The sequence below is a fragment of the Bos taurus genome, chromosome 2 (assembly GCF_002263795.3).
Source record: "Bos taurus isolate L1 Dominette 01449 registration number 42190680 breed Hereford chromosome 2, ARS-UCD2.0, whole genome shotgun sequence".
In the NCBI taxonomy this organism is placed as follows: domain Eukaryota; kingdom Metazoa; phylum Chordata; class Mammalia; order Artiodactyla; family Bovidae; genus Bos; species Bos taurus.
In genome coordinates this window covers 86,958,335-87,030,423 of record NC_037329.1, presented here as the reverse complement: position 1 = coordinate 87,030,423, position 72,089 = coordinate 86,958,335, and positions in this window count along the sequence as shown.

The following is a 72,089-nucleotide window of genomic DNA, read 5'->3' as shown; positions in this document are numbered from 1 at the left end:
CAACTGACCTGGAAAGCAGTTTGGCAGTAGTTACTAAAACTAAACAAATATATACTCTAAGACCCAACAATTCCATTTCGGGACACATACCCCCAAAATGAGGGCTTATGCTCACCAAAAGACTTGTGCAAGACTTCTTATAGCAGCTTTTTTCAAAAGTTAAAAACTATAAAGAAATGTCCATCAACAAGAAAATTCATAAACAAATTATGATAGGCATAAATGAAATAAAGCACACTAATGAAAGAGAACCAAAAACTACACATAATGAATCTCAAAAATATTACATTTGATAAAAGAAACCAGACACATAATTACATACTTTATAATTCTATTAATATATAGTTCAATAGTAATTATCTTTGCAGGGAGTATTAACTAGGTGAGGACACACAAAACCATCTGAGCACTATAATTTTTCTATATGTTGATCCAGGTGATGAATCAGTTAAGTTCCATTCAGTCGCTCAGTTGTGTCCGACTCTTTGCGACCCCATGGACTGCAGCATGCCAGGCCTCCCTGTCTATCAACAACTCCCAGAGTTTACTCAAATTCATCATGTCCATTGAGTTGGTGGTGCCATCCAACCATCTCATCCTCTGTCTTCCCCTTCTCCTCCCACCTTCAATCTTTCCCAGCATCAGGGTCTTTTCAAATGAGTCAGCTTTTTTGCATCAAGTGGACAAAGTATTGGGGTTTCAACTTCAATATCAGTCCCTCCAATGAACACCCAGGACTGATTTCCTTTAGGATGGACTGGTTGGATCTCCTTGTAGTCCAAGGGACTCTCAAGAGTCTTCTCCAACACCACAGTTCAAAACCATCAATTCTTCGGTGCTCAGCTTTCTTTATAGTCCAACTCTTACATCCATACATGACTACTGGAAAAATCATAGCTTTGGCTAGACAGACCTTTGTTGGCAAAGTAACGTCTCTGCTTTTTAATATGTTCTCTAGGTTGGTCATAACTTGTCTTCTAAGGAACAAGTGTCTTTTAATTTTACGACTTCAGTCACCATCTGCAGTGATTTTGGAGCCCAAAAATATAAAGTCTGTCACTGTTTCCACTGTTTCCCCATCTATTTCCCATGAAATGATGGGACCAGATGCCATGATCTTAGTTTTCAGTCAGATGTTGAATATATATATACAAAAACATCAATTTCTAAATTTAAGTTTATACACTGATATTATGGTGATGGACAGGGAGGCCTGGTGTGCTGCGGTTCATGGGGTCGCAAAGAGTTGGACATGACTTGAGTACCTGAACTATTAACTGAATGTTAGTAGCCCCCCAAAATTCATGTTGAAATTTAATCCCCAATATGATGGTATTTAGAGATGAGACCTTTGGAAGGTGAATGGGTCATGGATTAAGTTTAGCCCACTTGAATGGGATTGTTGCTCTTAGAAACGAGATCCCAGTCATGTAATGCTCTTATAAAAGAGAGTTCTCATATCCTTTCCACCAGATAAGGACACAGCAAGATCGTTATATATGAACCAAAAGGTGAATTCTTACCAGACACTAAAGCTTCCAGTGCCTTTGGTCTTAGACTTCTCAGACTGCAGAACTGGGAGAAGTAAACTTTTATTTTTCATATGCTACCCAGTTTATAGTACTGTTGACCCTTGAACAGCACAGTTTCCACTGCACGGGAGGGGTCCACTTATACATGGATTTCTTTCACTAAATACATACCACAGTACTACACAATTCACATTGTGTGAATCCACAGATGCAAAATCTGATACAGAGAGCAGGCTGTAAAGTTATACTGAGATTTTCAACTGTGTGGAGGGTCAGCACCCCAAACCCCCTGAATTGTTCAAGGGTCAACTGTATTCTGTTATAGCAGCCAAAACAAAGACACACTTGCTGTACACAATTTTATTTCAATTAAAAATAGTTTTTAAAGTACATTGTTAAGGTCCTCACTTGCCCCAAATAGAAACTACACCAGTTTTTGTATAGAGAAAATTTTATATAGAGAGTTACTAATTGTGTATAAGCTTGTTAACTAAGTAATTTAAAAAGTACAAAGAATTATCACAAAGTATCTCAAAAATAGCAAGTGCAAGAGGCAGCTAACAGCATACAGACTATGGGACAAAAACTAGAGGTTGAGATAATTACATAACAGAATTGTCAAGAAAGGGCCCAAGGTGGCTGAACCTCCAACTTCTGTGAGGGTTATTGATCAGCTGGGGCTGGTGTCTATGTATTGATACATCATGAAACTGGATCTGACATGCTAGAAAAACTGCAAACTGGATTTCGATGTTACTAAAGTGATAAACTCACAGAAAGCCCTCTAGAAGCTCACAAGGAACAGGAAGTTTCCTTCTTTCTTCCTCAGCACCCTCATTTTCCTCTAGCGCCCCCTATTGGCAGTGTTTTACAGGGAGTTTCTGGCAAGATAAAATCTGAGAGGGCTCCTGCATCATAAAACTGAATTTGGAATGCTGAGAGCTGAGAGACATCTTAATAATAAGCACCACCATATTCTGTTTGTTTGCTTAGACACAATTATTTGTTTAAGGATAAAATTTTCCACATTTGTACTCTTACGGAAAAAATATTAAAACACATAAAGACTGTAGGAGGGTCTATATACTGCTGCTGCTGCTAAGTCGCTTCAGTCGTGTCCGACTCTGTGCGACCCCATAAGACGGCAGCCCACCAGGCTCCCCTGTCCCTGGGATTCTCCAGGCAAGAACACTGGAGTGGGTTGCCATTTCCTTCTCCAATGCGTGAAAGTGAAGTCTTTCAGTCGTGTCCGACTCTTAGTGACCCCATGGACGGCAGCCTACCAGGCTCCTCCATCCATGGGATTTTCCAGGCAAGAGTACTGGAGTGGGTTGCCATTGCCTTCTCCAGATCTATATATTAGTGGCCATAAACACAAGTTTTGACTATCTCATATAAGTCAGCAAAGTCAACCTTTAATGAAGAATAAGATACAGCATATTTTTTAAGTAGAAAATTATTTCTCTCTCTCTCCCTCAGCTGTTCCTGTCTTCACACTATAGTACCTATAGGTACTCATAGGTACTCAATGGAAATATGTTTTATCTCTTAGTCTTCAGGATCTATCACAGAATCTGGCATATTGCAGGTCCCAGGAAACATCACCAATACATATTATATTGTTTGTCTTTGTATAAAACAATGGAATTTTACCTAAAATGTTATCACTGCTATTCTTTCTTACCATTTTAAACTATTCATGCATTAAGAAAATTATCACTTGTTTATTTTTAGTACTCAGTTAGGATAAGTGCTGCTACTATAAGGGGCTTCCCCTGGTGGCTCAGCTGGTAAAGAATCTGTCTGCAATGTGGGAGAATTGGGCTTGATCCCTGAGTTGCGAAGATCCCCTGGTGAAGAGAACAGCTACCCACTCCAATATTCTGGCCTGGAGAATTCCATGTACTGTATAGGCCATGGGGTTGCATAGAGTTGGACACAGCTGAGCAACTTTTACTTTCACTGTAAATTCAGGAGTAACAAATTATCAAGGTGTACAGTTCTTTAGAGACCATCTTGTTCAGCCAGGCCTTCATGTACTATATAATAAGCCAAATTTCAGGAAGACTCAATGACTTGCTTATCATCACATAATTCAAATTCATATTTGCCATCACCTATAACCCACTACTCCTCTTTTGTTTAATGATTTTGCAACTGATGTGTGGTATGTGTGTGCTCAGTCATATCCAGCTCTTTGAAAGGCCATGGACTGTAGCCCACCAGGCTCCTCTGTCCATGGAATTTTATAGGCAAGAATACTGGAGTGGGTTGCCATTTCCTTCTCCAAGGGATCTTCCCGACCTAGGGATTAAACTCCTGTCTGCTGCGTCTTTGAGTCTCCTGCATTGGAAGGCAGATTCTTTACCACTGAGCAACCTGGGAAGCCCCTTGCAACTGATACCAGCCTTTAAAAATACCCAGAAAAGAAACAATTAGTACCTGACGGGCTACAGTCCATCAGGTTGCAAACAGTCAGACAAGACTGAGTACTTTCACTTTCGCAGAAGTCCTATTTGAAGTTCTAGATGGCATCACCAACTCGATGGACGTGAGTTTGAGTGAACTCTGGGAGCTGGTGATGGACAGGGAGGCCTGGCGTGCTGAGATTCATGGGGTCGCAAAGAGTCGGACACGACTGAGCGACTGAACTGAACTGAACTGACCTCATATCCTGAAACTTGACACACAGTAATGATTTGGTGTCATTCTATTTTAGCCACTCTACCTCTTATACAATAAAAGCTAACATTATTGATTGCTTATTATATGTTAAACTATTCAAAGTATCTGACATGTATCTCCTCATATAACTTTCAAAACCATCTACCATCAGTAGGTATTCCAACTTTACAGATGAGGAAAAGGAAGCATAGAGAGATTAAGTAATTTGACCAAGGTCACACTACCATGAAAGAGTTGGACTCAGAACTCTAGCCCACAAAATCTGCTTCCAGAGCCTATATTTTACTGAAACAACAAACTGACTCTGAAAATTATCTCATTTTCTCCAATCTTTTTTTATCCCTTCTGAAAACAAAACAACTTTTAATTTCTAGCTCAACTTTTTAATTTGCATGCCTACTCTCTACTTGAAATTACTGAAAGTTTAAAATCTAAATTCCTTATACATCTTATAAGAATTGTAACTTTCATAATTATCTTACAGGAAAATTGGCCACTGTATTGATTTTGTCTATTGCCACATGATACTATTTGACAAATTGCCCTAAAAGTTAATGGCTTTAATGCAATAACTTTAATTATTTCTCACAAAACTATGGTTCTGGTGAGCAGTTTTGCCGATCAGGGTTGAGTTCAGTTGATCTAGGATGGGCTCGCCCATGTATCCAGGCAGTTGGTGAGTCAACCAGAATTGGCTGGTCTGGGAAGCTTCAGTTAGGACAGTTCATCTTTTCCACACTCTCCCATTTCCTCCAATCAACCACACTGGGCATGTTCTCTAGGTAGTGGCAAAAGTCTAAGTGCATAAGCGGAAATGTGCAAATACTTTTTAAGCTGCTTATGTCAGGTTTATTCTGTCTCACTAGTCAAAGAAAGTTACGTGGCCAAGTCTAAGATCAGTGTGGGAGGGTGATAGCAAAAGACATGGGTACAAGGATATATAAAAAGTTGGGGCCATCAATTCAATCCATCTAGCACATAAACTTTCCAGTTTTTCCTGGGCTTCTCAAATCTATCATAAGAAATCGTCTCTGTTGTAAGAAATCCTATAACATGCAGGATGTTTATATCTCGAACCATTCATCTTTTCCCTGGAGGAATCTTGTAACTCAAGTGGTGTATCCTTAAGGGAATTATCAAATGTCTCCTCAGTAATGAAGATGAATGCCTTATAAGGTTTGCTGTACTACATAACCATTTTAAATTTCTTCTGCATATAGTAATGTTTAACTCAGCTTTATTTCATGATAAAGTAAATGAGCTAAGATAAATGAACAGCAATGTCTGCAAATATTAATGTTAATTTGAATCATTGTGAATTAACACCTTATGCAGAACAGTCTGCACATGGCGAGTTCATTTGGTTGGTGAACAGAGCTAATACAGATAGAATCATGTATTTAATTCCCATTCATTCTGCCTCATGACCAGAGAGATGGTCCCTCATTCTAATGACTCATTATATTAATTACCAGTAATGGCAGACAAACAAATATCAATTTGTTGATTAGTAGATTATTTCATCTATGCAGAAAATATAGAGTGTACATTTCCTATGTCCTTAGTTCTAGATACAGGGCTTCCCTGGTGGCTCAGATGGTAAAGAATCAACCTGCAATGCAAGAGATCCAGTTTGGATCTCTGGGTCAGGAAGATCCCCTGGAGAAGGAAATGGCTACACACTCCAGTATTCTTGCCTAGAAAATACCATAGACAGAGGACCCTGGTGGGCTACAGTTCATGGAGTCACAAAAAGTATAGTTCTAGACATACAAAGAAGAATAAGTATTGATCCCTATCCAGTTCCTACTTTGAGGGAGAGATGGAAGTGCATGGTTGGTATTATAGAGCTCTTCCATGGTAAGATATGAGATGCTAGATCGGTGAGTTCAAATTGTGTCTCACATAGCAACAACTCAGGCAGAGCTACTTTAAAGAGTCCAAGCAATTGCCAAGAGTAGGTAAAAATCAAAAGTCTTTATTTTATGTTTAGCCTCTGATTTATAGGTAAAGGGGACCCATGAAAGGGGGCAAAATTAGGACAGAATTTCCCTTTGAGAAGTTCCCAGGGCAGAAGTCCTATAAATGACCAAGTGCTGTAGAAATTACATGAACAAAATGTTATGAGAACACTGAGGACACAGGACCCCAAAATTAAAAATAATAATTATTACTATCATTAAAAGTTCCATTCTAACTGATGGGTCCTAGGAGCTTAAGTCCTTAGGAGGTATTAGATATGTGTGTATATAAGGCTATAGGACACTGAGTTATGTCAGTAGGAATTTAGATTTGGAGAAACTCACTTAGCTCATGTCTTCAAAAGCAAAAAATGGTAGGAATATATCTGCTGAAAACAAACAGCAAAAGAATGTCAATAACAGAAAGGGCCTTATAATTTTAGGGAGATGACCTATTGACTTAACAGGATTTCAGAGGGATAAAGGATTCTTAGAATTGATGGATTTTGAAATAAAGAACTAAGGAACTATTGCAGAAACTTCAGATAAAAAAATAACAATTTAGTAACACAGGAAATGTGCAGTTTTATACTAGTCAACTTCATCATCGGAAAGTTGTTTTCCTTATAAGACAGCCCATGACATAGATCCAAGGACACAGGTAGCCCTTTGTGGCTTATCCCTCTATTTTTGCAGGCAAGCATGTTTCAGTAACAAAAGGACATTTGAAGTGATGGTGCAATGGGAATCTGCCCTGCCTCTATACATGTCTAATACTAAGAAATGGCAAATCTTTCTGAAAAAGCACTTTGAAAAAAATTGCTCTGGTTGAGAGCTCAAAAACCACATCAAATCTTAGTATAAAATCCTTTGGTCAAGTTATAATTTTTGAAATAGGGACTATAATGAAAACACTGACACTGCTTTAACCATAGAAACACTGATTATTCATAGTACTCATACTATTATCTATTTTTGTAACTATGTATGGCATTTTCATATAATGTTGAGATTAGTTATACATTTCATAAAAATGACACTGGATCATGGGTAACAATGATATAAGAACAAGCTAAGTATAAGTCAGTCTATCAGAGGAAAAGAAGCCTAGAGATCTGAAATACCTCAACATATTTAACCTTTTTGTATCAGAAAATGTGCGTGTGACAATGCAATCTCCAAGATGAAAGAGAAGGGGGCAAAGCTTTACTTTAAATGGATTCAATTACATTATATTTATATAATTTTCCTAGATATTTTAAAACATACATTTGAAACATAAATGTATGTTATTAAATGTATGCTATTAAATGTATGTTAATAGCATTAATTATACTGCATTTGTGTGCTAGGCTAATTATATGACTACCACTTATAAGCAAAACTATTTTCAATAAATTTCCACTTCACTTTTATTTTCTCTGTTTAGTATGCTGCTCTTTGTATCAAATGCACTTTTCAAATCAGAAAAGAAATTTTGTTCTACATTGATCTCTAGCTTCTTTCTATACTCATAATCTGATATGATCCCAAAGAACAAGCATGGGTTTTAAATGATTCAAAGGAGCCCAAATATATCTAGGGTTTATCAGCAAAAAATCTGCCTGTGGTGCAGAAGACCTGGGTTCAATCCCTGGGTTAGGAAGATCCCCTGGAGAAAGAAATGGCAAACCATTCCAGTATCCTTGCTGTCAAATCCCATGGACAGAGCAACCTGGTGGGTTGTAGGCCATGGGGTCGCAAAGAGCCTGGCATGGCTGAACAGCTAACACTTTCACTTTCGTTCTCCACTACAAGACCTGGTCACACTCTGTGCTCTCTGTCCCACAAACATGTCACCCTCAAGCCTTGGAAAATGTTGTTCCCACATTGGCACAGCTCTGGGATTCAGTAAATGGCACCTTCAGCCCTCCAGAGCCTTGACATGTTCTGTACCTTCTGCCTACACTGTGTCGCAGGGAAATCTGAGAAGAGGGTGCATGTGACAACCTGTATCACGTATACCATCCCTGCTTCAGTGTCATTCTGGGTACAGAGAACCTGCTGGCCTGTTGCTTCCTTGGGGTCTTACCTGGGCAGGTAGAAACATATACCATATTCCATTTTTACTCTGGTTCAGAAGTGCCCAAGCTTTTGAGACTAATGTCAAGAATGACCCCCTCTTCTGTGTCTTCACTTCTGATGCAATGAGGATAAAATGCCAGTTTAAGAGGGTGAGGGAGTAGAAAGAGATACCAAGGACAAAACATATCAGTCAGCACCTCAAAAATGTTTTCTTTAGCTATGCAGGTCATGAATAAAAGAATATAGTTATTCTCCTTTATAGAATCACAATGCAAGCTATGAGGGAATTTTTGGTCAGTTAACATTCTGCTCAATATTTGTTTCGGAATGGTATGATCAACACTCCAGAATAAGTCCACACCCCTACTGCTAAGAAGTGGTGTCTCACCTAAAAATAAGTTGCCTCTGATATCAGTTAGTGAGAAGGACACTATCTTTCAGGCCAGAGGACAAGCCTGAAAGAAAGGTATTGAATCCTAAGGGCAAATTAGGGCAGGAATGGGGGATAGAGTGAGTGGGGTTCCCTGGTTGGCTTTATTCCATTCCCAAATTCTAATGTAAATTTCAAAGTGAGTCAGGATAAGAAAAGTATTTTTTGTGAGACAGTTTACACTCACAATTGACCAGTGGTCCCCAATCTTTTTGGCACCAGGGACTGGCTTCATGGAAGACAATTTTTCCATGGACTAGGGTGGGAGGATTGGTTTCAGCATGAGTCAAGTACGTTACATTCATTGTGCACTTTATTTCTATTATTATTCCATCAGCTCCACCACAGATCATCAGGCCTTTTACATTTCAGAGGTTGGGAATCCCTGCTGACTACTGATATGTACTTTCTTGTCCCTCTACATATTTAGTAAAACCAGCTGGAGTCATGGGGATACCTCAGCCTCAGAGGAAAGGATTTTGACTCTGGACATAATCTACTTAGAGCAGTACACCCCATGAGATCAGTATGGACATGAATCTAAGGAAGACTGATGCTGAAACTGAAACTCCAATACTTTGGCCACTTGATGCAAAGAACTGTCTCATTGGAAAAGACCCTGATGCTGGGAAAGTTTGAAGGCAGGAGGAGAAGGGGATGGTAGAGGATGAGATGGTTGGATGACATCATCAACTCAAGGTGAGTTTGAGTGTGAGTCAACTCTGGGAGTTCGTGAAGGACAGGGAAGCCTGGCATTCTGCAGTCCATGGGGTCACAAAGAGTTGAACATGACTGAGCAACTGAACTGACTGACTATGGAAGACATTCATAGAACTCAGGAGTCTCGGATGTGCCCTTTTCTTAATTAGAGATTCTCTTTCCAAAGGCATATCAAAGAGCAGTATTTTTCAAAGCCAAGATTCCTTTTTCCTAAATGTAAACACTTTACACACACACACACACACACACACACACCCTATATCTCACCAGCCCATATTCTTTAAGCCCATATTCTTTCAAGGGTGGCTTATCCCATACCCTAGTGAACACATCAGTCTATCACCACCACCCAAGATGACTTGTTGAACTTAACCTTCTGCAATTGGCATCTTTTTCATTTTCCACATATAAAATTATGTCTTACCATAGAATATGCCTTTTAAATACCACAAGCACCATTCCCTCTACGACTTGATTGAAAGTTGCTGCTATAGGGGTTTTGGGTTTTACCTTATTACGGGTAATTTTAATACCCAACATGTCTGTTGTGTGTCAGACATGCGGACGTACAGTTAAACAAGTTCGAGGAGCTCAGAGTCTAGTGATGGAGACAGAAATGTAAACAAGCCGTTAGAATGCAATTCCTTAACAGAAGCTCTGTGAGGATCGAGGGAGCAATTAACTTTGTCTAAGAAGCTAGGGAAAGCACCTAAAGAGAGGACATTCAAGCTGTTTGTGTATGTTTAATTGAGTGATTTTTCTAATTATAAAGCTTGTGCAGAAAATACAGGGAAGTGAAAAACCCACTCCAGTATTTATGCCTGGAGAATCCCATGGACAGAGGAGCCTGGAAGGCTACGGTCTATAGAGTCACAAATAGTCGGACACAACTAAAGTGATTTAGCATGCATGTACAAAAAATTCATACCAGAGATTTTCATTGAAATATTTGTTGTGTTTTAGCACATAATCTGTTTTTGAAAAATGAATTTAACATATATAATAATTTACTTTTCTCTCTCAAGACTATAGTTTTCAAAATTTTGCCATTAAATATTATTCTACAGGTTGATTGACAATGTAAGCAGCTTTCTATAATAATAATCAGTAAATACTTGGTACACTTATTGTGTGCCTCATAATTTTCTAAGTGCTTTACATGTACTAAATTATTTATTTCTAAAATAAATAAAATAAAAGAACCCTATGACATAAATTATTAATTAATCCTTATTTTAATACCTTTATTTTATAGCTCAGTAAAATAAGACCTGGAGCAACAATGTAACTTGGCCAAAGGCTAGTAATAATATGTGGTAATGTCTGGTAAGTGGTAAAGGCAGGACTCAGCCCAGGAGTCTGTTTCCAAACGCTATTGTTTCTACTATTATATTATATTACTTCTCTAGCCTACAGACACATACAGACTCATACAAGTACTGTATTGTTATGTCTGGCACTGTTTCTTACACTGAAAATGACATAGTGTGTGTCAAAACCCTCCCAAATGTTTACTTGATGTATCCCAGAAGTTCAACATCATGATAACAGTCCAGAAAGAGACTATCATACCATATTTTTAATAAATATATTCGATGTTTCAGTATTTTGTTTGCATTTTAAATGACTAATAGTAATGACCTTTTTTTTTAATATTGGTTGGAATTTGTATCCTTGTTTTACAAATTTTTTAGTCAATATTCATGTCCATTATTCTATTGCTTACCTTAAGTAAATGGTTCTTATATAAAAAACTTATTAACTTTTTGTAAATATGTTAGTTTGTCATTTGCTTTGAAGATGCTTATGTCATTTTTATGAAGCACATGAGTGCTTTCAGATTTATCTGAAATTTATCAATTATTTTAATTAGGGTTTCTTTCTCTGCTGTTATATAATGGAAACATGTACCACTCTAGGAATAGATGGCCAGCATTTATTTTTCTAATAATGAATGTGCTTAGTTGCTCAGTTGTGTCCAACTCTTTGCAACCCCATGAACTGTAGCCTCCAGGCTTCTCTGTCCATGGGGATCCTCCAGGCAAGAATATTAGAGTGGGTTGCCATGCCCTCCTCCAGGGGATCTTTTCAACTCAGGGATCAAACACATATCTCCCACATTGCAGGCAGATTCTTTACCACCTGAGCCACCAGTCTAGGCATTCATATTTACTTTTTTCAAAATGTAAATGGCTTATTTTCTGATAATAAAATTATATCCATACTAAAAAGACAAACTATAGATACCTACAGAAATGAAATTTTCAAAAAATATCAGTGAGCTAGAGAACAACACATGTAATTAGAGTTCTTGAAAGGAGAGGGAGAGATGGGGACAGGAAAAATACTTGAAGAAATAGTGACAGGAAGTTTTACAGGTTTGATGAAAATAATAAATACACAAATCCAAGCTCAAAAATATTAGAGCACAAGAAACATGAATAAAATTATGCTAAGGCACAGTATAATTAAGTTGCTCATAACCTTTGAAAAATGGAAAATCTTAAATGCAGCCAGGAAAAAAAAAAACTTTTTATGTATTATGTATTGAAAAAAATTAAGAAAGGCAGCAGATATCATGTCATTAACAATGCAAATGAGAGGATAGTGGAACAACTTCTTTAAATTATTAAAAGAAAAAAATAAGAACTTAGATTCTTTACCTCACCAAAAATCCTCAAATATGAAAGTGAAATAAAGACTTTTTTAGATCTGCAAAAGCTGAAAGTTTTCATCATCAGTAAACCCACCCAACAAGAAATTTTAAAAGGAAATCTGATTCATGGGGTCACAAAAAGTCAGACACGACTGAGCGACTGAACTGAACTGAACTGAATCACAAATCAAAAACCTATAAAGATACACACACACACAAAGAAAGAAAGGACTCGAAACATAACACCAAAGATAGTCATCAAGTACCAAGAGAAGAGAGCAAAAGAAAAAAAGAATCAAAAGAACTATAAAAATAATTTAAAAAGTGGCAATAAGTACAAACCTATCAATAATTACTTTAAATATAAATGAAATTGGAGCCATAAAAAATGAAATTTTGTCATTTGAAACAACATGGATGGATATAGAGGATATTATGCTAAGTGGAATCTCAGATAGAGAAAGATAAATATCATATAATTTCACTTATACATGCAGTTTATTATTTTTTTACATGCAGTTTAATAAACAAAACCAATCTACAAACAGAACAAAAGCAGGCTCATAGATACAAAGAATAAATAGGTGATTGCCATGTGGGATGGTGGTGAGGTGGGGCAAAATTGGTGAAGGGGATTAAGAGGTATAAACCTCCAGTTATAAAATGAATAAGACATAGGGTTGTAATATACAGCACAGGAATACAGTCAATAATACTGTAATAACTTAGCATGGTGATAATTTCACAATGTGGGCTTCCCTGGTAGCTCAGCTGGTAAAGAATCTGCTTGCAATGCAAGAGACCCCAGTTCTATTCCTAGATCAGGAATATCCCCTGGAGAAGGGATAGGCTACCCACAATGTCTATGAAAATCAAGTCATTGTGTAATAAACCTAAAACACAATATTGCATGTCAAATACATTTCAATTTTAAATATTAAATAAATAAATATAAAGACATATACACAATAAAGGGAAAATGGTAAAGATATGCCATGTGAATGCTAATCAAAAGAGGGTTAGCCTAACTTAATCAGACAAATCTATTTCTGATCAGAAATAGCATGAGGGATAAAGGTCTTTTCATAAAGAATTCATTTAATCAAATAACTTAGCAATGCTAAGGATTTATGCACCCAACATTAGTGCTCCAAAACACCTGAAGCAAAAACTGATAGAATTTAAAATGGTATAAATAGACAATGTCACAAATAAAGTCATTTTTATGCCAGCTTCTTCTCATGTCCTCTATTATACCTGTTGTACCTGGTTCTGGATCCTCTTCAGTGTTCTGGTGAATATCCTATGCCTCTTTCCTCTGCTGAAAATTTTCTTCTACACATTCTGCATTGCTCATGTTTTCACTATTTAATATACCAAGAAGTTTCCAAAACCTTTATTTTATAAGTTGTGTTAAAGGCTTATTCACTGTCTTCCTCCTACTTTTCTGGACCTTTCAACTCGGAAATAGAACACATACCGGAAATGATTTTTTAACAGAACCAAAATTGAAAGAGGCAATAGGATATTCCTAGAATATAGAAAAATAAAGGCCAAGAGCCTGAAACACTTTGGAAAGCATCCAGTAGGAGTTCAGGCTTAACTTTTGTAGGTAGGTGAATTCTTTAATTCATTTAAAGAATTAAACATTGGATTATAGGGTCATCTTTGATGTCAGAAAAATAGTCCTGAAGAGCTCCAATTAAACATAGTAGCCTAAAGCCAGACAACTATCTTAGATCCTTCTCAAAACCCTACTAAAAGGAATAAAACCACTAATATCCCAGAAGATCAGAAGAATGGAAGAGGCATTGACAGCAGATGATATCAACTATGTTATGAAAAACAAAAAGAAGTTCAGCAAGTGGCTATTGATTTTAAAAAGATGAAAGGGATTTAAGTGCCAAAGGAGAGGAAGCCAATAAGGAAAAAAATGGACCTGTTCTATCAAAACCTGGAAAGGCCATGAATCAGAGCAACCAAATACCTCTGGAAATAGGAAAGGAGGCTGAAAACAAAAACAGGAAGATTGGTTGAAACTTGGAAGAAGAAGAACTTAAATCTCAGATTCACATTCACCATCCCATTCAGCCAGAACCAAAGCCCTCTGGTTACCAGACAGAAGAGAGAAGGTGGACTCTCTGGAAAAGTTAAATTGTTCTGTCTTGGGGACACCAAACAAACAGAAGGCTGCAGTGAGGCAACATATTAAAATGAGTGGGATTAAATACAAATCTATTTTCTGAACCTTGGCTCATATCTTCTAAGCATGAGTTTGAAAGAATCCAAGACTATTTAGAGAACATAAAAACCGAAAAAAATCTCAAGAAAAATGATGTACTCAGAATCTCAAATTTGGCAGAAGAAGTCAAGTAAGATGACAATTTAAGAATGTCCTTGGAATATGACAGTTAGAAAGCCATTTGTGTCTTAAAAAGAACAAGAAAAGAAACATAAAGAAACTCGGTTTTGGGGATAATATTTTTACCCTAAGGAATTTCTAATATGACAGGTTTATCGCTGTGACTCATGGGTTGCAAAAATATGCGTGAGAAGGCATTGCTGGAATCTCCCCATCATGTAACACAGATGACCACCCACTCCACATATGTAAAAAACAAGTCATGGGCAAGAGCTTTGATAAGCCAAACTTTTTCAATTTAATCCTTAAATGATTCTGAAACTGATAGCCTAAAATTTAGGACCTAAATCATCTAAAGATGCAGAAATATATAGATAAAAGACCACCATGTTTGAGTGGACTTAATGACCCCTGTTCTTAAAGAAAAATGGCAGGAAATGCTCAGGCTGGTTATTTAAACAGTTTTATAATAACATTATAGAGACTATGAACTCTTAAATCATGACTTTAACCTAAAATGTAAATGAAGATAATTTACACAGAATGAAGTTTTCATGTTTTACAGTCTTTTCACTTACTTATGGAGCATGCTAAATCCTCATCATTTTTTGCAAAAATATCGGTACAGCTAGGATATGGGCACCATTCCTTGACATTTCCCTTTCTGTATCCTCTGTTCCAACCCCAGTGATCATTCTCATCAACACGTCACACACTTTCTCATCTGCATGGCTCTCTCCTGAGAATGTCCTCCTCTTTTTCACCTTCTCTACCTGACTAACTCCTACTCATTCTCAAACAGCAGTCCAAAAGTCTCATGTGTGGAACCTTTCCTGACTTCTTTATGTAGCAAAGGAGTTTATACAATGCTCTTCTAAGGCACCTACCACTCTGTACTATAATTTCTTGTTGATAGACAGGTCTCCCCACCACAATAATTCAAAGAGCATGTCACATTCAGTGTTACAGTCCCAGAGTCCAGGAAGCTTTCTGTCTTTCAACGGATACTGCATAAATGTCAGACAAAAGGAGTATAATTTATCTGATTATTATTCTTATTATTCTAAGCATTTCCCCGATAATTAGGAATCTTTCACTCCATGGGTATCAATGAAAGTACCCCCATGGGTCTTTAATTATAAAACTTTTCTTGGTTGATTTTCAGCTTGTCACGTAATTCACTAAATGAGGATCACTAAGTCAAAGTAGTCAACTGTAAGATTGACTACTTTTAACATACATGTATGTTAGATAGAGGAGGGTTCTTAAGAAAGCAAGTAGGATTTATATGTAAAATGACCATATCAAGTCTATATGTTCATTATTTTAATGACCTAGTATCACTAAAACTGCTTGTTTATTAACTATTATTTCTAAAAAGTTTGTAGACCCCTAAAATAGGTGTCACATAATCAGAGAGCATATAAGCATGTATAATTAGAGATTATGCTGTGTGCTCAGTAGCTCAGTCATGTCCAACTCTTTGGGACCCCCATGGACTGTAGCCTGCCAGGCTCCTCTGTCCATGGAATTTTCCAGGCAAGAATACTAGAGTGGGTTGCCATTTCCTATTCCAGGGTTCTTCCTGACCCAGGGATCAAATCTATATCTCTTGCACCTCCTGCATTGATAGGCAGATTCTTTACCACTAGCGCCACCTGTGAAGCCACAATTATCCAAAGAAAATCTATATAGAATCTATTTTGAATATATATATTTGATATAAATATTTGAATATATATATATATATATATATAAATTTTTTTCACACAGTTTTGAGACTGCAACTACCTAGCATTCAAAGGATAAAATATTGCACTTGCCAGCAGGCCCCAATTTCCAAGTTAACACACAGCATGTTTCCCTGCAGCTTTGAGCAGTGAAAACACATGCATAGGCCACACTAGACCCTATATAAAAAAACTTGTGTGTTCATGGTGTTCACTGTGGAGTGTGTGGCATACTTGTGATTACCATGGTTAAGCTTAGGTTTTCTGAGACGAGTTCCTAGCAAGTCGTTTCAAGCAGTGTGTGTCTTTTCAGAAAACTCACTTGAGTGGAAACTTAATTGCGATGAATAGAATACAAGCAGTGTGTGTCCTTTCAGAAAACTCACTTGAGTGGAGACTTAATTGTGATGAATAGAATACAAGCAACCAAAGTGTTTTTCTAGCAGCTTTTAGGCAGCAACTACCTAATTTAGGTAGGTTTTATATACATATATGTTCAGTTCAGTTCAGTCACTCAGTCGTGTCCCACTCTTTGCAACTCCATGAATCACAGCATGCCAGCCCTCCCTGTCCATCACCAACTCCCGGAGTTCACTGAGACTCATGTCCATTGAGTCAGTGATGCCATCCAGCCATCTAATTCTTTGTTTTCCCCTTCTCCTTCTGCCCCTAATCCCTCCTAGCATCAGAGTCTTTTCCAATGAGTCAACTCTTCGCATGAGGTGGCCAAAGTAGTGCAGTTTTAGCTTTAGCATCAGTCCTTCCAATGAACACCCAGGACTGATCTCCTTTAGGATGATTGGTTGGATCTCCTTGCAGTCCAAGGGACTCTCAAGTGTCTTCTCCAACACCACAGTTCAAAAGCATCAATTCTTCAGCACTCAGCTTTCTTCACAGTCCAACTCTCACATCCATACATGACCACTGGAAAAACCATAGCCTTGACTAGATGGACCTTTGTTGGCAAAGTAATGTCTCTGCTTTTAATGCGCTATCTAGGTTGGTCATAATTTTCCTTCCAAGGAGTAAGCGTCTTTTAATTTCATAGCTGCAAATCACCATCTGCAGTGATTTTGGAGCCCAAAAAAATAAAGTCTGACACTGTTTCCCCATCTATTTCCCATGAAGTGATGGGACCAGATGCCATGATCTTAGTTTTCTGAATGCTGAGCTTTAAGCCAATATTTTCACTCTCCTCTTTCACTTTCATCAACAGGCTTTTTAGTTCCTCTTCACTTTTTGCCACAAGGGTGATGTCATCTGCATGTCTGAGGTTATTGATATTTCTCCAGACAATCTTAATTCCAGCTTGTGCTTCTTCCAGCACAGCGTTTCTCATGATGCACTCTGCATACAAATTAAATAAGCAATGACAATATACAGCCTTGACGAACTCCTTTTCCTATTTGGAACCAGTCTGTTGTTCCATGTGCAGTTCTAACTGTTGCTTCCTGACCTGCATATAGGTTTCTCAAGAGGCAGGTCAGGTGGTCTGGTATTCCCATCTCTTTCAGAATTTTCCACAGTTTATTGTGATCCACACAGTCAAAGGCTTTGGCATAGTCAGTAAAGCAGAAATAAATGTTTTTCTGGAACTCTTGCTTTTTTGATGATCCAGCGATGTTTGCAATTTGATCTCTGGTTCCTTTGCCTTTTCTAAAACCAGCTTGAACATCTGGAATTTCACGGTTCACATATTGCTGAAGCCTGGCTTGGAGAATTTTGAGCATTACTTTACTAGCATGTGAGATGAGTGCAATTGTGCAGTAGTTTGAGCATTCTTTGGCCTTGCCTTTCTTTGGGATTGGAATGAAAACTGACCTTTTTCAGTCCTGTGGCCACTTATGTATGCATACATATATACATATGTATATATATGTGTGTGTGTGTGTGTGTGTATGGGGCTTCCATTGTGGCATATATATATATATATATATATATATATAACAGGGAAAATATTTTACTGAATATGATTTAATATAATGAAGAGAAGAAATGTAAGAAAAAAAATCTACTTGTTTCAAGTATATTTAGTAGTTGCTAGATTTCATCAAGCAACTACTATATACCAGAAACTGTGCTATGACTAGAGGTTCAGCAGTGAGCAAGAGAGACATGGTTGACCTCATCGTATTTATGATTTAGTGAGGGATATGGTAACTTAGATACATATTTTTTAAGTAAATAAGTATAAATTATCATCATTTCATAAAAGAAACAACCAACCAAGATAATATGTTAAAGATTATCAAGGGTGAATTTGTGTTACACAGTGTAGTCAGGGAAAATTTCCTGAGGGATTGACTTTTAAACTGAGACCTTGACCATAAGGGGTCAGTTCTGAGAGATCAGGGATTGTTTTTGAAACAGCAGGAGAGGTCAGGCAGTCTTGGTAGAAGAATAAGCATAGACAGGCCTTGTGCTAAGAAAGAAAATAATGTGTTCAAGTAATTTAAAAAGAAAGTCAAAGTCAGTAAAGTATAGTTACCAAGGAGAAGACCGAACTAAAGTTAAACTCTGGGTGTAGGCAGACTTCAGATTGTTTAGGGGCCTATTGTCCATAGAAGGCCGGATTTTATTTCACAGGAGTAAGAAAATCTTAAAGGGTCGTAGACAGTAAAGCCACAGCATCTGATTGACATTTTTAAAAGATTGATAGTAGAAGCAGCTGAAGAGGAAAAGTTGCCTGCTTTTATTTAGCAGGTATTCAGGGAAGAGATGATCTTGCTTGGACTAGCCAGGTAGCGGTGGGCATAGAGACAGAGGCAGGGACACTCAAGAATATGGTTTGAAAGTAAAATCAGCAGGGCTTTCTGATGGTTTACAGGTGGAGGTGAATAAAGCAAAATCAACTGCAATCCCCTGGTTTCAAATGAGGAAAGCTGGAGGATGGACATGCTAGAGTAGCAATGGGTTTTGCAGAAGTGAGATGAGTTCAAGGTGAATAAAGGCTACCAAGAGACGGAAGGGTGCCTACTTTACCCAGGGAGCCTGAGGACGTACCTGAGAGAGGCTGCAGAGAAAGTGGGATAGTCAGTTTTCTGTTCCAGGCAAGGAGACAGAGTTCTGTTCCAAGTGAAGATTGAGGAATTATGGGAAGTTGCTGGACACACAAAGGGATGCTCGATAGACAGACTGGAAGAGTTTGGGGAGGTGGAATGCGGATGAAGTCCAAGGGAGGAGGAATGGACACAGTACTGTAGAGTTGGGACTAGAAAGCAGTGGCTGAGATTAGGTGGAAAGTAGGACATGTTAAAATCGCTACTCTTTTAGAGAAGATATTCTCGATTCTATTTCCTTTACAAGAACCAGGAGAAATTCTAGAACATGCTTTGTCATATGCCAGTTGCTAGAGCAGCTGCTCCTTCTGGCCACTGGCAGAATAATGACGGTGATGAGTGGCATCACTGAATGCCAGTGTGTGGCAGCATCTTACTCTAGACTTTATTGCACAAAATATACTGTCTTTTCCATTTTAATTTATCTGGCTCCGTCTGAGAGAGATTTTATAAAATAGAATCCTCACTATAAATTTCATATAGTTCATCTGAATTTTCTGCTTGTTGCTAAGCTTCTTACAAGTTCACAATAATAGTCACAGATGGACTTGGTAAATGTACCATTTACCATACTAACACCATACTGACTGTCCACTTTGGAAAAGTGCTGGTGGACAGTCTATGTTTCTAAAACAGCTCCATTTCCAGGGGCTGGTGATGGAGATGCAGGAGGAGAACCTCAGAAGTTTTCAACCTCATCCCATAGTGTAATGTTTTCAGTGGGAACAGATATCTATTTCACTTGTCACATATGAGCTTATTTCCCAACCATTTCAGACCCTAACCAGGAGAATTAAAAACAAATGTTAACACTTGTATGGGCCCAGCCAGAACAACGCTTCTCTATGTCACCTTTATGTCCAGTCCCCCAAGGAGCCAGAGCAGCAGAAAGATCTAATGTAGAAGCAGAGAGAAGCTGTGTATAATAAAGCCTTAAGGATGGAAGAGGGAAAAGAGGGTTTAAAGAATTACGTAGAACAACAGTTGCATAGTAGCCATTATATTCTTATTTTTGAGTAATAAACTAACAATTTTCCTATTGAACAAAAGTATTATAAGTAGTTTTCTCCTGACAAAGAATACTAGAATCAATACTATATATACTAGAGTCAATGATAAAATAGAGAATGGAATGCTTATGAGCAAAACTTGTGCCACTTTAGTTTTTCTGACTGTATCTGTCCTGAGGACTATAAAGTCATTTTTTCCATAGTCGTATGTTCTAATTATATGCTATCTTTTCATCAAAGGGATAAGTGAAGAATTAAAATTTAAGAATTGCTTTCAAGAGGATTATATACACTTAGTTTTTTGGGGTTTTTTTTGTTTTTTTAATGAAGAAATGGAAAATGTGTTCTTTGTTATGTCCCTAACATTAAGATCTCGCTCTACTTCTCTTTCCTCTACTCCCTCCCACCCACCTCTGCTTGTCTGTCCTCACCTCCACCACCCTCTGCTTTTACCAGATATCAGAATCTCCATAGCTAAAGAATACCATAGCATGCAATGGTAAATAAGACTCAGTAGCACTGGTGTGAGGAATTCAGGGCAGGGCAATTGGTTGGCACCTTTGTTATGCCGCAGACAGGGACAACATATTCAGTGCCATTAAGAGATTCCCTTGAGATTTCCTGGTGCCCTGGAACAGAAGAAGCTGCCCTGGGTGGGGTGGGGCAGGTAAATCTGAGCATGAGAGAAGGAGGACTAAACACAAAATTCACTGCCTGAATTTCCCTTTCAACTTCTTTCTGATCTAGGATAGAGCTATAGGGAACCATTCTCACTATAGCCCTATCCCACCCAAAGACATGTGAGCCACTCTACAATGCCTCTCCTGTCTGTGGGCTCAGATTCCTTACTCGCACTGTCTCACAAGCCTGGTGTGCAGGTCCCAGAGCCTCGTTCCAGATAACAGCCACCACTGCTGGGACCCCACTTGTCACCTGCAGCAGCTGGTCTGCCCCAGGCTTTCTCCACTCAAGGGGCATTTTCTCAGAACAAAGCACACAGGTGCAAACTAGTGTGAAGAAGTAATCAATGTGATTATTTATCCCTTTGAACAGGTTTCTTTCTTTGTTCTGACATTCCTCTGACACTGTGGCTGTGGGTTTTGTCAAGTCTGCAGCCCTTGACAGCAGGTGGGTTCCTCCTTTAAGGCACTAGTGATACATCACTTACTATGGGAGTAATAGTATTGTATGGATCAGGCAGATAATGGGAGATAGAAACAGAGCATGACAGAAAATGCAAAGAAAATAAACAAGGGCAGAGCCGGGTGACGGGAGCACAGAGAGAGAGAAAGAAAATCAGAAAGGACGTGAAGATTTGTCTCTAAATGTTCAACACAGAAGTTTCTCAGGATGTGTGCAGTTTCTAAGCTGCAGATATTATATGTAGATGGTAACCTTGCCACCTCAGTGTCCAACCTGGTGGCCTGGCAGTCTGAAGATGTGCCCAACCTGGTTCTGGGCTGGAGACAAGCCCAGAAGTCTACTAGAAAGAAAGTTAAGTCACTCAGTCATGTCTGACTCTTTGAGACCCCATGGACTGTAGCCTGCCAGGTTCCTCCATCCATGGGATTTTCCAGGCAAGAATACTAGAGTGGGTTGCCATTTCCTTCTCCAGGGGATCTTCCCGACCCAGGGATCGAACCCAGGTCACCCTCACTGAAGGCAGACTCTTTACCATCTGAGCCACCAGGGAAGCCCATGGGGTTGTTGAAATGGGGCCATGGAAGAGTGATTACATCATTCAATGCTTCCAACTTATTCTGTTATTACTGTTGAAGGATAAATATGGAAATGAAAGAGAAATCACTGTAGATTTTGAAAAGAAAGTCTAGCAATATTTTGTGGTATGTTTAGTTTCCTGCATTTACCCTAACTTTAAGTGCAATTAATCATCTATAAATCTGATATAAAAATGGAGATAATGCTGAGACAAAGGTTTTTTTAATTAAATTCTTACTCAAAATATCTAAATTATTCTGCTACCAACTTCTTCTATTTAAATCTTTCCTTTAAAATATCCTACCATTCATTAAAAATGATTTGAATTCATATTTATAAAGATTAATGTTTCCCTCACCTTGATAAATTATATATTTTATTAATGTATATTGATTTTGATCTATCTCAATGCAATAGCTCAAGCATAATGCTATGTGAATGTCATTCTGACAATCACAGTCATCCTCACAATTGGCACCAAAACTGTGACTAAATAAATCAAGAAATAGTCTTAAAGGTGGTTATAATCAAATTGGCCATGCTGAAATCCAGTTCAGTAACAGGGAACAAATGTGGTCAGAGCTAGCATTTTACATGCATATATATACTGAAGCTGAGGATGTTGCATTTTCTTCCTTTTCATTCATTCATTCACTGTATGTATTGAGGGGCCTACCATGTAGCCAGTATTCTAGAAGATGCAGGTTTACTATGGGAGCAAAGGTCATGGAGTAGTGGGGACTTTGCTCATGCGCTTACAGTCCAGATTTAGAGAGGCAATTGCAGAGTGTGGCCTAGGCATGGGAGTTCCAATTACAGGGAAGCAGAGGGCACTTTGAGAACACAGAGGCAGGACTCCTAGCTTAGGCTGAGGCTTAAGGAAGTCTTGTGGAAGAAATAACCTCTTTGCTGACACTGCAGGGGAAGAAGATTCAAACCAGGCAAAGGCAGGGAGAGTGGGAAGTGGAAGAGGGACAGTTGTGGCCAGAGGGACCAAGTCTGCAAAACAGAGGGAAGAGAAAGCAGAGCTGCCCAAGGCAAGCACAGGAGCTCATGACGGTTGGTAGAATGTGGAGGGAAGTGAGAGAAAGTGGAAGCCAGCAAGCATGAAGAGGTGGGCAAGCCATTCTGAGATTTCACTTTCTTCTGACAGTGATCCTCCAAAGCCTTTCTTTAAAATTACCTCTTAACAAAAGTTATTCATAATAAAATCTTCAAATGAAATTTAAATAATTTTAAAGTTTTTATGATACTTTAAGAAAAAAATTGCATATTTTATACAAAGCTTGCATCACATTTGGAATAAAAAAGCAATCCAAGGTTTCAGAAGGAATATTTATGCTTACTTGTGGCAGTTATTTACAGGCTCATTCAATTACTGATCAAGTGAACAAAACTTGAGTTTATAAGTTCAGCTCTGAAATTCCAGCTGACTGAATTTATCTTATGAAACATTTCCCAAGCACCACTCTCTCACTACTCAACATGCAAATTATAAAATGTTTGGCATTCGATTTTTAATAAAAATCTAAAATATTTATAACAGTTGCTAATGATTAATGAAGATCTCTTCTAAAACCCATATGTTAATTATTCATATCATCCTCTATTTTTCTAATCTGTACCAGACTCTGTTCTATTTTCCCTTCATATAAAAAATAATTAATTTCCAAGTATTAAATATATGGTAAAAATAATAAATTCAGGATAGCTGTTTTCTCTATTGCCACCTGTTATATGTTGGTAGATATATGAATTTCAAATCATAAGGAAAAAATGAGTACTTCTGAACACTTTTGGAAATAAATCTAACAAGATATTGTTTATGTTTAAATAAGAATGGTAAAATTGAGTTTGTTGTAAGATGAGAATTAAAATTTTACAAGGACATAATATATAGTTCTTAAAACTTAATGTCATTAAAATAGCTTTAGTACTAACAATTCCATATGGAATCAGATGAGGAAGCTAGTTAAAAAATGGCTTAGTAATCAGTATTAATGACAGTACATTGGGACAAACATTATAATGCTGACTTAGAATCATTCCAAATTTTATGAAAAATCAAATGATCAGTTGCTATACATCATCATAATTATTTATAAAGTATCCCTATTTGTCTAGTCATAATTTTCAAAAAAGACAGAGGAACCAGAGATCAAATTGCCAACATCAGTTGGATCATAGAAAAAGCAAGAAAATTCCAGAAAAACATCTACTTCTTCATTATTGATTATGCCAAAGCCTTTACTGTATATATCCCAACAAATTGTAGAAAATTCTTCAAGAGATGGGAATACCAGACCATCTTACCTGCCTCCTGAGAAATCTGTATGCAGGTCAAGAAGCAACAGTTAGAACCGGACATGGAACAACAGACTGGTTCCAAATAGGAAAAGGAGTATGTCAAGGCTGTATATTGTCACCCTGCTTATTTAACTTCTATGCAGAGTACATCGTGTGAAATGCCAAGCTTGATGAAGCACAAGCTGGAATCAAGATTGCCGGGGGAAATATCAGTAACCTCAGACACTCAGGTGATACCACCCTTATGGTAGAGAGTGAAGATGAACTGAAGAGCCTCTTGATAAAAGTGAAAGAGGAGAGTGAAAAAGCTGACTCAACTAACTCAACATTCAAAAAACTAAGATCATGCCATCTGGTCTCATCACTTCATGGCAAATAGGTGGGAAAATAATGAAAACAGTGACAGACTTTATTTTCTTGGGCTCCAAAATCACTGCAGATGGTGACTGCAGCCATGAAATTAAAAGATGTTTGTTCCTTGGAAGAAAAGCTATGACAAACCTAGACAGCATATTAGAAAGCAGAGACATTACTTTGCCTACAAAGGTCCATCTAGTCAAAGCTATAGTTTTTCCAGTAGTCATGTATGGATATAAGAGTTGGACTATAAAGAAAGCTGAGTGCTGAAGAACTGATGTTTTTGAACTGTGGTGCTGGAGAAGACTCTTGAGAGTCCCTTGGACTGCAAGGAGATCCAACCAGTCCATCCTTAAGGAAATCAATCCTGAATATTCATTGGAAGGACCGATGCTGAAGTTGACACTCCAATACTTTGGCCACCTGATGTGAAGAACTGACTCTTTGGAAAAGACCTTGATGCTGGGAAAGATTGAAGGCAGGAGGAGAAGGGGATGATAGAAGATGAGATGGTTGGATGGCATCACCAACTCAATGGACATGAGTTTCAGCAAACTCCGGGCATTGGTGATGGATAAACAGGCCTGGTGTGCTGCCATCCATGGGGTCACAAAGAGTCAGACACGTCTGAATGACTGAACTGAATTTTCAAACCCAACTTTTTATATAGTACAAATAGAAAGTAAAGTTGTATATTTGCAAAAGGCAATTAAGATAATTTGAAGCTTCAAAAATCTGACTGTTGACAAAACATACACTACTAGCACCAAAAGATATTACTATCAATATTTAAGAAAAATGCCTTTTTTAATCATCTGAATCAACCTGGCTTATTTTATCATTTTCTAATTTTTTATTCCTAGAGGAAAATAGGGATAATAAAATCATTATGTTCCTTCTTATGTTACTCATTTAATCATTTAATATTCATAACCAGAGAGGCATTAGATGCAACTGATTTTCTACAGATGAGACCAGAACTTATTTGTAGTCACACTGCTGGAAAGAATTCAAACTAAGGTCCATTTTTTACTGTACACATAGCCCTCCTGCACAAGATATTGCTCAAGATATGGAACTAAGAAATTATATTTTAAGTCTTTTTCTGTTACCAGAGTAAACAATCTTCAGGTGAAAACAATCTTTGGGTGATATCCTCACTCAGATAGTGTTATGTACCAAGAAATCAAAGTTTAAGAAATCAAAGCCTTAAGAGGAACTATTATGTCTATAAAATTTTTCTACGTCTCAAAGGAGATTAATACAAAATGTCTTAAATGGCCCTTCGTTCTAGTGAGGCTTAGAAAATTCTAAAATAAATGAAGTGTATACAAATAGAAGTTACTTATTCTCTTATGTAAGGAAATCTGGAGATTAGCAGTCTAAGACTGGTAAGGCAGCTCCATCAAGGACCCAATCTCCTTTCTGTTCCATCATTCTAGTATACGGTTTATAGTATAACATCCTCTCATAGCCCAAGATGGCTGCTGGAGCTGCAGTCATTACATCAGTGTTACAAGCCAGAATAAAAAGAAAAGATGAAGGGCCTAAGACTGGGTCCTCTCAGCTGAGACAGCTTCCTTTAATCAGCCTTCCCAGAAAACTCACAAACTACTTTCACGTATATCTTATTGGTCAGAGTCTTATCACATGGATACACCTGCTGCTGCTGCTGCTGCTGCTGCTGCTGCTGCTGCTAAGTCGCTTCAGTCGTGTCCGACTCTGTGCGACCCCATAGACGGCAGCCCACCAGGCTCCACCATCCCTGGGATTCTCCAGGCAAGAACACTGGAGTGGGTTGCCGTTTCGTTCTCCAATGGATACACCTAAATGCAGGTTATTGGGAGATACAGACTTTCAGATGGTAATGTATCCAGCTAAAAGGCAGGACCCATTGCTAAGAAGCAAAGAAAGAATGGGCATTAGAGTAAGCACATATCCCAGTCTCTATTACAGCCTTTACATGCAAAGGCATTATAATGGGAATTAACAAACATGCAATGTTAAAGAAAGTTAATGACAGAAAGTTCAGAGACTGAACTGAACATCTACCATGGGCAAGGTAATATTTTAGATGCAAGAGAAAAGATCACAAAGATAATTTAGAAACATTTTTTACCTCAGTTCAGTTTAGTTCAGTCACTCAGTCGTGTCTGACTCTTTGTGACCCCATGAATCACAGCATGCCAGGCCTCCCTGTCCATCACCAACTCCCAGAGTTCACTCAAACTCATGTCCATCGAGTCGGTGATGCCATCCAGCCATCTCATCCTCTGTCGTCCTCTTCTCCTCCTGCCCCCAATCCCTCCCAGCGTCAGTCTTTTCCAATGAGTCAACTCTTTGCATGAGGTGGCCAAAGTATTGGAGTTTCAGCTTTAGCATCATTCCTTCCAAAGAACACCCAGGACTGATCTTTTTACCTCAAGGATCTAATAAATCTCAATCTAACATACAAAATCGAGATAGCAACTCAACACTTTTGAGGGTGTCATTTGGATTAATTCTTTTAACAAATCTTTATTAAGTATGTTTTTTGAAATAAAGCATGGGGTGAGTGCTATAGAGATCACAGAGAAAGCAAGACACTGGCCCCAGCTTCTAAAGGAATTTATGATGAAGAAGGGTGGAAAGTGTACATGCAAATAAATAGTATTCTGAATATAGAATGAATATAATGAGAGAATGTACAAAATGTGCCCTAAAACCCAAGACTATATATAGCAAAATACACAAACACATTCATGTACCAGGAAAGAATGAGCTATTCTAAATGGCTGTGTAAAAAAAAGTTGTAATTCAAGCTTATTTGGCCTATCTTTTTTATAATTCTTAGGCCCATTTATGGAAGGTCTGAATAAGAAGACATTATCAATTTAACCTTAATTGTGTTTTTATTAACTAGATCAGTTTGATGACTAATTCATCTCTAAACTCGTATTTACAGATACACATTTACAGGTACACCATGCCACCTTAAAAACAACTATTAAGTTGATTAAGACTAAATTCATTTCAGGATCCATTGCAGTGTTTCATGCTCGATATGCACCTGCAAAGAGAACCTGTGGTGTTATACTGTGAACAAAGATCAAGAGAAAGTTGGTGAACACCAAATATGTGCTTGTCCAGTGATGCTGCGACTTGTAAACACTAAACTGGAATTTTATGACTAGTGGCAGTTCAAGGAAAAGAGGCCTCATGATCTTTAGCTAATCAAGTCCTCTTTAATGTATAAGGGGATCATATATGAAATGAGATGTGAAAGGTTGGAGGCAATTATTTAAGGAACCTAAGAAGAAATTGCTAAATGTTTTCAAGATTATGCTTTATTAGGCTACAGAAAAGTGACTCATTTTTGCCTAAAAAACAGCACAAGTGAAGGAGAACATCTAACAATTTTCCAATATGTGAAAACAAGTTGAATGCTTAATCATCGATCATTCATAGGCAAGAGTAGGGCATTCCTGAACCACTGCCATTCAGCCTACAACCTCGTTTCTACCCCCACCTAGCATAGGTAACCTCACCCTTTCCATGAACTCTGAGAGTTTCTTCTCAGTCTTCATCATTCCTTCCATCTCCCTTCACCAGTTTATAGGGGATTATTATTCTATCATTTTCCTCTTGCTATTAAAACCTTTGTCTGGCTGCTTTTAGCTTTTCCCTGAGTTTTGACAATCAGATCTGTGCTATTATTTTAAAATCTTAATATACAACCCCTTATCTTTTGAATTCCATTTCTTAATTTTTGATACTCTACATAACAATGTCCACAATCTGAATTGAATTCAGATTCAGTGGGCCAGAAACTGAATTCATCCTCTTAGCTTCCCACCTCCCCATCCTCCTGTGATCCCCAGATCCACTATGCCCTGTCCTTCCTATAACCCATTCTGGAAATATCAGGAAGATTTGCCAACACTTTGAGAACAAAACACCCTTTCAGTCTTCCTCTGCCACAACTCCAAAAACGCAGCCCTCCTGATTATCCAATTCAGGGCTTCTTGCCAACCTATCAGGGCTTCCCAGTTGGCACTAATGGTAGAGTCCGCCTGCCTATCACAGGAGATCTTTTTTTTGTTGTTTTCTCATCTCTAGCTTTTCATATGTCCGGTCTACCCTTCACACCCACATTTTGCATATACCTGAAAGCAGGGGCTTTGCTCATTCATTTCCCAGCTGATAGAACTTCCAAGGTTCTCAGGCATCTATAGGTCTAAGTTTTTAAATGTGAAATTCACAATGCCCTGGTCTTGAATTCCTATATTTTTGCATTCCTATATTTTAACTTCATGGTTAAAGTGGCATGAAGAAGTAATGGAAAATAACAGATGATGAGAGTACTGATCAACTGATCATGAAGAGCCTTGTATGTCAGTTCAGGTATAGCTTGGACCACTTTATTCTGTCATCAAGGAAGGCCATCAGTAGGGTTTATGCTTTTGGAGACAAGTCTGAAAGTGTTTTAGAAGCTAGATTTTCAGAGTATAAGGAAGCACTGGAAGGAAAGACTAGATGAGGGATGGCCAAATAAAGGAAAAGAAGTAATGAGTGCATCATATTCAGTCTTCAGATCTTGACGAATATTTGGTGATGTTGATAAGGTAGAAAGTGAAGGACCAGAAAAACTGTACAGTGTCTAGCCTTGGTAAAAAGGATACTGGGGGCACGATCAGGAGAAAAGGAGAAAGAGGGTCAAGTTTATGGGGAGAACAAGTTTTCTTTGAAATGCTTTCCTATGGCAAAACGAATTTCTAGGCTTAAATGGTATTCCTAGTGGCCTCAGAGATAACGTTAAACATTATTTCTTCCTACACTCACTATGGACAGCTCCCCTGTTCCCACTGGCCCTCCCTCTTGCCCATGGTAGCATTTTTGTTGCAGGACAGCCACATCCAATCCCTCCTTCCTTTGAACTGCCCTCTCTGATTCTCAAATACTTAAATCAAACTAGATAAATGTATACCTATGGCTCACTCATGTTGAGGTTTGACAGTAAACAACAAAATTATGTAAAGCAACTATCCTTCAATTAAAATATAATTTTTTTTTAAAAAGGGAAAAAAACTAGATATTTCTAAAGGAGAGGGTGAATCCACTTCATTGACACAAGGAATACATTCTTTGGGTCCTAAGATGCTTTACCATTTGATCCAACCCCACACCATCCCAAGAGCTGCTGAGTCAGGAAATAGGAGGAACAAGATTAATATCTGGGAGCTGATCTGGACTAACCAAGACTTCTTGTAGCTGAAAGCACAACATTTTAAAACATATATTAAAACCTCTTATGTGTGCATGCTAAGTTACTTCCATCACGTCTGACTCTTTGCAACCCTAGGGACTGCAGCCCACCAAGATCCTCTGTCCATGGGATTCTCCAGTCAACAATACTGGAGTGGTTGGTGCCCTCTTCCAGGGGATCTTCCAGACCCAGGGACTGAGCTTGCATCTCTTATGTCTTCTGCATTGGCAGGTGAGTTCTTTACCACTAATGCCACCTGAGAAGCCCATCAAAACCTTTCAGTTCAGTCAGTTCAGTTCAGTCACTGAGTCGTGTCTGACTCTGCAACACGCCAGGCCTCCCTGTCCATCACCAACTCCCGGAGTTCACTCAAACTCATGCCCATAGAGTCGGTGATGCCATCCAACCATCTCATCCTCTGTCGTCCCCTTCCCCTCCTGCCCCCAATCCCTCCCAGCATCAGAGTCTTCAAAACCTCTCACATGTTTCTAATTGTTGTGACTTTCTTACCAATAAACTGGATCCTCTATTCTGCATTATTAATAGTTTTTTTCCTTAAACTAGTTTGTATAGTTCTACAAAAATTGCTCTAATAGTTAAATTTTGTCAACTACTTAATCCTGCCAAAAGACTGTCAATAAATTACTATTAATAGAGATGATAACATAGCTCAAAGTGATGAAAATACTTAGTCTGGGGTATTACTTATTCTGCTCAATATGTTTACTTTTAAATCTTCTTGATTCTTGAACACCAGAGAAATGCTGAAATTCCTGGAGGTTTTGAATAGTTCATAACTAACATTAACATTTTATGAAACCCAATAAACATAATTTTGAAAAAGATTCTAAAAACTTAATGACTTGGGAAGGCATCAGCTTATTATGTAATTATCAGGCCAAAACTTTATCAGCCAATACCAACTCTATAAGACTGTTTCAAAGATTAACTCCTTTAGGAGAATCCAAGCTACAGACAGTCTTCAGGACAAGTTTTCCTGTTTTAATCAGACTTTCCAATTTATATGTTTTTGTGGCATAAAACAAGAGCTGAAGCACTAAAACGAAAGCAAAACCTGACTAAATATTAGTCTGATATGATAAAGATATTGTATTTCCAATTTTGTCATCACCCATTAAAAAAAGCAAGAATTTTATGAAGAATTCAGATGCTCCTGAAAAAGGATAACCTAAGTTTAGATATTCGGTGATGTTTCATAATTCAGCCCTCCAAAATTGCCTATTCTTTCTTTGTTTCATTCACTCCCTCACTCATTAGTATTTGCTCAGCCTCTATTACCACAGAGCACTGAGAGGAAATACAAAAATAAACAAAATAAAATTGTTAGCCTAAAGGTACATATTATCTTATTTCCTAGTAGCCTGCAATACCAAATTATCAGTCCCAACCAGAGTAATTTTTAACTAAGATCAAAGAAAACTTCAGGAAACTGAAGATAGGCCTGTATGAAAGTTTTAAAACAAACAAACAAAGCTCCAGAGGGAATGGACACAAAAGCCTGAAATGTGATCAAAAAGACACTAAACAAAAACTTGCAAAACTACCAAGAAGTGCTTTATTCTAGTTGATCTTCCAGAAAGCAGCAAACAAGCAAAAAGATCAAATAATAAATGCAAAGATGAGAAGATAAATAAAACGACATTTATACTACTCTTTTGTAGTTTACGAAGTTTCCCTCACATGATTTCTTCTAATTTCATCTTCTTTAAGTACAGTGAGTTTGTATCTTTTCAGCAATGCATAGCAATGTGAATATGTGTCTGCTTCTCTTTTTTTTTGTAAGAAATTGATCATTACTTCTCTTGTAAGATCTTCTCTACATCTCCAAAGACAATGAAGATTCATCCATCTATGTCTAAGTTAAAATGACAAGGAATGTTTTCTTTGATTTATTAGTAAACAACTAAATAGCAACATTAAGCTTTTAGGAAAAGATTAACAACATTGCACTGCAGTACCTGTCACGTTAATTTAAGGAAAAACTGTTAAAAATGTTCATTCTTTGTAATGGAGCATTCAATAGTCTTTGCCTAATGGACAGGGAAGTGGTATAAAACACCTTTAGAACTAGGACAGTGTACTCAAGATGCAGCAATGCTTCAGTCTAAAAACTGTAGTCTAAAAACTAGCTTGTTTCAAAATCAGTTAAGTATTGAATGTAAGATAGTTTAGGTCACTTAGATGGCTTGCTTACTTAGTTTCATATAAAATTTTTCTTTATTCAAAAATATTGTCTATATTCTGTATGAAACAGAATTTACTTGATAAAACTAATGGTTACACACCTCATTATGCAACTTATTTTTTGTCTGAAGACAAAACAGTCAAGTGTGAGGATTTGGAACTTTTTTCTCTTGTAACTGTGAGAATAATTATTATTACTATCTTGCAAGTAGAGCAATAAATCACTAATTAACATAATCTTTTATTTCAGTTACACAGAAAATAAAGGAGAGTTAAGAGAAATCTAAAATTTAACAGTTTTTCACCAAAAGTCACAATAAATCTTCCAAGGAGTGAATGTTCTCTCTATCCACCCACTTAGACAGCAAGATTAAAAAAAAAAAAAAATCCTGGGTAATATGTTCAAGCAAATGAACTTCTTCACTCTGGATATGAATTCGTATAAAAGTTTCTCTATCACAGAAACTAAATCTTTGAATCCTTATTTAGAGACCAGATTCATGTCTTTATGAAAACCTAGGTCAATGCAGTATTTCCATTGTACATTTTTTCTTTTCTCTGATTACAAAGCTGAACAACATGTGAAATCTGAATCTATGCATGTTTCCATTATACCCATTTATGTTACATAAACACTGTTGAATCAAAGATAATTGTACATATTTATTTGGTTAATTTGTTTGTTTTTATGAGCCTCTGCTACTAGTTCCCTGTATTTTACCAAATTGAGTTTATTTTCATAGATACAAACCAAAATTCTGTCATTTGGAAAGAAAGGAAAATATTCTAACTCATAACATACCAACATAGCCTAGGTTAAAAAAATATATTTTAAAATGTATTGGTGGTCTTTATCCTAAAAGGAATAGAAATATTCAGGAAATCAGTCAACATCCAAAAAGCAGCTTCAGGGAAGTAGAAGCTGAGTGCTACCCATTGCAGACTGCTGATTGCAACAGTAGCATAGAAAAGGTGTGTGTGTGTGTGTGTGTGTTAAATTAAGTTTGAAAAACTAATCTGATTATACTATAAAACAGAATAGAATCCTGGAAAGAATAAATCATCTTGAGAATGTCTACAGTGTATAAAATACATTTGTTGTCGCTGTTACATTTGTTTAGTTGCTAAGTCGTGTCTAAGTCTTTTGTGACTCCATGGACTACAGCCTGCCAGTCTTCTCTTCATGGGATTTCCCAGGCAAGAATACTGGAATGGGTTGCCAATTCCTTCTCCAGGGGATCTTCCTGGCAGAAGGATCAAACCCACCTCTCCTTACTGGCAGGCAAGTTCTTTACCACTGAACCACCAAGGAAGTCCATAAAAGGCCTCTCTGTCCATGGAATTCTCCAGGCAAGAATATTAGAATGGGTTGTCATTTCCTTCTCCAGATAAAAGATGTTTAGAACTAATGCATTATCGTATACATGTAGTCAAACTATGTGCAAGTAAGGTGGGTTGAAGAGAGTTAAACCTCAGGAGATGGATAGCGCAAACAACATGGCACAGTAGGATTATTATTATAATGCTTACTTATGTTTACTATTCACAGAAATGTGAGAAAGAAATAAAGCTTTACTAATATTTACATTCAGGTTGATACTAGTGCTTTTGTTTGGTCTCTCTTGGTGGGTAGTGTGGACCTTATGGTATTCACAATATTCAGAAGGGAAAATCGAAATGGATAACAGAGAAACACAATCCTTTAGTTAGCCATCACCATAATCCAGTGGATGGCAATGTATGTGGGCTGAGATTTAGAGAGTGAATTTAGAGATTTTATTATCAAATTTTACATAAACTAACCTTCTCAAAAATAACAACAGCATAAGAGATTATTGGAAAGAAACTGTGGACCAAAGGAAATAGCACAAAGTAAGCACAAGCAAACCACAGAAGAAAGACAAAGGCACCGTTTCTTTTCTCCCTCTGCTGAGCTTACCCACAACTCTTTGGGATAAAAGCAAGGATGAACAAGATCTGAGATGATGTAGGGTCAATTTTTTGCTACCTTAGAAAGGGAAGGGAAGTCGCTCAGTCGTGTCCGACTCTTAGCGACCCCATGGACTGCAGCCTACCAGGCTCCTCCGTCCATGGGATTTTCCAGGCAAGAGTAGTGGAGTGGGGTGCCATTGCCTTCTCCAACACCTTAGAAAAGACTACTTGAAATATGGATTTATATTTACTACTGCTGATGATAAACTTCACTATAAGCTATAGTTTGCTTTGAGATGTTACCGAAGGTAAGTAGTACATTTATCATAGGATACACTAATATATTTCTTCTTAATAATTATTTTAAATATCATTTTCTTATGTTATTATATTTATTATATTACATGTATAAAATATATTATTATTTAAAGTTAAGTAATACAAACACATGCATTTATCTAGGGGTCAGATATCGAGTACTCTAAATATTTCTCCAGAAGTGGATCTGTGACCAAAAAATACCTGGGGTCCACTAGAAGAGTAAATAAAACTGCTCATGGTTTATCTACTGAAACACATAGTAGAGAACTCTATGAATCTGTAGCCTTAAGAAAGCAAACCAAAAGACACTAGAGAGAAGAACGGTAGTGAATGCAATTGGTTTTGTTGCTGCCACCTGAACTTCATTAAACTTGTCTGTTACTCTATTTGAAGTTCAGGTAGAGGAGCCTGGTGGGTTACAATCCATGCGGTCACAAAGAGTCAGACATGACTGTGCAACCAAGCATGTGACTCTGTTTGGACTAGAGCGATTATTTTCATGTCTAAGGTGCTTATACTCTAGTTGTGTACTAAAGAAGGAAGGGAAGGGGAAGAAAGAACAAAAGAAGGACAACAAGATGGAAAGACAGACAGACAAAAACAAAAAAAGCAAGAATGTGCCACTCCAAGAGACAGCTGAATGTTTCTGCATGCACCATCCCTCTGTGAAACTGCGAGATGCCTCCAGAGCATTGGGCAGCCTGGCGGTCTTGCACCCTCTTCCCACCCTCCACTCCATGACCCTTCCTCACCTCTCACATCCACAGGAAAATTTCCCTCACGCCACAGGAATGAGCTGAATGTCACAAGTTTACATTGAAAAAAGTTAGGAAAAAAGTAGAAAATAGTGAGAAATTTATAATAAGGGTTAATTAGGTCTTTGCTATGCTAAGTCACGTCAGTCGTGTCCAACTCTGTGCAACCCCAGAGACAGCAGCACACCAGGCTCCCCCGTCCCTGGGATTCTCCAGGAAAGAACACTGGAGTGGGTTGCCATTTCCTTCTCCAATACATGAAAGTGAAAAGAGAAAGTGAAGTCGCTCAGTCGTGTCCGGCTCCTAGCAACCCCATGGACTGCAGCCCACCAGGCTCCTCCATCCATGGGATTTTCCAGGAAAGTGTACTGGAGTGGGATGCCATTGCCTTCTCCGAATTAGGTCTTTAAGTGGTAGAAATCTTAGTGTATATTCTTTTTCCAAAACATAGAGTAAAGCTGCAACACAAACACTGCAAAGAATGATTCACAGGGAGAACTCTCTGATAGCAATCAGATAAAGAGCAGGAATTGGAAATGCTACAGATACCTGCAAACAATCCAAATGAGTTATAAAGAAATTGAGAATATTGATTGAATACATAAAGGGCAATAATACTACCCATAATATTGGCATCAAGCATTAATTCAAAGAATTATCAAAGCTTCAGATCATCAAAAACATCCCATAGACTCTAACTTTTTATCTTTATTTCTGTTCACTTTGCTTCCACAAGATCAGGCCTTGATGACCACTAATTTCCAATATTGCAATAATTCTTTATGTGGTCACCTCACCCTTGATTTCTCCACTTCCATCTATGTTATATCTGTTGCCACAATAACCTTCCTAAAGTGTTTTTATTTTGTGACTTTGCTCAAAATTATTCAATGACTACTTATTGCCTATTAAATTCTTTAATCTGGAGTTTAAACAACATAGTCCTAACCTATTTTTCCACGTCTGTTGCACATTATTTCCCCATCACTTTGACCACTGTGGTCTTTCATTCCCTTGGTTTAACTCAAATGAATAGTCCTGCCCCTCCCAGATGGCTCCAAGTTCTCTGCCCCTTGATTCATTCCAGCTCTTTGTCTTTATCGAAGTCCATGCTAACAGCCTCCACAAAGTTAAAGCTCCAAACGAGAACTTGATCTTCTTTAACCACTAAATTTCTGGCCAACAGAGTGCTACCAGGCACATCCTGGGGCTCATGAAATAACTATTGAATGAATGAATGAAATGCTTATTGTTAGAATTTACTTACCTTATTTTCCCTTCTGATACAAGCATATTGAAGTTAAGACCCCTGTCTTGCCCTTACCAGAATCCTTGTAGATCCTACCCTGAAACTTATGTATGAAAACATACACTAAATTCTCACTTGAGTCAAATATTATAACATTTTAACACTTTATAAAAAGCAAAGGAAAAAAGGATTTTGCTTCAAAGAGCAGATTCCATTTAACAGCTTATCCTTCCAACTGATGAGCACACAAGCACTGGATCTGGAAGGCCCTGCTGGGATGTTGGCGGCATGGCTATTTGACACGGTGATTTCATTCATGAGTTTATAGAGCCTCTGTCACAGCCTCCATCAGAAGGGACGCAAAGACCGGCAATTATCTCATCCTAAGGTGCCTGGTCTCAATGAAGCGCATATCTGTCCATTCTGTCATCTGTCTTAGACTACTTTAAACCCAGAACAATCTGTCTGTTATTCCTATCTAGGGGAATTTCTCCCGTTTGCAAAAATGAGGTATTTAACCACCAACAGTCCTGATCTTATTAAAACCACCAGGTCTTTCTATTACAATTATACACCTGAAAAGATGAAATGTCATACCACATTTTGTCATTTTAAATCCATTTAATGTGGATTACTTAGCCTTTATTAAATGACTACTGAACCTTGATTTTGATACTCGGGAACACTAGTTAAAGAGGAAAATTGCATTCTCAGGCTTATCCACCTATTGTTAGTATAAGGGATAATTATTGTTGTTAGGGATTAGCAACCAAGTAATGCCTTCTAATTAACAGGATCTAAAATAAAGTGAAACACAAGAAATTACTGTTTAACCATAATATTTAAAGACCAGGCTCCCTATCCATTTAATTTATTTAAATTTAATAATAAGTATCAAGACAATTGTATTATTCTTTATTTGACTTTAATGTCTAATTGCCAAAGAATGCTCAAACTACTGCACAATTGCACTCATCTCACATGCTAATAAAGTAATGCTCAAAATTCTCCAGGCCAGGCTTCAACAATATGTGGACCGTGAACTTCTTGATGTTCAAGCTGGTTTTAGAAAAAGAGGAACCAGAGATCAAATTCCCAACATCCACTGGATCACTGAAAAAGCAAGAGAGTTCCAGAAAAACATCTATTTCTGCTTTATTGACTATGCCAAAGCCTTTGACTGTGTGGATCCCAATAAACTCTGGAAAATTCTGAGAGAGATGGGAATACCAGACCACCTGACTTGCCTCTGGAAAAATCTGTAAGCAGGTCAGGAAGCAAAAGTTAGAACTGCACATGGAACAACAGACTGGTTGCAAATAGGAAAAGGAGTACGTCAAGGATGTATATTGTCACTGCTTATTTAACTTCTATGCAGAGTACATCATGAGAAACACTGGCTGGAAGAAGTACAAGATTGCCGGGAGAAATATCAATAACCTCAGATATGCAGATGACACCACCCTTATGGCAGAAAATGAAGAAGAACTAAAGAGCCTCTTGATGAAAGTGAAAGAGGAGAGTAAAAAAGTTGGCTTAAAGCTCAACTTTCAGAAAAATAAGATCATGGCATCCAGTCCCATCACTTCATGGGAAATAGATGGGGAAACAGTGGAAACTGTGGCTGACTTTATTTTGGGGGGCTCCAAAATCACTGCAGATGGTGATTGCAGCCATGAAATTAAAAGACGCTTACTCCTTGGAAGGAAAGTTGTAACAAACCTGGATAGCATATTAAAAAGCAGAGACATTACTTTGCCAGCAAAGGTCTATCTAGTCAAGGCTATGGTTTTCCCAGTAGGCATTTATGGATGTGAGAGTTGGACTGTAAAGAAAGCTGAGCACCAAAGAATTGATGCTTTTGAACTGTGGTGTTGGAGAAGACACTTGAGAGTCCCTTGGACTGCAAGGAGATCCAACCAGTCCATCCTAAAGGAGATCAGTCCTGAATATTCATTGGAAGGATTGATGTCGAAGCTGAAACTCCAATACTTTGGCCACCTGATGCAAAGAACTGACTCATTTGATAAGACCCTGATGCTGGGAAAGATTGAGGGCAGGAGGAGAAGGGGACGACAGAGGATGAGATGGCTGGATGGCATCACCAACTCAATGGACACGAGTTTGGGTAGACTCCAGGAGTTGGTGATGGTCAGGGAGGCCTGGCATGCTACGGTTCATGGGGTCACAGAGTCGGACATGACTGAGTGACTGAACTGAACTGAAGCCAGCTTTATAATTCTCCTCTTTCACCTTCATCAAGAGGCTCTTTAGTTCCTCTTCACTTTCTGCCAGTAGAATGATGTTATCTGCATTGTTTGCTATGACCAGCACATTCTCTTGGCAAAACTGTTAGCCTTTGCCCTGCTTCATTTTGTACTCCAAAGCCAAACCTGCTTGTTACTCCAGTTATCTCTTGATTTCCTACTTTTGCTTTCCAGTCCTGTATGATAAAAAGGACATCTTTTTTGGTCTTAGTTTTAGAAGGTCTTGTAGGTCTTCATAGTACTGTTCAACTTCATTTTCTTCAGCATTAGTGGTTAAGGTATAGACTTGGGTTACTGTGATGTTGAATAGTTTGTCTTGGAAATGAACCAAGACTATTCTGTCAAAATAGCCCTCTATTTTTCACATTTGTAAGCAAAATATTTCTTTTCTCTTGTTGAGTAAATAAGCACCAAGTTTACAAGTTTACTTCCTAAAAACATTTTCAACTTCCTAGTAATTGGATATTATTTTGCATTCTATATGATAAAAATAATTATGTACAGAAATTATTTTAGATTATTATGCATATGGCCACAGAGTTAAGGTAATGTATAAACTTTCTTTGACATTTTTGTTTTTAACATGTATATTTCTTCACAAGGGAGTTTTCTTCTTATGAGAAATATCCTTCTGTTGCAATTCCATGTTAATTTTATGGAACGTAAAACCTGTATTTCATGTGTCTCAGGAGAGATTCTAGGTAAATAATGAAAATCAAAACAAAACCTTGGTAAAATGACCAAATAAAAACTTACAAGTGCTTACAAGTCACATACTTACTCTACATGCATTTTTTATTAGAATGTAATAAGTGGCTTTTAATAGGTGAGTTTTATGACAATCAACTACTAACCAACATTTGGCCTATTGGGGCAAATATTATATACTACTTGAGCCCCTCAAACATAGGGCTGCATGTTTGAGGTCACATAAGAACTCAATATTTCCTGGATATGTACAAATCAAAACTATCCAATACTAATATTGATCTACCTTGAGCTTTAAACTTAAAGGGATTAAGAAAGTTAAAGAGATTGAATAGGCATGAAGAAAAGGTCATGTGGTATACCGCATTCTGAGGCCAAATTTTCTGAGTTGGAATGCTGGCACAACCACGTTTTCTGTTTTTGTTTTTCCAAAACTAACTTCTTTGTGCCTCAGTTTAGTTTTCTCACCTGAAAAATGGGCACCGTAGTAGTACGCAATGGGCTATTATGAGGATTAATTAATTACCACTTGGAAAGCATTTAGAACAGTACATAGCACATAATAAAGACTAGGTAAGCATTCCTTTAAAAGTAAGATTTGTACTATAAGATGCCAACTATATGACAGTCTGGAAAAGGCAAAACTATGTAGACAATAAAAAGGTCAGTGGTTACCACAATGGACAGGAAGGACAAATAGGCAGAGCACAGAGGATTTTCAAGGCAGTAAACTATTCTATATGATGTTATATGGATAAATATGTGTCATTATGTGTTAGTCCACATCCATAGAATATATAGCACCAAGAGTGAACCTTAATATAAAATATGGGTGATTATGTTGTGTCAATGCAATCATCCTTGATAAAAAATGTACTTTTGTGGTGAATGATGTTAATAATGGTGGAAGCTATGCATGTAGAGAAGCAGTGAGTGTATGGTAAATCTCTATACTTTCCTCTCACTTTAATTGCAAATCTTAACTTTATTTGAAAAACTTGTCTTTAAAAAAAGTTAAGTAACCATAAATGATGGTCTTAACACCTGTGGGAAAAACAAACAGGAACAACTGACAAGATAAACCTCAAGAAATGGCATGGGAGTGAAACAAATGTGCACATAGACGAGAAACACATTTTCTTAAACTGTGCAATTTCTTTTTTTCTGTAACAGATTTATCTTCCTCATAAGCCTCTACCCTGTTAGATGGAGGTGAGACAAGAAGGTAGTGGAGACAATAAAAACTTTCCCATTAATTTTATCTCCAACTTTTCTTAAATTGCTTTCTTCAGAAGATATTTTTGGATGAATAGGTAAACATGTATGTTTTCTCTTCTATCTTCCATTGCTGCCATATTGAGAGCAAGGATGTCATGTGTTATCATGACAGTGACCAAAGAAAAACCAAAGATGCTATGCAGTGTTCTCAGGCTACAGACTTTCTTCCCCTCTTGGGTCTATTCAGGAGCCCCAGTCATTCCTGCATCCTTGGTGATGTGCCAGTTCCTGTTGGCCTTTTAGTATAGGATAGTAACCACTGGTGCTAAAGGCTGACCATGCCTCTTCCTGATCCCTGATTACTGCCCCTGCCCAACCCTCAATAGGGTTCTATACAGTTACACTTCCGTCTCCTAAAGACCATGTGCAGGTTCACCATGTGAGAAGCTTCAACTCTCACCCCAACTCCTCCTTCTGCCAGAGTTACCCTAGTTGTCAAAGCTACATTGCATATGGCACTGAGAAGAATGCTTAGGAAATGGAATCATTCGTTCTGGTGTTCTATCATTTTCTTACATCTTTCCAAGTAGTTTTTCAGCACTCTGCCCTTGTTCAAAACTAGGAGTAATGAGGACTTCATCACATGATTTTCTTATCCTACCCAACCTTCCTTTGTTCTTCCCACATTCCTCTAAGGATGGAAGGGACAGAAGTTTTTCCTTCCCTTGTGGTAGGGACTTCCTCATGCTGTATCTTTAGGTCTAGCTACAGCTGGTTTATAATAACTTTGATGCTTGACTGGCCAGGCCAGCTCTTAGTCTACTAGTAGCAGAATACAATTAGACACTAGGGATTATCAGGTTCAAAAAATACATTGGTTTACTATTTTAAAAGAAAAAATCATAAATTAAATGGATATTATTTTTTTCTAAAAGTAGAGGAAAAATACCTCAAAAAGTTGGCAGAAGACTATTATTTTTTCATCATAATTCTTTACATCTGTGTAGTTTTTTAGAAGCTTTCAGAGAATTTTCACATACTATATTTCACTTTAACCTGATAGCAATGTGATGACACAGGCAAAGTAAGGATTCATAATCTCATTTTTATCAAAAAATAAACCAAGGCTCAAGGAAGAACAAAGGGCAAATAAGTATAGGAGGTGGCTCTAAAACCAAGGGGTTCTGAATCATAGTTTAGTGCCCTTCAGTATTCCATTACTCACACTACATTCAAAAGTTCTTCCCTGCCACCCTCTACCCTGTAGGACAGCAAATTCCATGTGCATAAGAAGAAACTCTTATTGTGCAGAAGCTTTTCATTTTAATTAGGTCCCATTTGTTTATTTTTTCTTTTATTTCCAATATTCTGGGAGATGGGTCGTGGAGGATCCTGCTGTGATTTATGTCAGAGAGTGTTTTGCCTATGTTCTCCTCTAGGAGCTTTATAGTTTCCTGACTTACATTTAGATCTTTAACCCATTTTGAGTTTATTTTTGTGTATGGTGTTAGAAAGTGTTCTAGTTTCATCCTTTTACAAGTGGTTGACCAGTTTTCCCAGCACCACTTGTTAAAGAGATTGTCTTTTCTCCATTGTATATTCTTGCCTCCTTTGTCAAAGATAAGGTGTCCATAGGTGCGTGGATTTATCTCTGGGCTTTCTATTTTGTTCCATTGATGTATATTTCTGTCTTTGTGCCAGTACGATACTCTCTTGATGACTGTGGCTTTGTAGTAGAGCCTGAAGTCAGGCAGGTTGAGTCCTCCAGTTCCATTCTTCTTTCTCAAGATTGCTTTGGCTATTCGAAGTTTTTTGTATTTGCATACAAATTGTGAAATTATTTGTTCTAGCTCTGTGAAAAATACCATTGGTAGCTTGATAGGGATTGCATTGAATCTATAGATTGCTTTGGGTAGTATACTCATTTTCACTATATTGATTCTTCCGATCCATGAACATGGTATATTATTCCATCTATTAGTGTCCTCTTTGATTTCTTTCACCAGTGTTCTATAGTTTTCTATATATAGGTCTTTAGTTTCTTTAGGTAAATATATTCCTAAGTATTTTATTCTTTGTTGCAATGCTGAATGGAATTGTTTCCTTAATTTCTATGTTTTCTCATTGTTAGTATATAGGAATGCAAGGGATTTCTGTGTGTTGATTTTATATCCTGCAACTTTACTATATTCATTGATTAGCTCTAGTAATTTTCTGGTAGAGTCTTTAGGGTTTTCTATGTAGAGGATCATGTCTTATGCAAACAGTGAGAGTTTTGCTTCTTCTTTTCCAATTTGGATTCCTTTTATTTCTTTTTCTGCTCTGATTGCTGTGACCAAAACTTCCAAAACTATGTTGAATAGTAGTGGTGAGGGTAGGCACCCTTGTCTTGTTCCTGACTTTAGGGGAAATGCTTTCAATTTTTCACCATTGAGGATAATGTTTGCTGTGGGTTTGTCATATATAGCTTGTATTATGTTGAGGTATAGCCTTCAGAATGGGAGAAAATAATAGCAAATGAAGCAACTGACAAACAACTAATCTCAAAAATACACAAGCAACTCCTGCAGCTCAATTCCAGAAAAATAAATGACCTAATCAAAAAATGGGCCAAAGAACTAAACAGACATTTCTCCAAAGAAGACATACAGATGGCTAACAAACACATGAAAAGATGCTCAACATCACTCATTATCAGAGAAATGCAAATCAAAACCACAATGGGGTACCATTTCATGCCAGTCAGAATTGCTGCTATCCAAGAGTCTACAAGCAATAAATGCTGGAGAGGGTATGGAGAAAAGGGAACTCTCTTATACTATTGGTGGGAATGCAAACTAGTACAGCCACTATGGAGAGTAGTGTGGAGATTCCTTAACAAACTGGAAATAGAACTGCCTTCAGTTCAGTTCAGTCGGTCAGTCGTGTCCGACTCTTTGCGACCCCATGAATTGCAGCACGCCAGGCCTCCCTGTCCATCACCAACTCCTGGAGTTCACTCAAACTCATGTCCATTGTGTTGGTGATGCCATCCAGCCATCTCATCCTCTGTCCTCCCCCTTTTCTCGTGCCCCCAATCCCTTCCAGCATCAGAGTCGTTTCCAACGAGTCAACTCTTCACATGAGGTGGCCAAAGTACTGGAGTTTCAGCTTTAGCATCATTCCTTCCAAAGAATACCCAGGACTGATTTCCTTTAGAATGGACTGGTTGGATCTCCTTGCAGTCCAAGGGACTCTCAAGAGTCTTCTCCAACACCACAATTCAAATGCACCAATTCTTCGGCGCTCAGCCTTCTTCATAGTCCAACTCTCACATCCATACATGACCACTGAAAAAACCATAGCCTTGACTAGACGGACCTTTGTTGGCAAAGTAATGTCTCTGCTTTTGAATATGCTATCTAGGTTGGTCATAACTTTCCTTCCAAGGAGTGTCTTTTAATTCCATGGCTGCAGTCACCATCTGCAGTAATTTTGGAGCCTAGAAAAATAAAGTCTGACACTGTTTCCACTGTTTCCCCATCTATTTCCCATGAAGTGATGGGACCAGATGTCATGATCTTCATTTTCTTAATGTTGAGCCTTAAGTCAACTTTTTCACTCTCCTCTTTCACTTTCATCAAGAGGCTTTTGAGTTCCTCTTCACTTTCTGCCATAAGGGTGGTGTCATCTGCATATCTGAGGTGATTGGAATTTCTCCCGGCAATCTTGATTCCAGTTTGTGCTTCTTCCAGCCCAGCATTTCTCATGATGTACTCTGCATATAAGTTAAATAAGCAGGGTGACAATATACAGTCTTGACATATTCTTTTTCCTACTTGGAACAAGTCTGTTGTTCCATGTCCAGTTCTAACTATTGCTTCCTGACCTGCATATAGGTTTCTCAAGAGAACTGCCTTATGACCCAGCAATCCCACTGCTGGGCATACACACTGAGGAAACCAGAATTGAAAGAGACACATGTACCCCACTGTTCATCACAGAACTGTTTATAATAGCCAGGACATGGAAGCAACCTAGATGTCATCAGCAGATGAATGGATAAGAAAGCTGTGGTACATATACAGAATGGAATATTACTCAGCCATTAAAAAGAATACATTTGAATCAGTTCTAATGAGGTTGATGAAACTGGAGCCTATTATACAGAGTGAAGTAAGCCAGAAAGCAAAACACCAATACAGTATCCTAACACATATATATGGAATTTAGAAAGATGGTAACGATAATCCTGTATGCAAGACAGCAAAAGAGACACTGATGTATAGAACAGTCTTTTGGACTCTGTGGGAGAGGGAGAGGGTGGGATGATTTGGGAGAATGGCATTGAAGCAGGTATAATATCATATATGAAACAAATTGCCAGTCCAGGTTCAATGCTTGATACAGGATGCTTGGGGCTGGTGCACTGGGATGACCCAGAGGGATGGTATGGGGAGGGAGGTGGGAGGGGGGTTCAGGATGGGGAACACATGTACACCTGTGGCAGATTCATGTTGATGTATGGCAAAACCAATACAATATTGTAAAGTAATTAGCCTCCATTAAAATAGATAAATTTATATTTTAAAAATAGAGGAAACTCTTAAATGGTCTCACTTTGTCATTGACAATCTAAGAATATTCCACTTTCCACTGGTAGTTTCTAAAGGAAAATAATCATTAAGGCAACAATTCATAAATGTCCACACTTTGTATGTCAGGTCAGTACTCTATAAGCAGAAGCCTCCACACCAACTAGAGAGGAGAGGAGTTCTGTTTTTCCTCAACTCCATGCTCATCTACAAGTGGGATGTATGGCTTCATCCTGGCCTGACTTGTCTGAAGATACCGCCTATGACCTTTCAGAGCAGCAGCATAACCAGCAGTGCTCTGGGTGTTTCTATTGAAATTCTCACAGCCTTTTTCATTTCCAAGGTCACGTACTAAGCATCTGGAAGAGTCAGAAATAAAAATTAATTCATTTTAATTCATGTATATCAGCACTAAAATGGACTTGCAACCAGTAGGTATAAACTCTCTGTGACTTATAAGTGGTCTATTTTCCTACTGCCCAGTAATAAGAAATAATTATTTTAATGTCATTGGGGACTGGATCAAAGAAGGGAATTAATAAAACCTATGATGAAAAATGTTACTTCTACAATATCACTGCAAGCGTTAAACATAATAATTATAACTGTTGGCTGTTTTCTTATTGGTGATGTTGATGTCAAATTAGCCTCAGATGTGTTACATTTGCATATATAAAATATTTAGTGCTAATTGAGAGTTTAGCCTGATGTATTAGTCAATATTGAAAGACTTCTATTAAATTTAATGCAATTTTTACACATTGCTAGATTACATTTTTTTTTGCAGTTTGCTAGTTTTTGTTCAGTATCACTTTTTGCTCTGAAAATCTGGAGGCAACCCTTTGAGATTTACACATTTAAAAAAAAATCACAGTGATATTTGCTTTATATATGCTACTTAACAGAGCTGTTTATTTTGACCTTAGTTTTTTCTATTTTAGCTGTAAACAATGCTGATGTTTTAAAGCAAAATAATTAACATATTGCAGATATATAAATTACAAAATAAATAATCTTTGTAAAAGTACAATGGAGTATTCATAAGCACTAGAGTCTATTCAAAAATGTCAAACATTCCATGCTTTTCCATGTGCTGACACTCACCTCTAGATTTGGTCAAAACTGCCAGGAGTGAGCTCTGTAGTTCAAAGATGAAGTACAGAGCAGCTCAGCTAAGCACCTGAGAAAATCTGAGCATCAGAAAATGTTAAATCTGCCTGATCCAAGATTTAGCCCTTTTTCCCCCCACAAATGGAACTGCATTCTCTTCCTAATAATTACTATTGTTTTGGTATTATATTTTCTCCTATACAATTCATTTTCACAAAGAAACTTACTACTGTTTGGTATAATGTACTATTTTCACAGGGGCTTCCCTGGTGGCTCAGACGGTAAAGTAATTGCCTGCAATGCGGGAGACTCAGGTTTGATCCTTGAGTCAGGAACATCCTCTGGAGAAGGGAACGACTCGCTCCAGTCATTCTTGCCTGGAAAATTCCGTGGACAGAGTAGCCTGGTGGGACATAATCCGTGGGGTTGCAAAGAGTTGGGCACGACTGAGCAACTAACACTTTCACTATTCTTACAACCTGAAATACCTAGTTAAAGCTTCAAGAAAAATGACAAAATTTTATGTGAATTACAAAGAGAAAATGGGTTGCTGGATATTGAAAGCATATACATACAAAAATACACTTCAGATGTATTTCAATTATTCAGATAGTAGATGTTAGGGAAATGTGTCTGTCTAGGGAAATAGAAATTACAAAATTTCAGGCAAGGTTTAGGAAAGCTAACTAGAATATTTATCTACAATAGGCCACTTAGGTGAAAGTATGTGAGTTCATTTAAGAAGTGAATAATACCCTGTGTATGTATGTATATATATATATACATACACACATATATTTATTTATTTATAATCGCTAGAAGGAAAAGACAAGGGAAAAAATCATACTAGTAACATTTTCCAATTAAACCTCACTTGTACATAATGTATCCATTCATTCAAATTAGCCATAATTTGTTCAGTACATATGTTGGTTATAATACAGAGCAAATAGCAGTGCCATAAATCGCTATTTCATTTAATATTAAAACACCTATTCTACCACTGTAGTCATTGTATTAGCAGCAAAATATAATTTAATTTTTTTAAAAAAGCATTTCCAGTTTAACTTTATAATCATCAGTTGTCATATTACATAGAGATTCTGATGTAGTTACTTGTGTAATTTTAATACACATATTCCAGTGGTTTATAAATCTATGAAGTAGACTATGACTGTGTACATTTTTGTTGCAAAAGAAATTTTTGTTTTGTTAATTATTATATTTCTTCCTCCTTCTGAAGGCTATGCAAGTACAGAAAACCACTTTGTAAACTTATTTAAAATATTTCGTGTTGTATATTCCTTAAAATACAAATGATTCAAGTTTCAGATTTGTAATGCCAAAATAATGGTGGTATTATTCTAACAAAACATTGATATTTCAATGCATTAAAAACATGCACTAGAATATTAAAAAAAAAAAAACTAGTATTGTTAATTCTAGGTATTGAAAATCTAAAAAAATATTAGTCAACTGACTGGTCACCATCATTGTTAGCATTTTTAACAGCCAGACTACATCTCAATTATCAAACTCATTACTTCCATCTAACTGGTAGGTGGGTTCATTTTTTCCTTTTTCTAAACCATACTCAATTGTCAACACTTAAAAATTGTTATATTTCACATTGAAAAGTCCGTATTTTTCTATAAAATCCAAACTTGTGGTTTCTCTCAAAAATTGCATTCCCACTTGGCAACAGAAAGCTGTCACCGGTACCCAGCTGAGAAGGAGCTCATGTTCCCCATGTGGTTACAGCTTGCACTCAACACGTTTGGCTCATTTAGATTAATTTCTTGGGCCTATGAGTGCACTAAAGCTTTCTGACCCTGAACTATAGGTGCGCTGGATACATAGATGCTGAGAGCATAAGGGAGGCTGGGTTAAGCATATGGACACTATTGCACCCCTGTTAATCTTAGTGGCCATATTTACAGTGTTCTGGGAAAAAAGGTCTAGAAAAATCCATTGCCAAAAAGTAGATATTAGTCTATATCATATTATGTTATAGCCCTGTTATTTTGTACTCCTCTCCTTTTCCCTATATTTAATGCAATGGAAAAAGTTAAGCCTCTCTTCTCTGCTTTGGAACAATCAAAACAGGTATCTAGAAACCCAGCACTCATTTCAATCCAGAAATCATTTTGCTATTGCTGTTAATTTTGAAAGGTCACATTTCTATTCTACTTTTCTTTCCAGAAGATAAATTCCACATAGGTTGTTCCCAAAAGTTTCAAAGAGAGCACCATTTGCAAAATATAAATGCCTAAAAAATTTTTTTAAAGAATTAGAGTCAAAATAGTTTACCATATGTCTGAGTCCATTTGAGCTGCTATAACAAAAATATAAACTGAGTGAATTTATAAACAATAAGCATTTATTTCTCACAATTCTGGTGGCTATAAAGTTCAAGATCATGGTACAGGCAGATATCAGGTACGGACCTACTTCCCAGTTGATAGACCTCACATTTTCCCAGTGTCCTCACATAATAGAAGGGACAGCTAGCTCTCTGGGGTTTCTACTATATAGGCACTAACCCTAATCATGAGGGCTCTGGCCTCATGATCAAATCACCTTTCAAAGGCCTTACTTCCCAATACAGGGGATTTCTAAGTGGCGCTAGTGGTAAAGAACCCAGCTGCCAATGCAGGAGACATAAGAGACACGGATTTGACCCCTGGGTCAGGAAGATCCTCTGGAGGAGGGCATGGAAACCTGCTCCAGTATTCTTGCCTGGAGAATCCCATGGACAGAGGAGCCTGGCTGGCTACAGTCCATAGGGTCACAAAGAGTCAAACATGGCTGAAGCAACTTAGCGCACACTCACCTCTTAAACAATCACCTTCAGGGTTAGGACTTCAGCATATGGATCTTGAATACATAGAGATATTCAGACCATGGTACCATATTTTCTTTATTTTACTATCCTGATCTCTATAACATACATAAACTAGTGTCATTTTATAAGCTATCTCCAGAAATAATATGGACGACACAGTCCATGGAATTCTCCAGGCCAGGGTAGTGGAGTGGGTAGCCTTTCCCTTCTCAAGGGGATCTTCACAACCCAGGAATCAAACCCAGGTCTCCTGCGTTGCTTGAGGATTCTTTACCAGCTGAGCTACAAGGGAAGCCCTATTTTATAAGCTATCTCTGGAAATAATATTCAAAATTAGATAATCAGTTTGTTGCAAAGAAGTAAGTGTAATCAGTTCCCTACCCACTCTCACCCCTATAACCACCACTTACCTAGTTCATCTCCCAGTTCAGGAAGCACAATGCATGGGGTAAGGGAGAGATTCATTGTAAGAATGAGTTAGAAACAACCTCTCAGCACCCCAAGGGCACAGGATGGGCAAGCCCAGGTAGCAGAGGAGTTGGTGGGGCACAGGATGGGCAAGCCCAGGTAGCAGAGGAGTTGGTGGGGAAGGCACTAAAAAATAAGGCCTGCTTTTGCCAGGTCCTCTCTCAGGGACCCAAAGCAACTGCTGAGCATTTCTGGCTATTAACCCTAAAGATCAAGTTAGGTAGAGACAGATTGAAGTACTGAAATCCACACCAGAATCTGGTATTCCACTACCAAGATTTAAAAGCCAAGCCATAAGTGGTGAACTAACATCATTTTTTGCTCCTTGAGACTATGAGGTGACTATTAGTCTAATAGCAACCCTGCCACACTTAGGGTATTTCATCAAGTTCCACATATTGATATTTAGCTACTTTTCTAACTGATAAAATATAATCATTGGTAAGAAAATATATAGCTATTAGGGTAATTTTAAAAGATGAACAACAGATTTAAGGAAAAATAGTTTTTCGTGAGAATAAATTAGAAACACACCAATTATCCCAAATAAAATATAAACAAAAGCAAAACTTAACAGAAATTTTATTGAAGATAAATTTTTGGAACTTTAGAAATCATATTTAATCTCCTCCATACTTGGAATGATTCTTTATCTTTTTGATGTGATTGACCCCAAAGTTTTTAAACATAATTGATCAGTCTCCCTTATCATTTGCATCTGTTTCTTATGCTCTATCAGAAAGTTGAAAATCAATTAAAATTAAAAAATAATCACAAATAAAAGTTACATTGTGTTTGACTAAATTCTATGTCCCAAGCAGCAGCTAATGGGCAATAATGATTACTCATTTTGTTTGAGATTCAGTGAAAAAATAAAGGAATCATGTGCTTAAAGATATATCAGAACTATCTTAATTCCCTTATTTTAAAATAATAATGTCTTAAAACTAAGAAGTGGAATTTTTTAAAATATCGATTTAAATGGATACCTTCAAAAGTTTGTACATTAAAGGTTTATTTAACTTAAATTCACAACTTGTATAACCCTAAAAATTTATCTTGTTTTTGGCTCTCTCAAAGAAAACAAGCAATGCAAACACCAAACTTTTTAAATTCCTTTGACAGTTTTACACTGAATCCAGAAATAATACAGAAGCAAAAAGAAGCTCAATTAAAAGCATTCTAATAAGAACACCATAGTGAATTTAGAGAATTTACTTTCGTTTCAACCAAATTCACTGCTAAACAAATGCACAGAAAATTTTCAAATTTAGAATTTTTTGCAGGTGGAATTCTACATCTGCAATTACTTGGTTTTAGCAAATCTATATTTGAAATGAGGTTTTAGAAAATCTATATTCGAAATGAGCTGTTCTAATTAGAAAAATCATACTCAGGACAGGTGCCCCTCATTTCACCAACTGAACACCCTTGTAGCTGCTTAGCAGTAAGAACGAACCTGTAATTGAAATTCTTCCATTGAAATGCTAAAAATTCTCCTGATTCTAAGCATAGCATGCAAAACAAAGATCATTAGTCCGTAAACAGGAATCTGAGCATCTAAGAATCAGTCTTATTGCTACAGATGAGGAAACGGAAACAGGCTGTCTCGGGTCCAAAATGGCATCAGTGTGGATCATGAATAAATAAAGCATGAATGGAAGTAAAAATCAAGGAGATGGCAGAGCAAGAATTCAAGTGCCCTGACTCCAAGTAAAGTGCTTCTTTCTAAACAAATTTCTCTTATAATGCTATTACAAGGGAAGAAGAATATTAGGGGGTGGGGAAACAGAGAGACATCTGAATAAATTGATATTTTACACGAGTTTATTTTAGTGTGAGTTCCTGACTGATTTAAACCCGAGATTAACTTTTCTCTAGATGGATGCTATTATGCCGAACTTTTCAATCGAAAGACAATATTCAAAGTTACAGTTTAAAGAAACAAACAAGTTCTTACAAACAAAAAGCAGTAATAACCTCAACCAAAGCAAATTTTAGTCTTAAGAATTACAAACCTATGTATAACTAATGTGCCTTCCCCAAGTAATTGCCTGCATATGTAAACATGCACATCTAAACCCAAAAACCTGTGCAGCTGTAAAATAAGACTGGGTTTGTTTTTGTTGTTGTTTGTTTGTATGTTTTCCAGTTTCCTTGTTTTGTGCATCATATCTCATGGACGCAGCATATTTATGGGCAGAATCAGATCAATGGCCAGGTGAGTCACTACTCTAAAACTAACAGATGGACCAGTGCTATTTCTAGTATAGCTGGGGAAAACCGTTGAAGCTATTTTCTAGATATCATCTCTCTGTTTAAAGTTGTTCCCTAAGTTAGTGTCTGTTTTTGATTAAAGCAGCGTTTTTTTTTTTTCCTTTTTTCTGTCTATGTCTCTCTTACCCTTTTAAAATAATTTCCGAGATGAAAGGCATATAATTTCTGTGCTACAGAAAGAAATACCTAGTATTAGTATTGCTCCTTGTAGTTCTAGTAGGTCAACATTTATTGCCTGAAGGTCATAATTCTGTTAAGCTATTGTTTCAAGACCCTAAGGTGTTGTAGCGATTAACCAATAGATCACTGTCATTATATGTAAGGAGAGGCACTTCCTAAGGAAAAAAAAAATAAAATTTTTAAAACACATCAGATGTTTTATATATTTTTTAAGATTTTTTAATGTGGATTTTTAAAGTCTTTATTGAACTTGTTACAATATTGCTTCTGTTTTATGTGTTTTGGTGTTTTGGCCAGGAGGCATGTGGGATCTTAGCTCCCCAATCAGAGATCAAACCTGCACCCCCTAATAGGAAGGTGAAATCTTAACCAATGGACTACCAGAGAAGTCTCAGATGTATTATATCTGAGTTCAAGTTGTACCTTGAACCTAACATTTTTTTTAAAGGAAAGTTATTTAAATTGACGTGTTACAAGCAAGCACAAAAATATCTACCACCTAACATAGTAAAATAAAGGAACCTTGAATGACTCACTGTGCCCAACACCTGGATCCTCCGACATTGCTTGCACTCTCTTCCCTTCCCTTTCTCCCTCTTTATCTCCCTCTCCCATCTCTCTGTCATTTTGTCCATACAAAGTTAACATTACCCCTGACAAGGAAGTGATTAGGTAGGGGGAAAAAATCAGATGGCTTTCTGAAACATGAAAACAACCTATTGGTTACTTGTATTCAGTCAAAGGTGTGTCAATTCTAGGCTGCATAAACCACAACGGCCTGAAAAAAACTAATCTTATTCGGGATCAACTGCAGAGTCAGTTCAACCAAAATGCTCTAAATATTTCAGTCCAATTATATCACGCTGCCTCTCCTGGAATTTCACTTTACGATTATATGTATTATACTACAAAGATTTCTATTTACATTATATAGAATGTGTCACAGAAAAATACAAAAGCAGTTCTTTCCAGATTCATGTCTATATTGTAGAGACTTTCATGAGGACCATCTATTGTTCAAATATTAGAACTAAACTAATTCTATTTCCTATTCCTACCTTTGGCAGACAGTACTCCTTACCTACCTAATGGCAATTTCCCCCACTTCCTTATTAAATGTACCCCAATTTTGTTAGGTATCAATAACCTTATCGTTCGTGGTTGGTAGTAGAATGGCGATTAGTTTCATCCATCAGGGTAATTCCATTATTCTGTCCATGGTCAACACAGGCGTGGCTGCAGACCCAGCCACAGACCTGTGAGTCTGATTTAAGATTACAGGAAAAGTTTTCTTCTTCCTTACATAGGGAAACATCACAGAAACTCACCCTCTCTTACTTTGGGCAACGTTTAGTGTGACACGAGAAGAAAGTCACTGAATTAAACCAGTCACAGAAGTTCCATCCAATTTATTTCTTATAAGATAATAAAATACCCTTTATGTTTTAACCATATTTAAAAATGAGTTTGTTACTTGCAGCCAAAATCATCCTAGCTAATATGCTGCCCTTTAAAACAAGAAAAAAATAAGAATTTGTAGATTCTTTCCTGCCTTACATAGGAATTGGCAGCATATAAACAATTTAATAAGGGGTGTTGGGTGAATATGAGAATATATGTTAGTGCTTTCACAAACAAAGAATACAGCACTTCAAAATCTAGCCACATGTTATTTGACCTATTTGAAGTGTATCTTCAAAAGTCTTGAAATAAAGCTTTATTTAGTCCATAATCTTTTTCAAGCAACCAGACTTTTTTATATGTAAATTTCAGGATTCTTATTCCATCAAATATTGTCTGCAAAATAACCCAAAATGGTTGAAAGAAATCTTTATATTTTTCTGATCAGTTGATTTTGTAGTGAGAATGCTTTTGGCAATCAAACCGAACTACATCTCAAATTTAAAGTGCAGGAAAGTTTGAACCTCTCTAAGTAGGCTCACTATTTTCTCACCCTTTGGAATATAACACACAGGTGTGCTTTGAAGTTTATAAACCATATCTCAGTACTTTTAAAATAACCTCCGGAAAATTTGAAAAGGAGAGAGTGTGAATCAGCCCCATGCTCAGGAAGGTGGGCCATGTTCATCATATTTACTATTATGACATATTAGATTATTTTCGTTCAGTGCTCGAAAGGCACACACTTTCCAAAAGGGAAATAAAGTTCTTTATATTTGGTTCACATAATCCAGACCTGCAGTGTCAGTGCCTGAAACAAATTACTGTTTATATTAGAAACTTAGTTTAATAAATTAGGTCTGGTCTATGAACTGTCAAAGTCCTTATAGTCTGCAATTCATATATAACAGATGCCTTTTCCATGACTCTTAACTAGAAGTGGCCAACGTGATTGCTTCCTCCTTGCCATTACTACATTCTGTAGGTTTAGTTATCTACTGCCCACAGAGAATTAAAAACAATTTGAGAGGGCATCTGGAATAAAGCACTCCAAGAGAAAAAAAAATCTTTCCATATACAATAACTTTCTGTTTAGGTCAGAGAATTATTCAATAATTGGCACTTGTTTAAATAGACCATTCAGAATCAGTTTGGTTTTCCAATCTCAGATTGAGTTACAGGATTTTTTTTTTCTTTTCAAAACTCACTTTTGCAAGTCCTAATTTCCAGCATATTTGTGGCACCACTGTGATTAACAGACTAGCTAATTTTTGTATAAGATACAAACACATTTTTCAAAAGTGTTGTAAATAATTCACTAATTTTTTCCACAGACTGTTTATAAATTATGAATTTTAGCTGACTTGCCCTAGTTTAGAAAATATACCGGTAAAACAGGGGAGCTAAAAGCAGGAATTTTAGTATATGAATTTATACAATTTAAATTTCATGAGAAACCTGGGTTCTTCCATCTTTCATGTTACTTCCCTCACAAACATCCCTTTAAGAGTTGGATCAGGAAATCTGTGCCACTTCCAGTATCTCCGCCTCTTGTACTGGTTGAGTCAATACAGGAACAGTTGTTGCATAAAAACTTAATAATGATGCACATCTACAAAGATTAAATAATAAGGCCATGCAAACTTACATCAACTCACATCAACACAGAAATTCAGACATATGGACACTCCTAACTGCTAGGCTTTTTTTAAGCTCTACTTTGAAATGTTATGTTATAATGTGTTTCTTTTTGAGTTGTTTGGTCAGCAAACTCTCAATTCTGGAATATCTATGCAAAAGATTACTTGCGAATAGTGTATTTGCTCAGATCTTGAGAACTAGACAGAGAAGTTACTCAGTGACATTTTAACACTTAGGTCCAATAATACATTGATATCTCAATAAAAGAAAAGCTATTCTTGGTATGAAATGAGATGATTTCCCTACAACACCACCTACACCAAAATGTCTGTCAAGTGAAGTTTTTAAATCTTATAAGGTTAAAGAATTTATAGTAGCTATCTGCAAATTGGTTTTAATATAAAGATATTAGCCCATTAGTATAAAGAAAAACAGGTAAACAATCATCAATGTCTTCTTTACCAGTGATTTGTGAACATGTAATCCTATTTTAAATTTCACTCTTGTTCTTCGATCTTTCAAGTGATTATAGTTTTCCTGGAGTGAAAATAACTTAAACTTACTAGACTTTTTAATATCTTTACAGCCAAACTGCTACAATTCTCACTTTGCTAATCTGTAATTCTCACAGAAGAACTGGCAGCGTTACCCGGCCTTTAGCAAGGACCCTGAAGTGAAATCACTTAAAACTTCCTCTATTTTAATTTCAAATGATATACTCTGTATATAAACCACACAAATATGCTCCATCAAATACATAGACGTGTACCTGCAATGTTAACATTTCTTCCGGATGCCATCAGGCTGTAGACAGTCATGTATCATGGAAGTACTGGTTTCTTGTAGAACAGGTAAAGAGCTTGGATTTCAATAGCTCTTTACCTTCATCTTATCTCTCTGAAGGCCCTGGCATTTTGGATAATTTGACTGAGATGCCACAGCTGGGTAGGGGCAGAGTTAGTCTTTGAGTCTGCATCCACTTACCTTAGCCGTTTTTCAATCCTGGTTGCCCGTGAGATAACCTGGGAAGATTTGACAAAATAAAATCTTAGCTCTTCTATAAATTCGTAGTCAATCTGGGGCAGGCCTGAGGCTTGGGTATTTTGTTACTTCCCCTTGGTGATTCTTACAGGGTTTAGAGTTGGAACTCCTGGACCCCTGCACTTTGTATCACAATTTTCTGTTTCAAAAAATCAGAATTATATTTCCAGATTTATCATCATCCTTTCACAGTCTCTTCTCTAAAAGCAGTTGACAAATGTATTTGAATATTCAGAGAATGAAACTGAAATCTGATAAGTAAAAAACTTCATTTCATAAAACCCAACTGTACAAGACCCTTGAGGAACTAGATTATGGCTGCTGCACTCCAGTTTGAATAGACACAAACTAAGCACAAGCAAATATTTATAGGTGCTTTTAAAAAATAAGATCAAGAGAGAGAAAACATCTAAATAGAGAATAAACAAATATTTAGTAAAACTCAGTATCTATTTTGTCCTCGAAATCTGTGCTGTGCTTAGTCACTCAGTCGTGTCTGACTCTTTGTGACCTCATGGACTATAGCCCACCAGGCTTCTCTGTCCATGGGGATTCTCCAGGGAAGAATACCGCAGTGGTTTGCCATGCCCTCCTCCAGGGGATCTTCCCACCCAGGGATCAAAGCCAGGTCACCACATTGCAGATAGATTCTTTACTGTCTGAGCCACCAGGGAAGCCTCTAGGGATATAATTTAAAATACTTCAATATAATAATGATATTAAAAATCTTTTCCAAACTAATAGTGAATTCACAAAATAGAAACCAAAATCTTTCACATATATTAGCCATAATAACAAGATACAATTTTTTTTGCCTAAAAAAATTGCACCTCTCTCCACAGCCATGACTATATATATTTTTAAATTATTTAAAATATCCCATGTCAGTGAGCATTTTAGGAAATGGCGCTGTCATACTCTGCTGATGATAATGTAAATTGATACAACATTTGCTCTTTGCAGACTGATGGTTAAATTTATGTGTCAACTTGACTGGGTCATGGGATACCAGATAGCTGCTGCTTCTGCTGCTTCTGCTGCTGTTTAGTCACTAAGTCACGTCTGACTCTTTTGTGACCCCATGGACTGTAGCCTGCCAGGCTCCTCTGTCCTTGGGATTTCCCAGGCAAGAATACTGGACTGAGTTGCCATTTCCTTCTCCACAGTATCTTCCCAACCCAGGGATTGAACCTTCACCTCCTGCTTGACAGGAGGATAATTTACCTTTGAGCCACCTGAGAAGCCCCAGCCAGATATCTAGTTAAACATTAATTCTGGGTATGTCTGTGAGAGTGTTTCTGGACGAGAATATTATTTGAATTGGCAAACTGAATTAAGCAGATGATCCTGCCCAATGTGGGTGGGCATCATTCAATCTACTAAGGGCCTGAATAGAACAAAAAGGCAGAGGAAGGTTGAATTCTCACTCTTTCATTCTCTTTCACTCTCTCCCTGACTTTTTGAGCTGGAACATCTATCTTTTCCTGCTCTTGGGGATCCTGGTTTACAGGCCTTCAGACTGCCTAAACTTTCCAACCTTGAAGCTACACCACCAGCTTTTCTGGGTCTCCAAATTGCAGATGGCAGATCATGAGACTTCTTAGCCTCTATAACTGCATGAGCCATATGTTATGAAGTCTCTCATATATATGGTATACACATATATCTATCCCATATTTTGTCTTGAGATCAGTGTTAGTTTATCCCTATTTACTAAGCATTTACAATGCTATCTATATTGCTCCCTGAAGAGCAAAGCCTAGAAGACTCATGAGAACAGGATACCCAACTAAGGGCTCACAGTGAGTTAATCTGGCTCTCAGACTCCAGGAGAGGAAAAGGAATATTGAGTGTCTACAATAAACTAAGCTGTGGATTCAGCATTTTCCATCCATCACCAAATGTACTCCCCTCTGCAACCCTATAAGATGCATACAATTATCCCAAATTTCCACTTTACAGATGAAAATACTGTGGCTCAGAGCAGTTAATCAATTTATAGCAAGTGATCCAAACCTCTGACTCCAAAATCTGTGCTCATATCCAACATTTCACTACCCTCCCTGCAGCAATAGAAGACTCTTGAATACCTAACAGCAACCAATAACTTGAAATTTTTATATTTTGGAGGCCAAATCAAGATTTGTATCAAAACATCATCACTTTCCAGGAGCACCTGGGAGACAGTAAAGATTGTAGGGAACAGCTGTGTGCAGCCACGAACTTCCAGCAGAGATGCTGCAAGGGCAAACGTCATAGCCTCCAAGTGTCGGGAAAGTAGCACGTTATCAAACCATCTGGGCTCACTGGAACAAAGCCTTAGATGAGTCAGATCACTCCTTGTCAAATCATTCAATCTATATCTGATACTTAAAATGTCTAATACAAGAAAATTTGTAAACCCAAAAGACATTAAAGAAAAACTTGCTATTTCTACAATATTAACTGAAATAAGGCTGTTTCTACACTATCTTAGTTCCAGATTTTAACCAAAAGCCAAAAATACAAACAAAGAAAAATACCAGTGCTTAGAATTTAACATTCGCTGGTGGGAAAGACCTTACTAATCAGACTCAATTTGTAGCTCATAACATCTTTAACCTATGTTAGCATTTCTGATATAGGCCTGAAAATTTAGATAACAACAGTTTCTCTTCAAAAATATGATTAGTCCTGGTTGTGCATACTTGCCGGAGAAGGCAATGGCACCCCACTCCAGTACTCTTGCCTGGAAAATCCCATGGATGGAGGAGCCTGGTAGGCTGCAGTCCATGGGGTCGCTAAGAGTCAGACACAACTGAGCGACTTCACTTTCACTTTTCACTTTCATGCATTGGAGAAGGAAATGGCAACCCACTCCAGTGTTCTTGCCTGGAGAAGCCCAGGGATGGGGAGCCTGGTGGGCTGCCGTCTATGGGGTCACACAAAGTCGGACACGACTGAAATGACTTAGCAGTAGCCGTAGCAGTGCATATTTGCGTGCGTGCATGTGTGCTAAGTCACTTCAGTCATGTAAGACTCTTTGTGACCCTATAGACTATAGCCCACCAGGCTCCTCTGTCCATGGGATTCTCCAGGCAAGAATACTCGAGTGGTTGCCAGGCCTTCCTCCAGGCCATCTTCCCAACCCAGAGATCCAACCTGAGTGTCTTATATCTCCTACACTGGCAGGTAGGTTCTTGACCACCAGTGCCACCTGGGAAGCCCCTTATGCATACTTAGTCCACCAAATGTTTATTGTACTCAAAAATTAAATGCAAGCTAAAAACAATGCAGAAAGCAGAAAGAGTCCATATTCTATTTTTTTAATTTAAATTTATTTATTTTAATTGGTGGCTAATTACTTTACAATTTTTTTTTTAACTTTACAATATTGTATTGGTTTTGCCATGCATCAACATGCATCCACCACGGGTGGTTCAACATGAATCCGACACGGGCGTACACGTGTTCCCCATCCTGAACCCCCCTCCCACCTCCTTCCCCATACCATCCCTCCAAGCCATCCCAGTGTACCAGCCCCAAGCATCCTGTATCAAACCTGGACTGGCGATTCATTTTTTATATGATATTATACATGTTTCAGTGCCATTCCCCCAAATCTTCCCACCCTCTCCCTCTCCCACAGAGTCCAAAAGACTGTTCTATACATCTGTGTCTCTTTTGCTGTCTCACATACAGGGTTATCATTACCATCTTTCTAAATTCCATATATATGCGTTAGGATACTGTATTGGTGTTTTTCTTTCTGGCTTACTTCACTCTGTATAATAGGCTCCAGTTTCATCCACCTCATTAGAACTGATTCAAATGTATTCTTTTTAATGGCTGAGTAATACTCCGTTGTGTATATGTACCACAGCTTTCTTATCCATTCATCTGCGGATGAACATCTAGGTTGCTTCCATGTCCTGGCTATTATAAACAGTGCTGCGATGAACATCGGGGTACACGTGTCTCTTTCCCTTCTGGTTTCCTCAGTGTGTATGCCCAGCAGTGGGATTTCTGGGTCATAAGGCAGTTCTATTTCCAGTTTTTTAAGGAATCTCCACACTGTTCTCCATAGTGGCTGTACTAGTTTGCATTCCTACCAACAGTGTAAGAGGGTTCCCTTTTCTCCACACCCTCTCCAGCATTTATTGCTTGTAGACTTTTGGATAGCAGCCATTCTGACTGGCTTGAAATGGTACCTATTCTATTTTTAAACACAATTTTGATTGTATTTATATTATTTTTTCACTTAGAGTAGTCTGATCAAGAACACTGGAGTATCTGATACTGATTCTACTAACATTTATAGAATCAATGACTACTGATGAAAAGGATCAATTTTTACCCATACATCTTACATTCTATTTTTCTAAAACAATAGAACTCTCCTTAGGATTCTCATGTAAGGACTCAAAATATTTCATTTTTCTAAAACCTGATACTTTACCGTCTCTCAATAGTGCTGTCTGGAGAAGGAAATGGCAACTCTCTCTAGCATTCTTGCCTGAAGAATTCCATGGACAGAGGAGACTGGTGGGCTACAGTCCATGGCATCTCAAAGAAATTGGACATGACTGAATGACTTTTCTCTTCACTTCACTTCATATGATACAATGAGGTCTCAAGTTGCTCAGGCTAGTTTGCCAGAAAGGTGAAGAAAGGCTTCCTCAATGCTTACTGTCACAGGATTAGAAGCTTCCAGCCTAAGCATCCTTTCCAAAACGTCTCTTTAAAGGATAGGTATTTTAACTTCTCTGCATTGCTAATATAATGGAATAAATTGATCAATGTCCACAATGTCCAAGCAAATTCTGCAATGATTCCTGAAGGAACGGGACACAAGGTGAGTGCATTCTGAGAGGAAAAGCACTTCGTGGCACCACAGTGAAATCTCGTAGAGGAAGGATGAAGGAGCAGCCTTTCTTTTCAGCTGATGAGAGAAAGATTGTAAACATACTTCATCATTTGATATCATGGCTTAGGACTGACAGCAGGTGCCTCATTTAAATATTTTTCTCCTTTTCTTTCTCTTAACTTTCTATATGGATAATTACTTTCTTTAAGTTTTATTTAGCATTAATCTGCTACACATGTCTCTTTGAAATGTTTTAAGCATCCTTCTTTCTTCAACTTCTTTAGATTTCCAGGTCATCAGTAGATTCAAGGTTATCTGAACACTCGAATGATACCAAGTACACTGATCTGAAATAGTATTGGGATGATTCTAAGGGTAGAACTTTAGAGTGCATTTTGTATAAATGAAAATAGTTAATGATGTGATTTTCCTATTGCTAAAAACATACAGAGCATTATACCATTATTTTCTTCTTTCATATATCATCAGCATTTTTCAAAATTTTAATTGTAAGTCTGAACATATTCATAATGATCAAAAGTAAAATGTGTTCCTAGCACAAATCTCAGATGAAAGTCTATAATCTTTGAAATAACTTATAGAAAGTGAATCATGCTACTTTATTCATTTTTAGCTTTCTTGATGCTATAATCATAAATACTTAAAAGACAGCTGGTAGAAACTGACTCCAAATGGGAAATTTATACTTTACATTTTAGTAAAATGAGTTATTTTAAAAGTTGATCCCATGTTTTCTTGAATACCTAGGCAAATCTCTTGTTTGATTTTTCACCAGAACTCCCTTCTCAAAAAGCACTAATTGAAAGTGAAAGTGAAGTCGCTCAGTCCTATCTGACTCTTTGTGACCCCATGGACTGTAGCCTACCAGGCTCTTCCGTCCATGGAATTTTCCAGGCAAGAGTACTGGAGTGGGTTGCCATTTCCTTCTCCAGGGGATCTTCCCAACCCAGGGATCAAACCCAGGTCTCTGGCATTGCAGGCAGATGCTTGACCATCTGAGCCATCAGAGAAGCTATTAATTGAACAATGAAAAATTTTAATGGATTCAACATCTAAGCAATTTCTAAATGCAACATCCAACGAGGCTCTTTAGCATGCATACTTACAATACAATGAATAGCTTAGTTTTTGTTTAGCTGTTACTTTCTCTTTTATTTTAAAACATTGAAAGTAAATAATTGGATGCTGTTTCTCTCCTGGTTACATCTTTGAATTCCATTCATTTTTATCCTATTATATACATAATCAAGCTCACCATCATGTACCAGCCCCTCAAGGCTTTCATTCTCCAAAGTATAGATTTGGAATAATTCTTGCATTGGAAAAAAAAATGGATTCAGAGAAACCTGTTATAGAAAATATTGTTGTTATTGTTTAGTCACTCAGTCATGTACAACTCCTTGTGACCCCATGGCCTGTAGCCCGCCAGGCTCCTCTGTTCAAGGGATTTAATATACCATTAATTCTCGCCCTTATTTGTATCTGTCTGGAACAGCATCTTTATAGTTTATTTCCTGTTCACTAATATTCAACCACTATCATCTATCAGAAAAAAATAGCAATTATGTATTCTGGGTTAACAAAAAATGTTCTAAAAAGAATCATCATGCTGTGTCCCTGAGACTACAGGGAAATTAGTATTGCCCCAAGGAAAATAAGGAATCAAAACCAAAGATACACATGATGAATCTGTTTTATTTATTTACTTCAAGGTATATCCTACCTTGATCTAAAAAATGTTCATGGCAACTTAGAATATTATGTGGTAGAAGGTCTGGTTTCACTGTGTTAAACCACTATGACTTCAGGAAAAAATCTTGGCAGAATTAAAGGGACAGAATATGCACTTAATCCAAATCAATTCAAAAAATTTTTGAGCATCTTTATAAAAGGTGCTTACCTCTGGAATCTTAAAAGTTGCAAAAAAGTAAAAACAAAAAGTAAAGTGGCCATTTCTCCTCATACTTACTTAGTCTGAAGTCCAACAAATACATACATGTTAAAAAGTATCTGTGTGTCAGTCTTATCCTGATGACACTCAGACAAATCAAACAAGGTTACAGTTTTAAGGAAATCACAGTGCAGAGGAAGGAGATGGATGAGTGAACCCATTGCAATTGTTCTGGGATTCCACTTGCTGGGATAAGTATGTCAGAACAACCACAATGAGATCACTCATCCATTGATAAACAACAATAATACATGGCTTCATAGTAGAAATATAAAGAGAATAATCAAGTAATGAAAAATACTTGAGTGCTGCTGCTGCTGTTAAGTCACTTCAGTAGTGTCCGACTCTGTGCGATCCCATAGACGGCAGCCCACCAGCCTCCCCATCCCTGGGATTCTCCAGGCAAGAACACTGGAGTGGGTTTCCATTTCTTTCTCCAATGCATGAAAGTGAAAATTGAAAGTGAAGTCACTCAATCGTGTCCCACTCTTCACGACCTCATGGACTGCAGCCCACCAGGCTCCTCTGTCCATGGGATTTTCCAGGCAAGAGTACTGGAGTGGGGTGCCATTGCCTTTTCCAAAGATACTTGAGTAGTGAGAAATAATTGAGGAAATAATCAATGTATCAGCTATGTATAAACACTAAGCTTTTCATGTGTTATCTCAATTTAACTCCCAGAACTACAATTTACAGGTAAAGAAAGTGAAGCACAGAGAGTTTCAGTAGTTTCCCCGAGGACAGTAAAGGGCAGAATTAGGATAGGAATGTAGAAAATCTATTTCCAGAGACAGTGTATTTAACCATACTCCCTCTCAAAGCACAAAGAGATTGATGGAAGGGGAGATCACAATGGAAAAAAGTCATTGGTAATGGTTCTTGAAGGAGTTGGCATAGTTCATCCATTTAGCAAGTATCTACTGAGCATCAGTTGGGCACAAGACATTATGCTAGACACTGGAGATACACTGGCAAATTAATAAAAAAAATTATGATAGATAGGTCAACTTGATGGATAGGTAGTATTTTAATTTTAAAAGATGAAACACAGTTAGGGTTAGGAAGAAAATCACCCACCTGTTAAAAGCACTAAATTTGCAAATGCACCAAAATGGGAACAAGTAGTGGCTTCTGCTTTTAACTTCAGGAGATATAAAAATTAAATTTAAATTTCATTTTAAGGGAAAAGAGGAGTGGGGAAGCAAAAGAAAACTTTGGACATTGTGGTCAAAGCCTCTAAATAGCCCTAAATAGCCCCCAACCCCTGACATTATGCGACCTGTCCTTGAGTGCAATCAGGACTGTCTGACTCACTTATAATGAGTATGGTGGAACTGAAAGGTTGTCACTTCTGATATTAGGTTAGATAAAGACTGTGTCTTCCATTTGGGGTTTTCTCACTCCCTCCTGGAGCACTCACAGTAGGGAAACCAGTTGCCACATCATGAGGTCGCCCTGTAGAGTGGTTCATGTAGTGAGGAACTAAAATCTGCCAGTCACCAGTTAAGCGAACCTGAAAGCGGATTCTGCCCTTGTCCTCGGCTGGCTGAGCCCCAACCCCTTCCCGAGAGAACTGAGTCAAAATCTTCCAGCTAAACAGCACTCAGATTATTAATCCATAGAAAAAATGAGGTAACAAAAATTTGTTGTTTTAACCTGCTGTTTTGGAGTAATGTGTTACTCAGCCATAGATAACAAAGATTCTTTCTATAGTCTCTGCCTATAATATTCCATTTTGAACCATCCATGCACAGATTTTTGTCATAAAGTCCTTACCAAAATGAGAGGAAGGCAATAAGGAAGGAAGAAAACAAAAAAGCAAAGTGGGAGATGGGTAGGAAGGAGGGAAGGAAGGGGGGAAGGAGAGAGGAGGTGGGAGGGAGAGAACAAAAGATATGGTAAAGGCAGCTCAGAGCAGATCCTCTGACCCAGAGGAAATTCTGAACTTACATGTCTGAGACAGTGTGTGCAGAGTCTTCCTCAACATAGTTGTGTCTGTATTTCATGGTCTGTATAGAGTTTCCGATATTCACATAGCTTCTATTTATTATTTTCTCTTTTGTCATGCTTGTACTTTGAATTGGGGACAGTATTGGCTGAATCAATGTCAAAGTATGGAAATTCCGTTAGTTGACATTTATTCATCTATGACTGTTGCTTCTTAAATAATCATTTGGTTATACTATCTGTGGCCCAGAAGTTCAATTTGAGATACTCCTCTTTTATAGACAATAAACAGCATGTAACAACTGATGTAACCCAGAATATATAGGTGGTTAAAGTGGGCATTATTTTTTATTTCCTTTCAAACTGCAGAGCAGGCTGAACAACAGATAGCAAACAAGTCGCTTTGCATGGCTTTCGTGGGACTCAAAAAAAAATTTGACTTAATGGAAACTGATGCTTTGTTGGAAGCCCTGCAAATGAAGCAATAGAAGATCCACATGGTAAGTGCCCCAAACATATTTTCACAAATGATACAGTCACATTTAACTCGAAAATTGGGTGGTAAAGGTCAGTTTGTAGTGTAGAATTAATAGGTGGTATCTCACTAAGACTCTTCACCTCCTGCCTTGAGAAAACTTTCAAGGTTTCTACAGATAAAGAAAAAGGACTCAAGGACCAGAGACACCTCAAATATGTAGATGACACCGTCATCTTTTGCTTACACTAAAGACCTTGAAGCAATGGTGAAAGAATATAACAGAAGAGCAAAGAATCTGGATCATTATAGAAAAGAAGCATATGCAAAATCACATCAAGTACATACATTCAAGAGGGAAAGCTGGCTGCAAAAAAATTAGGCATCACTAAGAAGTGTTTGTTGAGGCCATATGGTGCACATTGTTACAATCAGAAAGGTTCAGAAAACAGAATTGACTCTTGTTAGAGTCTCTGGGAAGCTGAAAATGAAGAGTTTTCTATGTTTAGAGAACCATCTACTAGGAGAGATGATACTAGCTGGTTCCTTGTTTGGGCAGCTAGAGCAAAAGCACACATACTTAACAGAGAGAGAATAAAATTTGTGTAATAAAATAGAAGGCACTTTGGGTATGGTACAGTGTGAAGAGACAAAAGAAAAATTGGAATTAGCAGAACGTGGTAGACAATTACTAGAAAGAAAAATATCTGGCTTTCTTTGGCGGGGTACACATTAGAGGTATAGGATAAACCAGGGTGAGTAGCCCTTTCTAGTAGGTTCTGAAACCAGTTATGTCCCTTCATAGATTCAGATCTAAGTCTTTATAACTGAGGGGAATGAGAATCATCAAAGTACAGGGAACAAAGATGCAAACTCTCTGTCTTATATTCCAGGATAAGGCTGGATCACAGATTTCTTTTAACTACTCTTCCCCTAGACTCATACTATTACTGCTTCCCCATGAAATCAGAGTCATGATGAAAAAAGTGATCACATATGAGTGAAGTTCTTTTCCCACCTGATTATTTTCTAATTGTTTTGTGACTTTTTGTTATTATTTTATTTTTATTAAAGAATAGTTATTTACAATGATTAGGGTATATAGCAAAGTGATTCAGTTATTATAGATATACATATATACATATTCTTTCTTTTACATTATAGGTTATTATGTTATATAATAAGTTATTATAAGTTATATTATAGGTTATTATAAGGTTTTGAATGTATTTCTCTGTGCTGTACATTAAGTCTTTTGGTTTATCTATTTTATGTATAGTAGTGTGTTCTCAAGTGATTTTAGGGGTGCCATGTCACACAACATGCCAGATTTTAGTTCCCAGAACTGGGATAACCTGTGCCCCCTGCAGTGTAAACATGAAGCCCTAACCACAGGAGTGCCAGGCAGTCCCCCTCCTGTGATTTTTGATGAGCAGTTCTGTATCTTAAATGTTTTTATTTCCCACAACTCTACATATAAAAAAGGTGTTCAATAAATATTTTTTCAGTTGTGGGTTGGTTTCTTCCGCCTGTAACAGCAGCCATGTTGCTTGTATTTCTTGACTGCTTCTATTGTAGCACATACCATAGTATGTTGGTGTTGTGCTGTGCTTAGTCGCTCAGTCACATATGACTCTTTGTGACCCCATAGACTGTAGCCCACCAGGCTCCTCTGTCCAGGCAAGAATACTGGAGTGAGTTGCCAGGGGATCTTCCCAATCCAAGGATCAAACCCAGGTCTCCAGTACTGCAGGCAGATTCTTTACTATCTGAGCCACCAGGCAAACCCAAGAATACTGGAGTGGGTAGCCTATACATTCCAGGGGATCTTCCCCACCTATGAATCAAACTACAGTCTCCTGCATTGCAGGTAAATTCTTTACCAGCTGAGTGCTAGGGAAGCCCATTTGGTGCTAAATAGTATTATATAGGAAGTGCCATGGCGTCCATACTTCTGCACATTGGAAGCATTCTTGCTTTAGCTTATATCCAAAATGGAGTCACTCTTGCCACTGCTTGGAGTAGATCACAATAATGTTTGTTGGTCCAGCATGGCCAGAACATGAAGGCAGAGTCCAGAAAACAGAGGACACACACATTACTCTGTCGGATAATTCTGCGTTTCCCTCTCTCATCCCTCTGATCACTGAAGCTTTCATCATATTTCCTTCTGGGCCACTCCCAGCAAGTTATAGACTCCTCAAATGTCATGAGAGGATAGAAGCCATCAGCTGGGAATGCCCCCATCTTTCCAACTCCAAATTTTCCTATTTCTTCTCTCTCCCTGTCCTTTTCTCTCCGCACTCCACTACTGCTTCCAGATCCTCATGATTAAGGATGTGTCCTTCCTCTTGCCAAAGGTCAGGGATTCCACACTGTCATATCTTCTTACCTTTTCCAGTAAGTCTCTCTTTCTGTTATTTCCTCTTCATCTGAATCTTCAAATTCTCCCCCTCTGCAAAGTCATTACCCTGAGCATCAAATTCATGCTGACGACTCCATGTTAACCAAACTTCCACTGACACCTGTGTTTGACTCTAGCTTGACATCACTTCTATCACTTTTATAGCCAAATCCCTCTTTAAAAATCTACATAAGCTTTCTCTCTCTCTGTGTGTCCCTCCTACCCAATGTCCCATTCTCTTTTGGTTTTAATTTTTTCATCGATAAAACTTTTTTTATTGTATAAAATACACAGACAACAAATAAAAGAAAAAAAAAGGAGGCAAAAGTGACCTGAAAACCCACACCTCTGACTTGGCCACCAATAACATTTAGGAAGCACCCTTCCTTGCTTGTTTAAATGGCTGAGCCTGCTCAGATGTATAATTTTACCCATATGGCACCACTTTCCTTTTTGACCATCTTGTTCTAATGTGGTTCTTTTCTTCTTTCCTCTCCCACCCTTCCAAAATGACAGCGTCACCACTGTGGTAGCTGAGGCTACCTGGTCTGAACACTTCTTACAAGTCTTTCTGTTCATGTAATTGCTTACAAAGATGCACGTGCATATTATACAAGTATTCTGAAATTTTCTTATCCCCACACAATAGTACATAGCAGAAATTTCTTCAAGTTAACGGATGTACATCAAATTGATTTTTAATGGCTGTGTAATACTTCATCATAAAAATATAGCAGAAATTTTTCCATACTTCTCGAGTGATAGGTATTCAGTTTATTTCCAGTTTGGGTATGGGGATGGGAACAGGCTACTTGTTTCTTGCTTGTTTCAGGCTACTTGTTTCTTGTTTCAAACACTACTACAAACTAATTTCCCTTGTACACATATCCTTGCACATTGTCTTTTATTCCTGTGGAATAGATTTCTATGAGTGGTGATGCTGGTTTGGAGGTTCTATATGCAGGATTTTGCTTTTAAAAGATATCACCAGATGATTTCTCAGATGGCTCAAATTTATCAGAGCTGGATGGTGCAGTGGTTAAGACTTCACCTTCCAATGCAGGGTTGTAGGTTCAATCCCTGATTGGGGAGCTATGATCCCACATGCCTCTTGGCAAAAAAGCAAACCATAAAACAAAAACAGTACTGTAATAAATTCAATAAAGACTTTTAAAACGGTCCACATAAAAAAAAATCTTTAAAAGAAGAGAAATGTATAATAATGCCCTTTATTTTGAAACTTCTGAGTAGGAATTTAAACGGCAATACTTGCACACTCTTAAACAGAGCCTCAGTGGGATTAAGGAAATATATCAAGGATATACAGTTTGTCACTGGAAAAAAAAAAAAAAAAACAGAGATTTAAACCCAGGCTATCTGGTTTCATGGCCCTTACTCTTGTGCCCTTTTTGCTTTAATTTTTTGCCAGTGTGATCAGTAGATTTCATATGTTCTGTTCCTTTAATTTCACTGTTTAATGAATACTGGGGAGGCCTTACAAATAGCTGTGAAAAGAAAGTGAAAAGCAAAGGAGAAAAGGAAAGATATAAGCATCTGAAGGCAGAGTTCCAAAGAAAGCAAAAAGAGATAAGAAAGCCTTCTTCAGCGATCAATGCAAAGAAATAGAGGAAAACAACAGAATGGGAAAGACTAGAGATCTCTTCAAGAAAATTAGAGATACCAAGGGAACATTTCATGCAAAGATGGGCTCGATAAAGGACAGAAATGGTATGGACCTAACAGAAGCAGAAGATATTAAGAAGAGATGGCAAGAATACACAGAAGAACTGTACAAAAAAGATCTTCATGACCAAGATAATCATGATGGTGTGATCACTGACCTCGAGCCAGACATCCTGGAATGTGAAGTCAAGTGGGCCTTAGAAAGCATCACTACGAACAAAGCTAGTGGAGGTGATGTAATTTTAGTGGAGCTATTTCAAATTCTGAAAGATGATGCTGTGAAAGTGCTGCACTCAATATGCCAGCAAATTTGGAAAACTCAGCAGTGGCCACCGGACTGGAAAAGGTCAGTTTTCATTCCAATCCCAAAGAAAGGCAAGGCCAAAGAATGCTCAACCTACCACACAATTGCACTCATCTCACACGCTAGTAAAGTAATGCTCAAAGTTCTCCAAGCCAGGCTTCAGCAATATGTGAACTGTGAACTTCCTGATGTTCAAGCTGGTTTTAGAAAAGGCAGAAGAACCAGAGATCAAACTGCCAACATCTGCTGGATCATGGAAAAAGCAAAAGAGTTCCAGAAAAGCATCTATTTCTGCTTTATTGACTATGCCAAAGCCTTTGACTGTGTGGATCACAAGAAACTGTGGACAATTCTGAAAGAGATGGGAATACCAGACCACCTGATCTGCCTCTTGAGAAATCTGTATGCAGGTCAGGAAGCAACAGTTAGAACTTGATATGGAACAACAGACTGGTTCCAAATAGGAAAAGGAGTATGTCAAGGCTGTATATTGTCACCTTGCTTATTTAACTTGTATGCAGAGTACATCATGAGAAACATTGGACTGGAAGAAACACAAGCTGGAATCAAGATTGCTGGGAGAAATATCAATAACCTCAGATATGCAGATGACACCACCCTTATGGCAGAAAGTGAAGAGGAACTCAAAAGCCTCTTGATGAAAGTGAAAGTGGAGAGTGAAAAAGTTGGCTTAAAGCTCAACATTCAGAAAATGAAGATCATGACATCTGGTCCCATCACTTCATGGGAAATAGATGGGGAAACAGTGGAAACAGTGTCAGACTTTATTTTTCTGGGCTCCAAAATCACTACAGATGGTGACTGCAGCCATGAAATTAAAAGACACTTACTCCTTGGAAGGAAAGTTATGACCGACCTAGATAGCATATTGAAAACCAGAGACATTACTTTGCCAACAAAGGTTCGTCTAGTCAAGGCTATGGTTTTTCCTGTGGTCATGTTTGGATGTGAGAGTTGGACTGTGAAGAAGGCTGAGCGCCGAAGACTTGATGCTTTTGAGCTGTGGTGTTGGAGAAGACTCTTGAGAGTCCCTTGGACTGCAAGGAGATCCAACCAGTCCATTCTGAAGGAGATCAGCCCTGGGATTTCTTTGGAAGGAGTGATGCTAAAGCTGAAACTCCAGTACTTTGGCCACCTCATGCGAAGAGTTGACTCATTGGAAAAGACTCTGATGCTGGGAGGAATTGGGGGCAGGAGAAGGGGACGACAGAGGATGAGATGGCTGGATGGCATCACTGACTCGATGGACATGAGTCTGAGTGAACTCCGGGAGTTGGTGATGGACAGGGAGGCCTGGCGTGCTGCGATTCCTGGGGTTGCAAAGAGTCGGACACGACTCAGCGACTGATCTGATCTGATATCCATATGCTAAACACCACCAACCTTGCATCTTCAGCAAAGGTATCTTTCTTCCAATGACCAAGATGCTTTTCCACATCTCCCAATATGATGAGAACTTTATAATACATTTATTTACCCTCCTTTCTAAGCCCATTCACTCAGGTTTTTCTAATGTTATTTAGTGCTGATAACACCAGGCTATAATTAAGCTTCTTTTTGCAGTATTATCACTTTTATTCCATGAAATTTTATCTGTCCTTTAAGTTTTATTCTATAAAATTTTATGCATTCTTAGACACTGTTTAGATTAAAGTGTATGTTCTGCACAATTCACACATTTCCTCTTATCTTCAACTCAGGATCTCTCTTTTTACTTATAGGTTGTCTGATTAGGGTGCTTTCTCAACTAGCATTCTGAGATGAATACTTGGATAATCTTGTATCTGAGTAATTCATATCAGTATATGTCTATATTTCATTCTGATAAATCAATGATGTGCCCAATATAGAACTTTTGGGTGTCAATACTGATATCTTCTGTAATTTTAAATACTGATTATAAAAAGAGTAGGAATAGACACTTTTCAATAAATCTATCATTCTTTATCCAAAGGATATAGAAGAGGGTCTACATAGTAGGGATCCCAGCAGGGACATTAAAATTCTCTAAGATGGAAGGAAGGACAGTTTTTGAGATCCCAAAACCCTTGCATCAGGAACAGCAAAGTTATTGACCACTGTTATTTTCACTCATGCAAACACTGAACCCTGGAGAAACTGCACATGACCTTGGTTTCACTAATGGATAGACTGGTATCCCCTTCTCAGAGTGAGAGTTGGCAAACCAATTAATTGTATAAATCATGATCCAATCTATTATCCATCTGGCATTCATATAGTGCAGTGGTCTCTAAATATTTATGAGTATGATCCTGTATAAGCACGTGCACACACACACACACACACACACAGCAATACACACACATGTTCGTGGCTAAAAAAAATTTTTTTAATAATATCTTTACTGTAGAAAATGCTTCTCATATACTTTATTTTACTTATTTCTT